Source organism: Lepidochelys kempii, chromosome 5, assembly GCF_965140285.1.
Source record: "Lepidochelys kempii isolate rLepKem1 chromosome 5, rLepKem1.hap1, whole genome shotgun sequence".
Classification (NCBI taxonomy): domain Eukaryota; kingdom Metazoa; phylum Chordata; order Testudines; family Cheloniidae; genus Lepidochelys; species Lepidochelys kempii.
In genome coordinates this window covers 96942117-97003064 of record NC_136384.1, presented here as the reverse complement: position 1 = coordinate 97003064, position 60948 = coordinate 96942117, and the positions used below count along the sequence as shown (strand labels likewise).

Here is a 60948-nt window from a genome sequence, read left to right as displayed (position 1 = left end):
TGTCTTGCTTACCCCAAGTTTCACCTAACTTAATTACTTGCTTACAAAATCAGACACAAAAATACTAAAGTGTCACAACACACTATTACTGAAAAACTGCTTACTTTCTAATTTTTACCGTATAAATATAAAATAAATTGGAATATAAATATTGTACTTACATTTCAGTTTATAGTATATAGAGCAGTATAAACAAGTTATTGTCTGTATGATGTTTCGCTAGTTGGCTGTACTGACTTCGCTAGTTCTTTTTATATAGCCTGTTGTAAAACTAGGCGAATATCTAGGTGATTTGGTGTACCCCCTGAAAGATCTCTGCGTACCCTCAGGAATACGTGTACCCCGGTTGAGAACCACTGATCTATGGTATAATACATTGTATTGTAAAGATATCTTTAAAATACAGCTAAAATCTAAAGATGTATCAAAGATCATAGCTCTTAAGGACTTAAAGTTAACTAACAGGTTATACCCATTTCTATTTTACCTTCTCCAACCACAGTTAGGAATAGAACCCAAATCTCTAATTTAACAACCCCAGTTTTATCTGTCTTACTGTACTTATACCCCAGAGACAGAATCCAGGATTTCTGAGCATCAGAATAAGAAGTTTCTGGCAAGTAGCAACTAGTCTAATACATACTTGCTTTGCTATCATATGACTGCACACCTCCCTGCAAAATAAACATATATGTTTAAAGCCATTTATTGTTCTCACAAGCCATTTCAGAAAACAGTATATTTTATTTTTGTATAAAACGGAGATACAGAAATTCACATTAGAAAGTACTTCATCTTAAACATATTTCTACAAACACTTACACTGTGCTTCTGTTTTAGTAGATCACCACAAATGTAGTTTCTGTATACTGTAAAGGTCTTAATATTGCATTCATGATCAGAAAGTCAAGATAGCTACCATATTAAGTCATCAGGCTAAAAATATCCCAACCAAAAAAACCACATTTCTGTTCTACCAAAAATGCCTGAAAGCGAACAATACTAGAACTTTTAGGGCCAGAAGGACCCTGTAGTACGGGGTGGCCAACCTGAACCTGAGAAGCAGCCAGAATTTACCAATGTACATTGCCAAAGAGCCACAGTAATACGTCAGCAGCCTCCCACTCCCCATTAGCCCCCTCCCCAGCGCCTCCCACCCACCATCAGCCCCACCGATCAGTGCCTCCCGCTCAGCTGTTTCGTGGCGTGCAGGAGTCTTGGGGGGAGGGAGGGGAGAGAAGAGAGGAGCGAGGGCATGGAAGGCTCAGGGGAGGGGGTAGGAAGGGGTGGAGTAGGGGCAGGGTCTGTACAGAGCCAGGGGTTGAGCCGTGAGCACCCCCTGGCACATTGGAAAATTGGCACTTATAGCTTCAGCCCCAGAGTCGGTGCCTATATAAGGAGCTGCATATTAACTTCTGAAGAGCTGCATGTGGCTCCGGAGCCACAGGTTGGCTACCCCGATGTAGTAGGTTATATGGCTTTCACCTTTAGTTTGAGTAGAATTAAGGTATCTAGACAATCCTCAAAAGATAGTTTGTTTTCAAATAGTTTTAAGTCCTCCCTGTGTGTATTTATATATTTTTATATGAAGAAGAAGCTGGTACTATTCCTTAGCTCAGTGTTTCCCAAACTTGGGACGACGCTTGTTCAGGGAAAGCCCCTGGCAGGCTGGGCTGGTTTGTTTACCTTCCGCGTCCACAGATTCGGCCGATCGCGGCTCTCACTGGCCGTGGTTCGCCAATCCAGGCCAGGGGCTTTCCCTGAACAAGCGGCATCCCAAGTTTGGGAAACACTGCCTTAGTTGATCTCAACCATATAATTTTTCTGTTCTCTAATCACATTGTTTTTTCATTTATTTCTAATCATTTATGATTAATGAGAATCTTATTCTTTCCTTCTCCTTTTTTGTAGCATCTTTTATACATTTGTCATCCAGAATCTTTTACAACTCCAAACCTCTTATTTTCCAGGCTGCATGTTTTTCATCCTATCACTGTTAACACACCTGAACTACCACCAACCTCTCTTCTTATCCTACAACTCTTTCTAATGGCCTAGTAGTTGCTCTTCAGATTATCACTATCCTTTCCATATGCCCCAAACAATAGACTACATCTGGAGTGTTGTGTAACAAGCACCATGTGAAAGAGGAAGAATTCTGTGGTCTCAAGAGCAATACCCCTATTTACATACTTCCAAAATGGCTTTTGCCTCTTTAACCACATCATGTCATTTAATACTCATTTAATATTTTATGAGCTATTACTTCTATTTTTCCCTATATTACTCATATGCAATCACGATGCATTTGTGATTTTAAATTCCAAAAATATTTTACTTGCATATGAAATTGTGCACATAGTATATACTTATGAAAGTATATTTATGAAATATCCAGGGCTATATTTTCATACATTAAAGTAATTTTCAAATTCTGTATATTACATGATTAAATATTAAATCAGGTTTAAAGTTTGACGCAGAGTTACAGATTCCACTCTGAGCAAGGCTATCACTTTAAAAATACTGCTCTGGACTACTGGATGACCTATACTGTCTGTTCATCAATATTTATAAGTCTAACAGAAATAGCAGTCACTACAGTACAATGTGGATTTGTATAAACTGGTGTTACTGATGTACATACAGTAGATTGGCAAAGTGATCCATCCAGACATCATAAAATTGACCCTGAATCCATACTGGAAAGAATCTCAACTTCTCACATGGTTTTGCTGTGACCTGCTCACCTTAAAAAAATAAAAGTAAAGATATCAGTTCACAGATATTACAGGGCATCTATTATATGTCCATCACAATTCTTGTCACCTGCCTGAAGCTCAAAATACGTAATTCTTTCCCTCTACTGCTCAAATCTTGTCAAACCTTTTTTCCCCTCAAACATAATGTTACCATTTTCTCTCAAAAACTTTCAAATATATCTCTTAATTCTGCAAAGTTATCCAGCTATTGATCTGTTCCAGATCTGAAGAGTTGTAAAACAAGTATTTATATTCAGTTTCTATATAATCTACATTAAGATACTAAACATCCCTCTCATTCATAAGGATGGCACATCCACACAATATCATTGACTGTATTTTTAATTATTTTTCACTTAATTTTAATTTTTCAATTAATGTTAACTTGCTTCACTCTGAATAGCTGGTATTTGTGATGACCTTCTCTGCATGCCTATTATGCATGCTATGTATTGGCACAAACCATAACCAGGAGGTTTATTTGGCTGGGGTTTTGCTACCTCATTTCCCCTCTCTCTTATTTTTAATAGTAAAGATCAGTCACAACTCTGTACCCAGTTGTCTATATCACGTACGATGTATGTTTTATGAACATTCAAATGTTAATGGATTTTGAGTTACAAAATAAATGTAGAGACTGACCAGCGATATCGATACATTCACTGCACTGCATCAGTATCAAAGAGGTAGTAAAAGCATTGCACACGTTATACACAGTAGAAAGGACAGACTTATGGGATCAACTATTAAGACACAAACTTGCTTTTTCTTTCAGATAAAGATGCATTGATTCTTCCTCTAGAGTTCTTTTTAAGAACCAGTTGAGATATTATTTGACAGACTTCAGTTAGCTTAGTGCTGCAACTCCTTTAACTACTGTTTAATTAAAAATAATAATAAGAAAAAAGGTGTGTGTATGCTTCCTAATCTAAAGAAAGAAAGGGGGCATTTTAGCTAAATCACTCTAATGATTGTGAGAATTCAGTAGAGAGATAATAAAATCACCCCATAACTACAAATCAAATAACGTGTGGAATAGGGGATTAGGAAAACTAGATTTACTAAATTTCCCTGTTCTTCAATATTTAAATAATTATTCAAGAGCCTTCCTATTCTCTCTAGTTGTGAATAAATCCACAGGCCTAATTCCTCCACTTATGAAAAGCAGTGGTTTGAGAATTTGGGGGAACATAATAAAAAGGTTACTCCTAACATGCAACAAGCACCAACAAGAGTGAGAACAGAGAGGGGATCTAAAATGATAAAATAACTCAGTCTTTCAGTGGGGTCAAAGAAAATACTCAAAATCTAGCTCTAAACGAAACGCCATAAGTTCTTCTCTGACCGAGAAGCACCAACATGGGCTCAGTTTTTAAAGTTTTACTTAAAGCCCACCCATAGTAAGCAATTAGTATACTCTATTAGCATACCACAAAAGGATGAAGGGCTAAGCCAATACCGGTGTACTTGGAATCTATGGTTCCAGAGAGTCCAAGTATTTTAGATCTAAGACTCAGACCACAAACATAAAAAAAGCTGTTTCTTTAGCTTTTTGCTTCCTATGTAGGAAAACAAGAGTTTTGTAACACAGGACTTCAAATGCTAGGTATTTACATTATCCCTTAATATTGGCATAGATTTTTGTAAATGAGTTCCCTTATCCTGTTCCAATTTCCCGAAGACGACTTACTTATTCCATGTTTCTAGCTCCCGTACTATATCATTATACACATGTGAAAAAAGGTCTTCCTCAGATTTTGTTCCATCCAAATAAACTGAGAAAGAAGGGGAGAGAAAAGTGGTCACAATATTACAGTTCATTTTAATTAGTAACTTCCTATAAATTTGTATAACACCCAGCACAATCCCGAATGGCATCTGTAGGTGCTATCATGATAGAAATCAAGAATACTTCCTCTCCCAATATTGCTTAAATAAAAGTCCATAAATAGGGGATCAATCCACCCAAAAATACCAGATTCATTTTTAAAAATACATAGTCCAGAGTCATCCCAAAAGGACAGAAATCCTAGTTCTATGGTAAGCTGAGAAATTCAGCAGAAATTTTCCCTTGTAAGGGAAGCCCCTTGGTGAAGAAGGTTGGGAACCATTACTGCCAGAACTTGCGCAGCCAACTAGAAAGTGGATGGTTAATGCAAATTAATATTCTTCTGTGGCCCATTATGTATGTAATCATTAGGACCTCCAGCTAGGTTGTAATAACTCTCCTAATGGGGAGAGGATACGATGATGAATGTGCTGTAATCTCTAATACTCCTGGGTGTTTAGGTTAAAAATATATATTATATATTTACTTTATTTATTTATTTATTTATTTGAGTGGGGGGGAAAAGACAGATTAAATCTTTGTGCTATGCATACTCTTTTATTACTTTCCCCATCCCTAAAGGAAATAATGACAAACTTAACAAAACTGTTTTTCCTACCCAACTATAAATATGGATTGGCTGATGAAGTCCAGGTCTACATTAGAAAAGTATAGTTATATTGGCAGATCCTCCTAGTGTGGAGGCACCTATTAAACTGGCAAAAAAGTGCTTATCCCAGCTTGGCAAGCAAAATAAGCTAGACCAGCAAGAACACTTATGTCAATATAACAGTCTACCTGCAAAAGCCCCAGTGTATAGAAACACTGCAAAAAGAAAAATCAAGTCACACCCCCAACTGACATTGCTATCCCAGCAAAAATATTTCTAATGTAGACCGGACCTGAGGAAAAGTTGGATATGGCTCTTTTATTGTTCCTTTTTGCAGGATTGACATTTATTCTGTCATTAAAAAAAATAATAATAAATCCTCTCCAGACAGAAGGTTTGAGAGATTTTGAGAATGCTGATTTGAGTCTCTCAGCATCCTTCTGCAGCCCTCTGTTATCTGAGCATATCAAATTTCACGCTAAGCAGGATTTGATCTGATCAGTATATGGATGAGACCCCTCTTAGGAACAAGAAAACATTCCCACTTCAGCCAGTACAATACCAGGCAATTCCTCAGCATAGCGTTTGGAGGGCAAGAGGATCAACAATGAAAAGCTGGGATTGCAGAGGACAATATCATACACACAGGGTTCTTAAATTATCAGGGCTTTGGGCACCACTAGCTTCATTTCAAACAGTTGAACTGCATTTTCTCAGATTGCGGAGAGAACACCCATGTTGCAGGTGCTTATTCAATAGAGTCTTCCATTTTCTGGAAGCCTACATTCATTCCCCTCTTCTGTTTTCCATAAAAGATCCAGGTTTCTGAAAATAGACCAGCATCTCCTAATTACAGAGTGGGGATGTCAGTCTCCCTGGGCACAAGACATGGTTTTTTTTGTTTTTTAACTATGAAATTGAGTAGAAACCGAAGTCTCATAATTCAGCCTCTCATTCAAGAGAAAAGAGCAGCACTCCCAAAAAAGAACACAAACAAGCAGATTCTCTAAGGGTTAAAAAACGCTGCTACAGACAGAGTAAAGGTTTTTTTCACTTTTAAACAACAAGCTTTAACAAATGTAACAGCTAGCCAGTTTTGTTGTCTATTTTAATAAAAAGGCAAAGATACTTTGATGCAATAGAATGGAATAAACTGTTCCTAGAGAGTAGTTATCAGTGGTTCATAGGCATGCTGGAAAGACATAACAAGTGGGGTCCTGCAGGGATCAGTTCTGGTCCGGTTCTGTTCAATATCTTCATCAATGATTTAGATAATTGCATAGAGAGTACACTTATAAAATTTGCAGACGATACCAAGCTGGGACAGGTTGCAAGTGCTTTGGAGGACAGAATTCAATTTCAAAATGATCTGGACAAACTGGAGAAATGGTCTGAAGTAAATAGGATGAAATTCAATAAGGACAAATGCAAAGTACTCCACTTAGGAAGGAACAATCAGTTGCACACATACAAAATGGGAAATGACTGCCTAGGAAGGAGTACTGCGGAAAGGGATCTGGGGGTCATCGTGGAACACAAGCTAAATATGAGCCAACAATGTAACGCTGTTGCAAAAAAAAGTGAACGTCATTCTAGGATGTATTCGCAGGAGTGTTGTAAGCAAGACATGAGAAGTAATTCTTCCGCTCTACTCTGAACTGAAATGGAGAATTGTGTCCAGTTCTGGGCGCCACATTTCGGGAAGGATGTGGACAAACTGGAGAGAATCCAGAGAAGAGCAATAAAAATGATTAAAGGTCTAGAAAACATGACCTATGAGGGAAGATTGAAAAAATTGAGTTTGTTTAGTCTGGAAAAGAGAAGACTGAGAGGGGACAAGATAACAGTTTTCAAGTATTTAAAAGGTTGTTACAAAGAGGAGGAAGAAAAATTGTTTTTCTTAACCTCTGAGGATAGGGCAAGAGGCAATGGGCTTAAATTGCAGCAAGGAAGTTTTAGGTTGGACAGTAGGAAAAACTTCCTGTCAGGGTGGTTAAGCACTGGAATAAATTGCATAGGGAGGTTGTGGAATCTCCATCATTGGAGATTTTTAAGAGCAGGTTAGACAAACACCAGTCAGGAATGGTCTAGATAATACTTAGTCCTGCCACGAGTGCAGAAGCCTGGACTAGATTACCTGTCTAGGTCCCTTCCAGTTCTATGATTTTATTTGTAAATCAGTGTCAGGATGGGTTACTTCTAACAGGGCCCCAGCTAAAGATTATGTATGACTATATGTCCCATAATTCCAGCATAATCCATTTGAAAGTGACCCAAAGGAACAACTCTACTTCTGAGATGATCCTTCAAGGCTTTTTTTTTTTTTTTTTTTTTTTTAAAGGCAGTTTCTATTCCCTCCCCCATCCCATCTCTCACACACCCACTGATTTTCAAACATGTGCTTCAGCTAATTCACACATTTATTTTGGCATAGTTCACTCTAGTAGAGAGCCTGTAAGAGGCTCTATGTACACCCAATACATGATGTACAGAGCCTTGCACGATCTCTTGCCACTCGGGTGAATTTCACCATTAACCTTTTTGATAAATACAAATCTTTAGTATGATATTGATCAATAAAAGAAGAAAGAATTTAATGCCTGATCATGAACAGTGTTGAGCATGCCTAACTGCCATTCAATACAAGCTGAAGGTGCTCCACATGTTGCAGGATCAGGTTCTAACAGCGTTATTAGCTTGGTATTATGCAAACTTCCCTACATAGTTCCACCAAAGCACCAAAATCCTGACATGTCTTATGTCAGACTGTGTAGTGGCTTGGCAATGTGTACAACTTGGAGGAATCTATTAAACTTATTCTATCTTAGGGATCGTCTACACTACCACGCGGGGTCGATCTAAGATACGCAACTTCAGCTACATGAAGAGCGTAGCTGAAGTCCATGTACTTAGGACTATTTACCGCATTGTCGTCACTGCTGTAAGTCAACAGCTGACACTCTCCCATCGACTCCGCTTGCACTCCTCGTTTTGGAGGAGTACCGGAATCGACAGGAGAGCACTCAGCGGTTGATTTATCGTGTCTATAGTAGATGTGATAAATCGACTCCCGCTGGATCGATCACTTCCCGCCGATCCAGTGGGCAGTGTAGACAAGCCCAAAGACCTAAATCAGGATTGTAAGCCACTTTCTAATGCATCAACTCAATGAGCCATATAACTCCCCACAATTTTTCTAGTTAAACACACACACACACACAAACTGGTTTGTCACATGGAGTTTAGGAATCACTAGTCAAGGTGACCAATGCATTTTTGTTTATTCCTATAACTCACAAAGGTGGGTAATCTCTACAAGATTTTCTTGCATGAAGATCACTTATCTATGAGCAGACAATAAATGCATCTAACACTGCAGCGTAAATGCCAAAAAAAAAAAAAAGGAAAAATAGAATGATTTGCAAAAATCACTACTTTTAATCATTTTTATATGTTTAAAGATTATGTATATCATACCAATATTATTTGTATTTTCTTCCATTTCCCTCTTATGTTTCAGATACATAGGCCATACATGTCCATCGAAGTATCCTGGTGGATCTGCCGGTTGATAAACTCTGGTACTACAGAAAAATATATTTGCTTTCTTGTGCAAGTTTTACATTTTTTTTTCTGGTGTGCTCACATATACCCTTCATCGTTTATTTAGTACGAATATCTATCCAAAATATTAAGAGAGAGGGAGGCTGTGTATCTGCTGGTCACAGCAAAGGAGACTCCTTAATTATAACAGGATTTAGCATATTGCCCACATGACCTCTATCAAATCACCTATTTCTGCCGATCATTTCAACTGCAAAACTGGGTAAGAGCAGATTCTTATTGAAACAGATGTTGCATCTTAAACAAACTTCATTGCATAAGTAAGTTACATAAGAATAGCCAAAATACACTTCTATCACAGAGAATATTTTTCACATTGGTCTAAATTCTGAGAAGGGACTAGTGATTTTGGTTGCTCAACTTGCTACACCTTAGAACACTGGCTCTCAACCTTTCCAGACTACTGTACTCCTTTCAGGTATCTGATTTGTCTTAAATACCCCAAGTTTCACTCACTTAAAGACGACTTGGACTTGCTTACAAAATCAGACATAAAAAAATAGAAGTGTCACAGCACACTGACTGAAAAATTGCTTACTTTCTCATTTTTACCATTATAAATCAATTGGAATATAAATATTGTACTTACATTTCAGTGTATAGTATATAGAGCAGTATAAACAAGTCATAGTCTGTATGAAATTTTAGTTTGTAGTGACTTCACTAGTGCTTTTTATGTAGTCTGTTGTAAAACTAGGCAAATATCTAGATGAGGTGATGTACCCCCAGAAGACTTCTGCATACCGCCAAGGGTATGCATACCCCTGATTGAGAACCACTGCCTTAGAGGGCCTGATTTTCAGAAGTACTGAGTACCCACCTTTTGATGATTGAATTCAAGGTCTCTTAAATTGGGCTCCTAGAAAGAAAGGAGCCCCAAATCTACTAGTCACTTTTCAAAACATAGGCCATTATGAATATGGGAATTCTGCAATCAGTGAATCAGATTCTGACCTTAGAGTAACTTGTGTCATTCTAGAATAACACCATCAAAACCAGATTTGCAACAGTAACTGAAGGCAGAAAAGGGCCAATATCTAACTCAAATAATACACAACGTAACTGCATGTCAACTCTGCCACTGAACAGCATTGTAGTGGCACAGTTTCTTGTAGCTGCAAGAGTAAACACTTTGTTTCTGTCCCCTTTTAAATAATGCTTAAGTGCCATTGTACTGTAATTAACCTATATTTTAAGTTCCTTGGGCGAGGGGCTTTTTACTTTGTTTCTGTACACTGGCAGTCTGAACAGTGATTGGTGTCCCCATGCACACCTACAATATGAATAATAATAATAATAGTGATAAACAGGGGATGGATCTATACATTTAAGGATTATAGATGCTGCTTGAACTTCCCTGGGAACCACAAAGGCTCTACCCTCAGGGATGGAATAGTAACAAGGCGGAGCTCACTACCTCAGCAATAGCAAGATCACACGAAGGGACTGAGGAGGGTCAGCAGTCTCTGCTCTAAGAGTTATTACAGTTGGTGGATGTGTGAGAACACACTGGCATACAGGAACCTTTTTATCTTACGGGTACTAGGGCATAGTGATCTGCAGTGAGCAATAATTTTAAAACATTACCTCCTTCTCCTCTTGCATTCTTCATATGGAATGGTCAGAAAATATTTTCTATCCCATACTTCATTAAGAGGCCTAAGATGACAGCATGTTTAGTCATTTTGTTTCCCTAATATCAACTGTAAATGGGGCGTGAATAACATGACATTTTAAAAATTATTTCTTAGGTAGCATTGCTTACTCATAGTTATACAGAAGAAAACCTTCAGCTATTAAAATGTGAACTTCTTCTGTACTTTTCAGATTGAGAGGTGTACTCTTTGATTCTGCTGTTGAGACAGAAGAGCCCGTTGGGTTTTTCATCCATGAGTATATGCTTGTCACCATTTCCTCCATATAAAGGGCATCAAGTACTAGAAAAGACACAAAAGGTTAGGTGTTTTTGTTTTGGCTTTTAATTTTTGCATTATTTCTGAGTTAAGCAGAAACCCTGTCAAATGGTTTAAGAGCTAAATGTAGGTGTTAAGTAAAAGACGCAGGGTTAATTTAAAAGAAATGGAAATTTAAATGTTAACATTTCCATTTACTACTGGAACCTAAACCAACAGCACTGAACTTGGGCATGTGAACCAGAATGTCCAGCTGATTCATCTAGTTTCATTGTCAACTGAGTGAAGTTCAGAAGTTGAACTGAAAGTTACATAGCTGATGAATGTTGGTAGTAAACACAGAATTCAAGGTTTAGGCTAATGTTATAAATACCCATATATTACAGGAAATCTTAGATCAGCTGCAGGATATTAAACTGTAGGTTTATAATTAGAGATGGCCTGATGACTAGCCTAGAATTTAAAGTTTAGATTCAGATCTCAAATTGCAATTTGGACTCATTTTTAGTTATAATCTACAACACATTTGGTCTGTGGTACAGTCCTGAACTCAGTGAGACTTCTTGCATTAGAAAAAGGTTGAAACTTGAATCCGATCTTGCTTCATTTAGGATGTGATTCTGGGAGGTGCTAAGCAGCCTTGATTCTCAGTGACTTCACATCAGGAGTTGAGGATGTTATGGGAAGTGCTCAAAATCTCCCAGGATTGGGCCTACACTAACTTTGCAGGCTAACAGCCATTCAACAAAACACGGACATTTCATGTCATGAGGTGCAACTCTACAAATGGGGAAAAAAGGGATAATCATTTAGCAAATAGTGCAATTTAATTTAATCTGATAACTTTCTATATTACAACTGATTTCATTTAACTGGCCTGGAATTGAAATATAACTACCACTGACTTTGGGTTGGGGGGGGGGGGGGTGTCAGAATTTCACCTCTGGAATGTAGTTTTCTCTAAGTTACTGTCAAACAAGAATAAGAGATTAATATCTATATTTTACTTATTTGGTTTTAAGGTGCATATTGCTCGTTATGGGCCAGATTCTGATACTCATGTTGACAACATACTCCACAAGTAGCCCTATTAAGTTAGTGGGGCTACTTGTGAAGCAAGAGGCTACCCAAAATGAGTAAGGAAGCCAGAATATGGTCCTAAATGACCGAACAAAAACAAACATTTAACACTGTAAAATGGTGTAATTGGTATTAGGTTTGAAATCACAACTACTAATGCTGTTCAGAAGAGTCTTAATATTGACAGGTTAATAAACTGAAAAGGTTTCACAATAAGCAACAGACAGTTGGCTGTATCATGCACCATAATTTAGAAGACCAAGAATAGAGAGAATAAAAGTCTGTTGCAGATCGTTTGTTTAACTAGCCTCTAGAAAAGGAAAGCACTGGATGAAGCAGTCTGGAGACCCATCTCCTCAGAACTTTAGATATATGCTGTCACTAGAAGAAGTGTTCATAATACCCTATGCTAAGCAAGAGCTGTTTCTGGAGAAACAGAAAAGGCTAGCTAATTTGCAAAACAGAAAGCTATAAAGTCAGTGATAAATGCAGGAAGTTAAAATATTATTGCCATTCCATAGTAATAGTATTGTGTAATAAGCAAATAAAGGTATGCTCTATTAAACTGTCCAGTACGATGATGATGATGAACTTTTAAAATACTGACTTTGTTAAACCAACATCCTGAAAAAATCCTCTATCGAATTATATATATTTTTTGCCAGACATACCCCACTAACCATTTTTTTAAAAAACAAAGCAAAACACTGTCCCCATTGATGACTACATTGATCCAAAAGAAACAGAAGCTAAAGTTAATACATAATGTTCAAAAGCAATATACCAATTCACTTACCATCATATTGCTTAAATCCATGTTCATCTATCTCTATTTCAGATTCTGGCTAGAGAGAAAAAAATGCAATGAAGGCCACCATCAGGTCACAAGGCAATAGTAACCCTATTACTCTGAATTCCCTTGTGTAGTATTTATGGTATGGATGGATAGAAGGCCGGAAGGCCAGTGTGACCGGCTTAGGGAGAAGGGTTAGGTTACTATGATATGAAGCAGAAAATGTAACATGGGCAGGGGGAGAAACAGGAAGCCAAAGAAGCGTGTGGTGTAAGAAAAGACCGTAGTAGAATATTCACAGTATTTTTCATAAACAGTGGATTGCAACATAGCAGGAGTGTTGCTCCCTGCCCCTCCAAATTTAATCTTGATGTATCACTAAGACCCCCCAAAATTACTCTTCAAATAAAAAATAATTTTTCCCACATGTCCCCCCCAAAATAGTACCATCCAGGTAAAATTATTTACTAATCTACCGAAATTGATATTGATAATATATCACATATTATATAAACACAAGCATCTCTGGATTTTAATATTAACTTCTGAATAAACTATAGTTTTACTCGAGAACAAGAGCCACATCAGGAACAGGCCCCTCTCACTCATACAGATACGCTTTTGCATTTTAAGATATGAAAGAACAAGCAACAATATTTAATTTTTGTTGCTATTTTGTTTCTATTTGTTATTTTCTATCTAGAGTTAAAAATGAACTGCAAAAAGATGAATTCAATAGCATGAAGCATTCCCTGAAATGCATTTGTTTCTCTACTCACCTTTAAATATAATATCAGAGGATGCAGCGAGATGATTATTCTGTTAGTCATGTTCCTAATATTTTTTGGCAACCGAAAGCTTTAACATTATTATAGCATTCTTAATTATATTTCCCTCTCTTCTAGATAATACTTTATATTGACTCTATGAACGGAATTTCATTTTAAATTGTCACATACTGGTAGATCAAGAAAAAAGAATAGAGTCTTGCAGGAACTACATTTAAAGTCTACTTTTATGTATGAAGTCATTCCATCAGTTCAGTTACCTTAAAGAAGTCATCTTGATAGAGTATACTGCAGTTCGGAAGCTGTTTCCCAAGTCGTTTTGCCAGTGTTGTTTTCCCCCCATTTGTCACACTGATTTTGAAAATGGAACAAACAGTGGGTCAGGACAAAAATAATGAATAATGTGCAATGTGCGCTAGCAAAAAGGCAATTAAAAATCTAATTTTATTCAGAATATTAAATACTGTTTGCAGTTTCCTAACATTTGTTTGGAAAATACTTAGTCCTGCCATGAGTGCAGGGGACTGGACTAGACCTCTTGAGGTCCCTTCCAGTCCTACAATTCTATCTTTTAACTAATTTTAGTCTGCTTATAGGACTATGGAAAAGAGGAAGACTAGAGTTGATGTCTGAGAGGGTCAATCTATGGTGGAGGGTGGGACAAGATATCAAAAATTAAACCAGTGGCATAGCTAGGAGTGGAAATTTGGGTGGACCCTGACTTTCAGGTGGACGGGCAATGACAGACTGTGGTAGCTCAGCTTCTCCCCCAATGCCATGCCCTCTTCCAAGCCCTGGTACCCCAGACACAAGGCTTCACTTGCCGAGCTGGGCATGCGCATAGGGTGGCTCAGAAAACGGCAAGGCAGAGCTGTGGGAGCGTAGCTTTCTGAAGGGCGGGCGCATACCTCCGTCCTGGATTTCAGGTGCCAGAGTGATGCTCCGGGGCACTGTGGCACCACTATACCCCTGATCAGATTTGGATGGGCCTGGATGCTAACGGCCCACCCTGGCCCATCTGTGGCTATGCCCCTGAATTAAATACAATTGACAGTACAATATTAAGCTTAAGTTTTTTAAAAAAAGTAATTAAAGACAGCTATATTCACACTCAGGGATTGTTAGATCGCAATATGGAGTTTGAGGCAATCTTAAATTTTTGTTTTAACAGAGACTGAACTTGTTTGCACTTACCCTCCAAGTCCAATGACTAACACCTTCATAATTTGTGTTCTATCCAGTTCCCTTCTTTCCACTGTTTAAAATATGAACAATGAACAAACCTATTTGGACAATGACAAAATCAGCTGCTACACAGGAAAACACCAATTATCCACAAAAGGCATTTTAAAGGTTTTCAACCTCTACCACTTTTATTGAGTTGTCTTCACAGTCTTACCGTGAGGGCTCCTTTAAGGCCCAACCCTGCAATTGCTTACTACCAAGCATAGTTCTCACTGTTATGAGCAGTCCCATTAAAGAAAACAGGACTACTTAGTGCAATAGTAAAAAGTGTTTGCAGATTGGGCCCTTGAACGTAACCTGGGGGGGGGGGGGGGAGAAATGAGTTTGTGTTCTGTTTTGTTTCAAGTTTCTTCTGGGAACTTCCTTTTCTGATTTTTTATTTTTAACATTACAGTATCAGGAATCTCAGATCTTGTTTTCCCAATTTTTTGGAGGATTTTCTTGGACACTTTGGGTGTTCACCTAGACTGAATTCTTCCATCAACCTAGCTACCACTTCTTGGGAAGGTAGATTACTTATGCCAACGGGAGATAGGTACCATCTACACGGAAGCGCTGCAGTCATGCATCCGTGCACTGTAGCATTTTAAGTGTAGATAAGCCCTTAGCAAATGACAAATATTTTATAATGAACATCAATAAAGGCCTTTCAGTGCAGGTAAGGTTTGATGCAAAAAGCAGTATTAGCTGACAAGTCAGATACCATCTACACATATCTGAAAAAACTTTTAACTCATTAATTTATGTCATTGCCTGTATCAACTATAGTCACAATTTAAAGGAAGGATTCCAGAGTAAATAAAACAGGCAACTTTATTTGTATATATGTGAAAAATAAAGAAAAGTGGAAACCAAGAGTGGGTAATAAAATATTTTGTTTGCAGTATAATTGCAGCCAATTGTTCGCAGGATATCAGAGACCAAGGTTGGTGAGATAGTATCTTCTATTGGACCAACTTTTGTTGGTGAGACACAAATTTTTGAGGCAGAACTCTGTGTAAACTTCAATGCTTGACTCTTTCGCCAATAGAAGTTGGACCAATAAAAAAAAATTACAAATATACCATCTTATTGCACATGGCAAGGTCATCATCAGGCTTACCATGAGCAGCCTACAATGCCAAACATTAAGGCACCAATCCTCCCAACACAGATGTACACAATTAGTACTTTAATTTTGCATTTCCTAATTTTTCAGCTGCAATTTTTAATTATGCCACTGCAAACTACTGGTATATGTAAAGTATCTGCACAAATTATTTGAAGTGGCTCAGTTACGGGGGGTGTGTGTGTGTGTGATTTGTAAGGGAATGCACAGGAAAAATAAGGTTCCGAGAGAATTTTCAACTTTATCTGCCAACTTGGCAGTAGTCACCAGCCGGTGCGTGATTCAAGAAACTGGCGTAAGGACAGCATTTGCAAATATGCCCCACAAAATACATAGCAAGAGCACCTGAACTAAGGGAACGGCGCTGCTGGAGCCGTGGCTCGGATTTCATGCGATGTCAGGGTGTGTAGGTGGCACCGCAGCGGTACGATCAGGTCCAGTGCGACCCACCGCGTTACCTGAGCAGCCGAGGCCTCTGTTGTCGCTTCCCCAGGCCGGTGGTCTGCAATGCAAGACTATGCAGCGAAAGCACAGAGGTGCGCGTGAACCACCAAGCCAGACCGACGCCCCGCGGAGCGCTGCCCCACCAGCGGCTGGGCTGAGCAGCGGGCACCCACCCCGGAAGACGAGCGCTCAGGCGCCCCTGCGCGCCGAGACAGGCAGCGGCCTGCACGGCCCACCCCGTCCTGTCCCGCTGACTGCCGGGATTGGCCGGCTCAGGCTGGGTCGGCGAGGGGAGGCGCCTGCCTGGCGCGACGCGCGCGGAGATTGGTTGCCTCGCGCTCCCGGGTCCACCCCTGCAGCCCCGCCGCCCGCCTGGTTCCGCCGCCGCCCCTAGAGGGAGCAGCGCCCAGCGGCCGGCTCGCTGCTGCTCCGGCTCCTCTCACTTCCTCACCGCGCCCGCAGTGCGCGCACTCCGCGGGGACTCGCTGCCGGGACAGCCTCCGCCGCTCCGCCTTGAGCCCCGCGCCCGCTGCAGACGAGGGGCTCCGCCGCCGCTGGGCTCAGGTTACCGGGCAGGAGGAGGGACCGGCCCAGGGCCGTTTGCGGGGAGGCGGAGGAAGGGGTTTCCCGGCTCTGTGCTAAGCCAAGCCGCCGCGATGTCCAAGCCGCCACCTAAACCAGCCAAACCAGGTAAGGGAGCGGCCTGTCGCCGCGCTCCTCCTGCACAGGAACAGCAGTCGCCTTGCACCCCGCCTGCATTTCCATCACACGGGCCTGAAGTTCATGCTCGGCGCTAGACGCGGAGCTGGGCTCTGACACGTGGGCGATGTTTTTCCTTGCTCCCTTTTTATGTGTCCGGCGCGGGGCCCCCTTTGCGATGTGCTGAAGAAGGGGTGGGAGGGGCAGGCTCCTCGGGCTAGCAGAGCACCAGGAAGGTTATGGCTCCAGGGCGAGGGGCTTCCTTTTTATCTGGGACGTGGCTCGGGCTGTCACTGTCAGAGCGCACTTGCTAGTGGCCGAGAAGTAGGAAGTGAGCTGAGCTCTTAAAGTCCCCGCTGAGGCTTTGTGGCGAGGAGGAAGACGCAGAAGCAAATGGTCTTGGGATCATTTTACAACCCTTTTTAGTAAACTCGCTGCTGCATGACAATTGCGGAAGGACGGAAACAAGCCTCGGTTAAAATGCTCTTCTAAGGTGCTCGATGAACAAGCTGCACCGAGAATTATTCTGTGACTAAGGAATGTCAAGCTAGAAAGTTGAAGCTGATTGTCACTATGGTGCCTCCACGTGGGAAGAGGTGTCCTAACAAGCACCCTTCTTGGGAGCAGTTTTCCTTACTTGCCATAGCATTCTGTGATTTAGTACTTGCCATAAATCTGAGACTTGCTCCTAAAAAGACAAGATTTTTTCAGTTATTATTACCAAAAAAAAAACATTAAAATTGTGACAATAACTGATGAAAGATCAGAGAATGAGTTGTGAACTCTCAAGGCTTGATTGGTAAAAGTGTGTTGAAATTGCCAAAGCACAGAAGACTATCTTCTTCCAAAGCCTGAATACACAGTTTGTCCTCTGTTGAATGGAGCCTTGGATAAGGATCCAGGGCTCTATACAAGGTATGATCTACTGGGATCCAATGACTTTTAAGGTGCTTAGAGTTGTCACCCTTAAACTTTTGAATTTTCTGTCATTTGCAAATATGTGATAATATCCTGTTGCTTAAATTTCCGTTTAGGAAAAGATGCTATCAAGATGATTCAGTGCTTGATTTGTAATGAAAGAGGTGCCAAGGCCTGAGCAGTTTTGTTACTTTAATAACTGACATAGTATAAACCCAGAGGTGCCGGGGCTTTGAACTGCCAAGCCTAGAAGTGCCTGGGCTCAGCCCTGGCACAAATTAAGCGCTGATTAGATCCTAAATCTAGTTTGCTGTTAAGTAGGGAATGGTCTATTTCCATTTTAAAAAAATGCTAACACTTTACTAGTTCTTGCATTTTCTAAAATAAGTGTGTGTGAAGGGATTGAGGGTTTTATATATATGCTACAGCTCTTTCTCCTTTTTAGACTTAAGTAAAATACCATTTTTAATTCAGTCATGTAATTTTCTTTAAAAAAGAGGGAGAAATTAACTATGCCAGTCTGTATGCTTGTGCAAAGGAAAGTTATCTGGTGACTTAAACTTCTTGATAGCATCTCTTTTAAAGAGAAACCAAAAGCTATACTACATGCTTGGTTTACTCAAGGAGATGCAGTTTAATTAAAAACATACAAATTTTGTGAAGGAATGCATATTTACCAATAGAATCATGGCTCCTTTAATGAGCCACCATCAGTTTTGGTTTTGTTAGAATTAATAACAAAATTGTCATTGGAATTTAGAAATCACCATATTGGATCAGATTTATGGTGTATCTAGTCTAGTATCCTGTCAATTTCCAGGAAGGTGCAAGAAATCCCACAGAAGACTGATGTGGGATAATCTGCCCCCATGAATGTCTTGTCCTAATCCTTAATAGATGGAGGGTAGTTAAGCCAAGAAACATGAGGTTTTCTATCCCTTCCAATAATCCTTTTAGCATTAACTGTCAAAACCTGGGATATTGCTATCTATACAAATGTCCAGGCCCTTTTTGATTTTTGTGAAATTATTGGCCTCAATGATATTCTGTGACAGTGAGTTCCAGCCTAACAGCTTTGTTTGAAAAAGTATTTCCTTTATCAGTTTTGACTTTGCTACTTCTCAATTTCATTGAATATCCCCTTCTGCTTGTGTTTGGAGACCGGGAGAACAGAAGCTTTGCCTATTTATCTGAATGGAAGAAGGAAGGGCCTCTGAGCAGGAGATGATCCTTAACCCTTACACAAATTTAATCTAACTAAGCTCCTGAGTAAGGACTAATTTCCTGAATAATTTGCAGGATCTAGTCTTTAATGTAGTTGGAACATGTTACACATCCTTATTTAGATGTCACAAAGTTTGTTTGGAAAAACTAATTAACAGATTTTTAAATGACCAGAAAATTCTATATTAAGTGCTGTATTTTGGGGGAGAATATACTGTATTTTTAACAGATATGAGGTTGAATCCCTATTTTAAGTGCAGAACTTAACTCTAAAGTAATTGTGGAGCTGTGACTGGTGCCTCTAATAGAATTACCACGTACCCACTAAAATATTTTTCATCTTCAATATCTTGGCCACTTGCTATATTTCTTGAAATACTTAAAGTACCCAGTTGATAGTGTTGACTAAATAGCCAGTTTTTAAAAGTAACTTCTTTGCATTTGACTGTTTAAAGTCACACAAGCAAAACCCCTTGTAGGACCTGAAAATGGACATTCCCCTATCAAATTATTGCCCCACAACGAACACACGCCACCCACTAGGTATAAAAATATTATTCATACCTTCATCACCTCTTGGCTGGACTGCAGAAATACAAATATACCTGGGCAGGCCGGCCAGCCCCAGCCAGTCTGGGTCAGGGTACAATGCCGGGAATGGCAGGAGAGGGTCTGGGGGCAGAACATGGGCAGGACCACGACAGGCTGTTTGGGGAGGCACAGCCTCCCCCAGCCTATGATACTCACCATCCATGGTCAACAGCTTTGCACATTTGGCACAGTGGAACTCAACGATAAGAATAAAGCTTGTCTGTGTGGGAGACAGAACTTTCTCTAAGACTTCTCCAAAATCAAGGAACAAAACTCCCCCAGGAAGTAAGGACCATTACAAACCTCAGTTGTTTCTATTCCAAGTGTAAGACCCATTTCTTTGACCTTGTCTTCTCTAATAACAAACACATAGTAACAGCTATATTTAAAGAAGAAATAAATAATAATTTAAAAAAAACCAAAAAACACAAGCAAGAACAGCACAAAAAGCCCTACCAAAACAAGAGACACCACTTTGGGGAGAGGAGGAGAGGACACATGTGACAGATGTATATTCACATTGCTTACTGTACTATGGAAGGCAGTCAAATGTTGTGGTGATGAGCACAGTAAAAAATAGAAAATAAGCTATACAGGATAAGGTTATGCAGTCATTTGTGGTGTAACGTATGCATAGGGTTAGTTCCTATTTTTAACAACTTTTATAAGTTAATTGTTTTAATGCAGATAAATGCAGCCACTAATAGATCTTCACACTTGCAAACAGGATTGTAAAATATCAGTAGTGAAACTGATAAGATTCTTGTTAATTTCATGGTTCAGAAAAGAAAAGCTGAAGAGGAGGCACTGAAGGGAACACTGCATTCATTCATACTTGGAAAGTCTTTGGAACCAGAGGAATTTTGTTGTTTTTGTTTTTTAAACAAATGCTTACATTCTAGATTCACTGATAGTTTAGGTCCCCTTGCTAGCCAAAGAAAACTTTCTGCTAGTCAGACATGTCTTAGAAAGTGGATTTAAGGAGCACTGAATTGCTGTGGGTTTTTTTTGTTTGTTTGTTTATTTGTTTAACACCCCCACACACCACCTTTATTATATTGAGCAGCTTACATTGGAAATACGAACTGATATTTCTGGCCCCAGTCTGGATAGTCATTGTACTTGGGTGGACTGCTGTGCAGAGCCCAGCTCCATGTAAGTGCAGTAGTCTGCTTGCATACCACAGATTGCAGGATCAAGACCTCTGTGAATAAATGAAGTTCCTAATATTAAACAGTGGGACACCTGAACTTCACTTGTAAAGTTATTTGCAAGTAAATTTTATGTTAAATAATTTTTCATACCTTTTCCTTGAAGATATCCCAATACAGTTTGTTTTTAAACAACTGTTAAACACTCTGGGCACCTACAATATTTGAGGTGCTGATTGATACAGTATTAGTGTAGCTAAGGTGCTCTAACTTACTCTCCATATAGGCCACCATTAGCAAACAGATTTGCATGGCCTTCCATTTTGCAAGTTTATCTACATTTAATCAATCTCTTCAACAGAATACTCACTCAGACTTATGCATTCAGTGGGACTTCTTGCATTCATAACTCTTTGCAGCATCAGGATATTAAATATCCTGCATTAAATACTGTGCTGGATACATTAGAAATATCTATGATAGACCTTGTTACCTTTTCTGGGGCTAACAAATTTATTTATCTAAAGTAGTTCCAATGAAAAAGCAGTTTATTTTTGTCAATTCTTAATCCTGAAACTTTAAAATCCACAAAGACATAGAACTATTTTGCATGAGTCTGGTGGTGATAAAAATGAGACAAGTGATACTCAAGATCACTGGATATAGAACAAGCAGGTTCTGTGTAAAATTCTCCAAATGGCCTTACCACTGCATCTTAATTCTGATTTGCAACATCAGGGGCTCGTTCACCTGCACGTCTACCAATGTGATATGCCATCATTTGGCAGCAATGCCCCTCTGCTGTGTACATTGGCCAAACCGGAGAGTCTCTATGCAAAAGAATAAAAGGACAGGCTTGACAAAGCCCTGGCTGGGATGATTTAATTGGGGATCGGTCCTGCTTTGAGCAGGGGGTTGGACTAGATGACCTCCTGAGGTCCCTTTCAACCCTGATATTCTATGATTCTATGACACAAATCAGACATCAAGAATTATAACATTCAAAAACCAGTCACAGAACAAACACTTCAACCTTCATGGACACTCAATTACAGACCTAATAGTGGCAATTCTTCAACAACAAAAAACCTTCAAAAACAGTCTCCAACGAGAAACTGCAGAACTGGAATTAATTTGCAAACTGGACACCATCAAATTAGGCCTGAATAAAGACTGGGAGTGGATGGGTCATTACACAGACTAAAGACTATTTCCCCATGCTAATTTTTCCCCCTACTGTTACTCACACCTTCTTGTCAACTGTTTGAAATGGGCCATCCTGATTACCATTACAAAAGTGATTTTTCCTCCTGCTGATAATAGCCCACTTTAATTGATTTGTTTCGTTAGAGTTGGTAAGGCAACCCCCATCTTTTCATGTTCTCTATGTGTGTGTGTGTGTGTGTGTGTATGTGTATACACACACACACACACACACACGCTACTACTGTATTTTCCACTTCATGCATCTGATGAAGAGGGGTTTAGCCCATGAAAACCTATGCCCAAATAAATTTGTTAGTCTCTAAGGTGCCACAAGTACTCCTCGTTTTTTTTGCTGACATAGACTAACACGGCTACCACTCTGAAATCTGCTATACTAGTTCTGGACCTGAGAGAGTCATGAGTTCAAATTGAACCAAGTGGGAATATTAACAGTTTGTCTGCAGCAGGGTGGATAAAAATCAATGATTTAAAAAAAAAAAAACATTTAAAAAATTTGGATTTTTTTTTAAACTTAAATCTGATTTTTTGATAAAATGCTTTGAGGAAAAAACCTATCTAAAGATAGTTTTAATTAAAATGCATTATAGCTCAAAGATATCTCATCATGGAATAGGAATTATAAATTCTAATTCTATAGTATGAGACAATATATTCATGTAATGTTTAAGAAAAGTTTTGAAAATGAGTTCCAGTAGTTCATGGATTAGAGACCCAATCTTATGGGGTTCCAGGGGCTTCTGTATAGAGTATTTAGGTTAATCTTTCTATCTACCCAATGGGACTCAGTGCTCAGTCTAGAAGATAAGATCAGAGATGCTTACTTTTGCAGTTCTCAAACTGTGGATTTGTGTCTCCAGAGATAACGTGTGTTAACAGCAAAAAATGTTTTTTAAAATAAATAAATAATAGAGGAGAAAAACAATAGACCTCAACCCTATTGTCCCTCTTCAAATTTGTGTACCCAGAGTCAATCCCTTACCTCTATCTAAAAGTGCAAAGTTTGAAAAAGTTCAGTGAATATAAGATTGTTGGGGGCGGAATAGATCTGGACAAGGAGAAGAAGTCTGGAGATAAATGTGAGAAGGGAGGGACAGGCAGTAGAAACAAAAGTGAAACTGCTTGAGCGGCAGATTCCAGAAGTCTTGAGGTGTTTCTGAGTGTAGCCTTCATTGATTTGAGATTTACCATACCATTCTGTCACTAGGAGGGAAAACGTATAATGGCAGCAGGCTGTAAAAGAGACCCAGTTTGAGAATAAGAACCATTCAAGAAATATATGTTTGCTGATGATGTTTTAAAGAAAGTCACTCCAGTGAACTGGTGGAAGTCACTTAAGCACTTGGATTCAGAGACTGTTGAAGTGATAATCTCACTTTTAACAGCAGTAGCTTCTTCTGCCTGTGTAGAAAGAATATTTTCTTCCTTTGGACTAATTCATTCCAAATTGAGAAATCGTTTGGGATCTGAAAAAGGAGGAAAGCTTGTTTTTCTTTTCCAGATTATGAACAAACAGGAAAATGAAGGTGAAGACGACTGAGTTAGCTGCAGAAGCCAGTGTTGACCTGGCTGACAGTCTATTTAATTTTGGGTTGTTTTTTTTTTTTTTTTAAATTCATTTAGCTATTTTAGTTAAACAATTTTAACAAAAACAAACCCTATTTTAAAAAACGTGAATGTTTAATACATTCAAAAATTCATATGCTTGTTTCATTAAAATATTATATGTTTGCTGTTGAAGGAAAAAAAATCCAGAATACATAATATTGTTGTTTTAGTTATATAAAACAATTTAAATGTTTGTCTGGTAATGTTCTTCTAATACAGCATGGCAAGAAAATCCTCCAAATATTAATGATTAACCTGTTGAATTGGAGATAGTTCACCTCCCAATGACTTCATAAATATCTGCTTCAATTACCTTTGGTAAATGAAATAACCAATCATTCATTTTCTGATATTGCTGTAAAACAAATCTGAAAAGTTTTCAAAATAAATCACTTAACAAATGTATAGTGTGTACCTTCTAAAAATTGAAACCTACATCGATCTCTGAGTTGTGAAGAATATGTATTAAGGTTATAACAACCAACAAGAATGCACTTTTATGTAGAAATTCATGGTTAAATTGAGTCTTCCTGACTAGTGATTTAAATCATGATTTGATTTAAATCAAATCCACCCTGGTCTGCAGTGTTGATTAGGGACTCTGGAAAGAGCACTTAATTCTTTTCTCCTCACTTACCCATTGCCACAACCTTTTGTTTAGAGGCAAATCATTCTCCTGCCCAGTTACTTCCATTGCCATGGAAATACCTCACAAGTTGTTCCAAAATCCATGTCCCCAACTCATCAGAGAGTTCTGGGAGAAGGGACGTGCAGGAGCTACTGGATTTAGTGCTGTTCTGAGGCCTGTAAGATATTCCTTTCTTCCCTACCCTCAGCCCCATGAATATCTAGAGCATAATCCAATATTTATGCTGTGTGTTGGGGCTAGGATTTAGCCCTTATTACCCAAATCAATTCTAGGCACCTGCTCCCAGATTTTGAACTGTGCCCAGTGAAGCCTAATGGGTGGAAGGATGACGATGACTGTATGGCAACCTCAAAGCCCATGATTCTAGAGCCAGCCCAGGGTTAGTTTAGTCCATTAGAAAATTAAATAAGTCTGAGGGCATAGAGGTGCTGCATCAAATCTCCCTACACCAGGTTCTAAGATGGTGATTTATGACACTCAGGGTATCCCTTTAAGCTAGTTAAGATGGTTTTCTGGCTGTTTGGTGTTGGCACAGCAATGCAAAGCAGTCACAGCAGTAGCCAGAATCTGGTCCCTGGTGTCCTGTTTTCCTGTGGGAGAATATGAATAATTCAATCAATGGGAACTGTTTGTATCCTACAACAGGAGAACTGGGCCCCTGAATTCTAATAGAAGAGTTGCATCAACTCACCCTGCCAAGTACCAGCTCCACTAAATATTAGTTTATTGCTTTATTTTAATGTTCATTTTCTAGAAAGAAGAAATAAACAGCTCCCCAAGCTAACTTGTGTTTGTTCTACTTCAGAAGCAAAACTTATTTTAACCAAATAGAGTTGAAAGCTTTCCCTCCCCTTCCTCTCCGGAAGTTCAGCCTCACTCAGATGTCGAAATAAGTAGCTTCACACATAATGGATAATTTTTTTGAGGAGTGGAGCTGAAGAAGAGGAAGACAGGGAAAGCTTTAGTAGTGAGTGTAATAGAAGAGGGGATTGTTGCATGGTAGTATGTAAAAACTGCAGGCTGGTACAGAAGAGTTGGAATTGGGGGAAGGAAAGAACTGATTAGAAGAACCCTAGTGTGAGAAAACTGTAGCCTCTTGTCAGGAAAACACTAGGCACTTATTTGAAAACAGCCCTCCATTAGTACTGCTGCAATTAAAACAAATTGCAAGTTACTCAGAGGAAAAAAATGCTTTTTCTAATGTGATAATATTTTTCTTTTTAAATTACATTATAAAACACAAATAAAGTTGTGTACTCATCTTGCTTGTTTGTAACAGAACAGTCACAGCACTTCAAAATGCTGCTTCTAATTTGCCACTGCAAGCCCTTTAAGGATTTCATTTTTGTAAACTGTATGTGTTGTTCATAGTTTTCAAACAAACCAGTTTCTTAGTTGGAAAGGAAGTCTTAGAAGTCTCTATGAGCATCATGTTTCTGTGTCTAATAGCATTTTATGGGAGCAGTAATCCAGAAAGGCCCAGAGAGAGCCAGGTTGGCCTTATGCGGTTCAGTTGTTTCCTTTAACTTAAGTAGCAGAAGCAGGTCACTGATTAGAGAGCATCAGTAGTTAAACAAGTCATTTACATGTTCTATGATAGACTCACACTTTAAGGCCAGAGGGGACCCTCATGATCATGTAATCTGATCTCCTGCACATCACAGGCCATAGAACTGCACCTACCCACTCCTGTAATAGGCCATAACCTCTGCCTGAGTTACTGAAGTCCTCAGAGCCTGATTTAAAGATGTCAAGTTCCAGAGAATCCACTATTTACTCTAGCTCAAACCAGCAAGTGACCTGTGCCTGAGATTGCAGAGGAAGACGAACTCCCCCTGCAGGGTCTCTGCCAATCTTACCTGGTGAAAAATTCCTTCCTGACTCTAGATATGGCAAATCGGTTAGACCCTCAGCATGTCGGCAGAGGTGATACATGGGGGTGGGGGGGGCATGCAGGGTCAAATGCCACCCAAGATTGGCCTGCTGGTGGAGGGGGAGCAGGGAAAAGGGTTCTGTCCTCCTGCTGTGCCTGCGTGCCCCCCCCCCCCGCCACTTCCATCTCCCAGAACGCTCAGTCCCCGTCAGTCAGGTGCAGAGGGGCAGGACCAGCCACTTCTCACACCTTCCTGAGTTAAGTGCCCCTCTGTGAAGACACTTCTCAAAATAGTGGTCCTGTTGAAAAAGAACTTGGTCTGATGTACCTAATTGAAGAGTTTTGAACCTTTCATGTTTCTAAGCTCAGGAATGACTGTAGAGAACTTGTGTGAGTGTGAGAGTTCTCACTTTGCTGATCAAGTCCCATATTACTTTCTTCTTCAAATTTTTAAAGTTTTGGTGCAGCTAAGGGGTCACGTTATGTATTGGAAAAAAAGTCATATCCTGAAGTGCCTATATGCATCTGGTAACTCAAAGCTTTTAGAGTTTATTCATGAAGATATACCATTTAAATATAATTCTATGAAAGACTGTGCTACAGAAATGTCTTTCCCTGGAGGTTACTCCTGTGTAGGCTTTTAAAAACAGGAGCTCAGTAAGTATATGCTTCCGGATAGCTCTTGGTGAGAGCCTGGGTGTTGTACACAAAAAGGTCAATCCAGAACTGTGGAGCTTACTGCCAGATGAAATAAGAATGACCCTCAGTCTCACCACTTTCACAGCTAAATACCTATCTCCATCAGCCTCCTTGAACACATCACTGCATGCCTAACATATTTAAAACAAAAAAACCTCACAACTTTAAAAACCCCTTTAAGTTTGCTTCCTTCTAACAGGACTGGAAGAGAAAGCAATATCTATCCTTCCTTACAGAAGCTGAGGGGGCATGTGGGTAATGCATCTAAGAAAATAGTTTAACTCTTCCCATTTGACTTCTGGTTTAAAGATCTGCTTTTGAAAAATGCTATTTAAGCACACAGTTTATTTTACAGTGCCAGACCTCAACTTTAAGTTCATGGATGCCTGTGAGGATGAGCAACATAGAATGTGGTTCCCAGTTATACAACACCATGATGCACCATATTCTGGGTGCAAATTGGTCTGATTCACCATAAGAAACATTACGATTTTTAGGAACTAGAAATACTATGTGGAAGGACTAATGATTGAAACTTCAAGCACTTAAAACTAAGCACTGCAGAATTGTCTGTGTAAGATGTTTTTTCAGCAAATTCTATAGGTTTCAACAGTTCTTTGAACAGCTGATAAGTTACCCTCTCTTATAATTTATTTGGTCCTTCTTTGTTTTCCTAAAAGTAATGCAGTGGAGGATATTTCATGTCTGTATAGAAGCTTGTTCTGCAGTTTTTATGTGTTTAGATTTTTGATACTCTGCAGTAAGAGCAGCCATGCCAGCTAGTGGGTGGCCTTGACAGTTTTAAAACTATTTAAAACAAACAATCCTAATGTAGAATAAAATTTTAATTTAAATTTCCAAACAGAAGCCCTACCTGAATCTCCCCTACTCATCTTGTGGATAGGGGAAAGATGTAGTAGTGTGCACATGCGAAAAAACAAACAAACAAAAACACAACACATTACTGGACTTAAGGGGACTCCTGAAGGAAAAAAACTGATACAACTGACTGCGTAAATCCCATTTATATAGTCTGCTTGAAAAAATGCTACAGTCAAAGACCATCATGTTAGGCACTTAATTCCTCTGTGCCTTCCTCGGTGCTTTAAGGCCTGATCCAACCACCACTGGAGTCAGTAGAAAGATTCCCATTGATTTCAATGGGCTTTGATCAGACTCAGAACCTGGTTTTGTGGAACTCCGTTGAAGTCAATGGCAAAACTCCAGTTGACTGTAATGGTGCAGAATGAGGGCCCCATGTCCTTCCACAGAAGGCAGGTTCTCTTTAGCTGACAGACTGGCTGTTGACATGAAAGCCATACTATGGAGTAGAGCCTTAGTGGGACTTTAGAGTTAATAGATACAAAACAACACATAAGGGGCTGTTTATTTTAAATTAACCATAATACGACTGGGGGAGGAAGTGCAGCTTTGGCTTTTTTGAGCTAGATTTGTAATGCTGATGATATATTCTGCCCTAAGGAAGGGAGAACTATCCCCATTCCTCTGTCGTTAATGCTTTTTCTTCTTCTTTTTAGGACAGGTCAAAGTGTTCAGGGCCCTGTATACATTTGAACCCAGAACTGTAAGTACTTAAGTTTTCATATCACTCATAGAACAAAGTGATCTAATTGCGTGGGCTAATGCATCAGGACTGTAAAAAAAGCATAAACAGCCTTGTTACGCTGCTATATAAATAAAAACTAAATGATTGGTTTAACAGAGCTATAACTAGTTTCCAACACTAAACAAGAATTCACTGTCCATTTCTTTCTCAAGCTCAGATTCCTCTACATGCAACTTCTATTAGGTAATGCTGTGAGCTCTGGTGTGTTCTTGGTACCATATGTCCACAATAGAGGATTAACAGATTCTGAGACTGGGCTCACTTACTTTTTCCTCCTCCCAAAGGCAGCATAAAATTCAGCAGGACAGAGGGGGTGGATGGACTGGGATGCAAATCAAACATGGGGGTTAGTGAGAATTTGTGTAGCCCACTGGTGTTTACAATAAAACCAGCACACCTTTTCCCATGAATGCTGACCCTCTGCCCCTCCATCATGGTTGCAGGTTTGAGGGGCTACTAGTTTGTGCTCCTTGTCTATCCCCATTTAATTAGGTTAATTGGATTGGTAGCTGAGAAACATAAACCAAACCTCCCCTTAAAAGTTTGCCATTTAGTACTCGTGCTGAATAAGCACATCTTCTGAGTAGCCTTTGCCAGAAGGGCTACTGTGGAGTCCTACCAAGAACTTAAGGTGCCTTTCCCTGGCAGAATCCCCAGGATAAGAAGAGTATTTTCAGAAAGGGTTACATTACAATCAGTAAGGGGGCAGTACAGGAGTTAGTTGTCTTTTTGAAGTCTGCCTCCTTTAGAGTAGGTGTAAGGGTGTTAACGAGGCAAATAGGAGTGCAATTCACTGCCAAAAACCTGACAGAATTAAAGTTCATTCACAGTGCCTTGTACCCTTCCAGAATGTTAAGTGTGGTTATACTCACGCCTCCGAAAACTAGGAAATAGAGTTACAGGTTAGCAATTTTCAAAACAACTGAAGCATAAGTATGGATTTTAAGAGCACTTTGAAATATTGGCTCTTAAAACCAGAATTTTGCTTTCAGGAGGAGCCACTGCAGAATGCAGGCAGAGAGCAACTACTATCCACACCCCATGTTCTCAGTAAGCTGCCGAGATCAACACTTGAACTCCTAGTATATGGGTGCTACTTGGGCATGTCTGAGACATTCATTGACTGTGATGTCACACTACCTACAAAACATGGATTTGCAGTAGAGCTCCTGCCTGCAGCATAAACACAAATGACTTTCTGTGGCTTGTCAGTTTGGAAAGCAAATTGTAGATCCATTTTTATACTGACTAAGTATTTAAATATTGCATTCCGACTGGGCAGTGGGTGCCAGACCCTAGCTGAGATCAATCCCAAGTGGATGGTTATCAGTTTGGGGAGGATCACAGTCATAGTTTGAGTCCCAGGTAGGCACAAAAGGTTAAAATATTATTTTAAGTTTATTTTAATGTTAAAATAATTTTGGCCAGGGGGCGGAGGGGAGAAGAGATCTGTATCTCAGAAAACCCTTGGCTCAAACAATCTCAAATTTGGATCACTAGTCCTATCCTGTATCCCCTTCATCATTTTCCAAAATATTTATTTGCACTATGTACATTTTAGAACATTTAGAAAATTGGCTATTAAACAGTAAGCTATTGTCAACCTTAATGATAAGGATGTGATAGCCCCACTATAAGATTTCACACACTGCTCTGCTTTAACCTTGTCCTTCCAAAGTCAAGTCGTTGAGATGTCTTAGAATCTTTGGCGTTTCCTTCTCCACACTATTTTTATTTTTTAAAACTAGATTACATGTCATTAGTACAGACAGATAAATGACAGATTCAGTTTGCCCAAAGATATATTGTGCAGAAGAATTAAAAAAAAAAAAAAACCTAATTACTCCCCATTCCACTTAAATAGTTTCATTCAGTACATGGTAGGAAGATTACCAGCCTCATACGGTACTGCCTGTCACATTTCTTACTTGTAGTACAAGTAGCTTGACTTGCCGAGAATGTAAATGACTATCAAGCAGTTGACTTGACACTGGAGATTTTTGGATGGTGCAATATTACCACAAAAACTAAAGGTGCTGTGCTCTTTTCATGTACTTGCTTTATCTCTTCACACATATTTATGTTTGTTTTTTTCAGCCAGATGAGTTGTATTTTGAAGAAGGGGATATCATCTACATTTCAGATATGGTGAGTAACATTATTTCAGCAGCGGTGTCACATGTAGACTGACTAAGTTTAAAATGCAATAGACTGTTTTTTAATTTTTTTTTTCCCCCTTCCCCTCCAGAGTGACACAAATTGGTGGAAGGGAACCTGCAAAGGCAGGACTGGACTTATTCCAAGCAACTATGGTAAAGTCTAGAATTTATTTTTCTCTTTGTTTACATATCACTAAGTAGAAACTACTAGATATGATTATTTTTTTGGACACTGGTAACAGTGCTGCAGTTAAGGGTCCAGTATCAAAGTACATCAGAATACTTAATCAGCATTTCTCAAGTACCTATCACCACCATAGGTAGACATTGTATATAGGTTATAAAAAACAAACAAAACAAAACCAAACCTGTGGGACTGTCCAGACATGCAGGAAGTTTTTTGTCCTACTTCTTGCTCTAATTATCGGTTTCCTACTCTGGTATGCTGTCAAGTTTTTTGTGGTTCTTTGGGAAATGCTTTGACTAAGGAGTGATCTTAAAAACTAAACATGGTGATGGTAGGACTGACTATTCTAGATATCCTTCTTTGTGGAGGAGTTTGAAAGGCTATTGCTGGCTCACCTTAGAACCCCTTCAGTCTATACATGTGTGTCAAAGGGTGTCCCTGCCCTATAGCACCTCCTTCTGTCCAAGAGGTTTTTAGAGGCCTGCCTGAGTTTCCCCTTAACTCAGGCTCCCTTAAAGTCTACTCCAGTGGCTCTCAACCTTTCCAGACTATTGTACCTCTTTAAGGAGTCTGATTTGTCTTGCTTACCCTCAGGTTTCATCTCACTTAACAACTACTTGTTTACAAAATCAGATATAAGAATACAAAAGTGTCACAGCACACTATTATTGAACAATTGCTTACTTTCTCAATTACCATATAATTATAAAATAAAGCAATTGGAAATTAAATATTGTACTTACATTTCAGTGTATAGTACATAGAGCAGTGTAAATAAATCATGGTCTGTATGAAATTTCAGTTTGTACTGACTTCACTAGAACTTTTTATGTAGCCTGTTGTTAAACTAGGCAAATATCTAGAGGAGTTGATGTACCCTGTCAAGATTCCTTCCCCACTCTGAACTCTAGGGTACAGATGTGGAGACCTGCATGAAAAATCCCCTAAGCTTATTTTTACCAGCTTAGGTTAAAACTTCCCCAAGGTACAAACTATTTTACCTTTTGTCCCTGGACTTTATTGCTGCCACCACTAAGCATCTAACAAATATACAACAGGGAAAGAGCCCGCTTGGAAACGTCTTTCTTCCCAAACTCCTCCCAAAACCTACACCCCCTTTCCTGGGGAAGGCTTGATAAAAATCCTCACCAATTTGCATAGGTGAACCCAGACCCAAACCCTTGGATCTTAAGAACAAGGAAAAAGCAATCAGGTTCTTAAAAGAAGAATTTTAATTGAAGAAAAAGTAAAAGAATCACCTCTGTAAAATCAGGATGATAAATACCTTACAGGGTAATCAGATTCAAAACATAGAGAATCCCTCTAGGCAAAACGTTAAGTTACAAAAAGAAAAGACACAAAAACAGAATATACATTCCATTCAGCACAACTTATTTTATCAGCCATTTAAACAAAACAGAATCTAACACATATCTAACTAGATTGCTTATTAGCCCTTTACAGGAGTTCTGACCTGTATTCCTGCTCTGGTCCCGGCAAAAGCAAAAACACAGACAGAGAGAACCCTTTGTTTCCCCCCCACTTTCAGCTTTGAAAGTATCTTGTCTCCTCATTGTTCATTTTGGTCAGGTGCCAGCGAGGTAATCCTAGCTTCTTAACCCTTTACAGGTGAAAGGGTTTTTCCTCTGGCCAGGAGGGATTTAAAGGTGTTTACCCTTCCCTTTACATTTATGACATACCCCCGGAAGACCTCTGTGTACCTCCAAGGGTACATGTACCCCTGGTTGAGAACCACTGGTCTACAGAGTTTAGATATTAAAACAAAACAAAAAATCCCCTCCTGCAGTTCAATTTATTAAATCCTGCACAAAGTCTTTTAAAAACAGAACTCAAGCTTACGCAGTCTTCATCCATGAATGTTTGTCCTTTCTTTAAACTTCCCTTCTTTCTCCCCAATCACAATCTGGGCACAGCCCTTCCTCCCTGAGGGTTTGTCTTCCTGTGTTTCCAGCACCTCTTGCCTGGAGTTAGGCCTTCTCCCTGTTAACTCAGGGTCCTTCAGGAGCCTTCTTACTCCCCGCAGTGCCTGCAGGCATCTGACAACCCATCTGAAGCTGTCTCCTCCTTTGTAAAGTCCAGGTGCCTCCCCTTAAAGCCCAACTGGGCAGCAGGTAATCAGTCGAGGTGCACTGAATCCTGCTCCCTTTCTTGCAGGGGCAAGTCACTCTGTGACAGTATCTTTTAAATACATTGTGGTTGACAATCAACTGTGGTGGCTCTGAGAAGATGTCTGAGATAGCATAAGCCTGTTGCTTTAAAGAGATTTATAAATCAATACCAGAATCTCTAGGTGGCTCTAATAATGAATACGGAGCTAATACAAATTGCAGAGTACCAGTATATTGGGCTTCCTGTGCCTCTTTCTGCTTAGAAAATGGACCGTTGTTTTGTTTACCAGCGGTGACTTCTTTATGAATGTCCTAATTAACCATAGGTAGAGTGAGCTGCAACAATCCAGGGTCCTGGTGACAAATTCATGACATACTGCAATGGTGCTGACCAGTTCCTCAAAGTCTTTTCTTCTTCAGCTACCACCTGAGTTGCAGCCTCTGAGCTTGCCTGCCAGCTCGGGTCCCATTCAAAATCCAGCGGGAGGTGGTGCCCACCTTATAACTTTTATCCCAGTGGTTACATCACTCACCTCTCTGCCACGGGGCGGGGGGAGGATTTGAACATGGGGGGCTCACACGTCTCCAGAGAGTGCTCAAACCACTGTACTATGGGATATTCTAAGGTGGGGATCCCTCAGTCTCTCCTGCTGAAACTGTTCTATGGTGCCTTACCCCATCCCTAAGCTACTTTGAGGCACAGTACATTGGCCTGAACTCTGATGTAAACTTAGTATGGATAAATGAGACACAAGTTACAGGAGGTCCAATTCAGGGTATATGCCCTGATACAGCAAGCATGCCTATCCAATGATCTTGTGCTCCATCTGCTTGACCTGCAGAAGCACAAACTGAAAACCAATGTAAATTTGACAATACTGATAATAGGGAGATATTAAGTGCCACAATAATTCCATCATAAGGAACTGAGGGGAAAAATTGCCATTTGGCAATAGTATGAAATAATGGGAAAGAAATTCAGTCTTCTGAGAGAAGTACAATCCATATAGAATAAAAAGAAGAGTTCTACTTCACATTGTATAGTGCTTTTAGTGTACTGTATAATTAAGCAATTCTGTTTGCAGAGTGGCTAAGATACAGTGATCAAATTCTGCTTTTCCCTCCATATATTAATTGTTTAACAGCATTTGTGTGCATAATCAAAGAATCTCGGATTAGCATTTTTGCTTTGTTCAGGATTAATCAAGTACTTCAACATATGAAACAGTGCAATTATAAACCACTGTTTGGGTGATATCATAAATGGAAAACTCAAAGAAAGTCTGGATAGCGCAGGGGATTTGACAATGGAATTAAAATCCTTTCATGTAAAGCAGGGACCCCTACCACCACATTCTTCAGAGTACCACTGACATGAATACCACGGACACGTCCTCAAAGTTGCCTAATGCTTGCACCTCAGTTTTTCCAAAGAGAATAATTCCATTTGCAAACCAACTCTCTGCTGCTCTGCTGTGGAGTTTCACTAGCTTTGCCACTTCCCACAGCAACAGCATAGGGCCCGGGAAAACCAAACACACATGCTTCACCCTGGCCTTCTGGAGCGCACCCCTCATCACCTTCTAATCTTCACCAGCACCAGTCAATGCTTTCCTCCCCATTCCAAGTCTTAGCTAGAAAGAACACTCACAGGAAATGTGAGCTTCAGAGTGCAGATCACTAGATGCTGGTGGTCAACCATTACAGTCACTTCACAAGCTTAGCACATTAGGCTAAGAAATACCATGTGTGAAATTGTGGCCCAGTTGCAGTTAGAGGTAATTTTGCCATAGATTTCCAACAGGGTCAGGATTTCATCCTGGGATCTCTAGCTTCCACAGCCTCTTTTGAATTGAGCTCATGTGCACAGGAAGTAGAACAGTCTCAGTGACTAACCCATCATTCTTGAACCCACTTCCACAAGAGACAGGAAGACCACTAACCTTAGCACTATCAGAACAAAATGCAAAATCTACTTCTGTACACTAGCCTCTCGGACTTAATTATCAAGAGTCTGAAAAAAATGAAATACAAAAATCTTTACTATGAGAAACTGATCAGAATTTATTGTGTGTCTCATTTCAGTGGCTGAACAAGCTGAGTCCATTGATAATCCATTGCATGAAGCTGCCAAAAGAGGTGGGTGTGGGTGTGTTTTTTGGACTGTGATATCCTGGACTTCTCATTTAGAGAATTTTAAATTTTGTAATACCAAAAGAAGTCTGTGTGTGGTTTGTGTATGTATGCACATGTGTGCCAACAAAGGCATTCTATTTTAATGTTATTTGAATAAAGACGGAATGTGCTGCATATTTTGGCTGGCTAACCTGAATATTTTGAATACCTTTGGTATCTAAATTCTGCAGCATTGAGTAGCAGAGTAAAATAAAAAAAGGGGATGGGAGGGAGGGCAGGGAATTTACCAGATTGCAAATGGATGCAATATATAATGTGTTTGTCCTATTCCATTACTGATTAGCTTTTAAGGTGGGAAAAAATTGTCCTCTGAACAAGATGTTTAATGGTAGTTGGACTATTTTTTCCCCCTCCATAACCTGTAGCAATAACTATTACTGCCAAACATGGTTTCTAATGAATTGCTAAACAAAAATTAAGTTCTAATGCAACATAGTATTTATACAGAGCTAAATGTCCTTCGTGGTTCTGCTACTCAATTCTTCAAACAAAATCTCTATTAAAAACAGTGATTTGAAAAAACAAACAGGTTTTTCTATTTGTTTCAGGAAACGTGAGCTGGTTGAGAGAGTGCTTAGATAACCAAGTTGGTGTCAATGGTTTAGACAAAGCTGGAAGCACAGCTCTGTACTGGGCTTGCCATGGTGGGCACAAAGGTACAGTATAGCACTCAATCAACTCTACTGATTATGTTCTATTTTTTTCTATTTGCTGGGCTAATGGATCACTTATTACTTAATCTGCTATAATCAGTAACAAAGTCTATACTCTTATGTAATTCAGGTTAGCAAAAAAAATAAAAATAAAAATAAAAACCAGCGGAGAAGGGCTCAGATATGTCAAATGTAATGCATTTTTTTAAAAAAATAGAACATCTTTAAATCCTTTTATTTTAAAAGCAGACAGACATTCTTAATCACAGTCTGATTATAAAAAATGAGAGACGAAATGCAGACTGCTGAGAGGAAGAGCAAAAAAATGGTGTTTGTCACTGAGGTTTATATTTATGTTTCACTTCTGTATCTATTTGTAGTGCTTGCTCAGCAGTCTTCACAGGCTTTAATGATATGGATTTTCTCTAACTAATTGGGTTTATATCCTTTCTCTGTGCAATCCTGACTTCAATGCTGTAATTGGAATATAAGAAAGCAAGTTTTGATTTCATCAAGTTTTCTTTTCCTTTCCCTTCATTTTATGTAGATATAGTGGAAGTGTTATTTACCCAGCCAAGTGTAGAACTAAATCAACAGGTAGGAAGTTTATCCTGTTTATTCAGACATTTACAGTGCTGTTATTGTTAATTCTTAGTGCAAATGGATTATTTTTTGCTGTGTTTTAATCCTGTTGCTTTTCCCTGTAACTCCACAGAACAAATTGGGAGATACAGCTTTGCATGCTGCTGCTTGGAAGGGTTATGCAGATATTGTAGAGATGCTACTGGCAAAGGGTAAAGATCTTCACCAAGATTTTAATACTCTGTGTGTGGCAAATCTGCTTCCTGTGTGTAAATCACTGCTGAGTTTGTAATTTGCATATTTTATCAATTTGTTTTCTATAATCTCGTTATGGTTCCTAGCTAGCCCAGCGTATATTTGCAAACCATGCAAACCCTGGAAGTTGTCTGTGCAACAGGCTGACCCATCCAGAGTAAAATTTCACTCTGCTGTGGAAGACAAAAATAGGTACTTAAACCCAGTAAAGCAGCAAGGGAGCTCCACAGCTCCTAAGTAGGAGCCTGATCCTAAGCCCACTGGGTATCTTTCCATTGACTTTGTATAAACCCCTAGATGAGCTGTCCATTGCCCCTTCCCATTGGTTATGCTGACTAAGCTACTTGTGTGAGAAGGGATTTCATTTTACTGTTACTGAAGGTTTTGCTAGGGCAGTATTTTTGGACATAATTGGACTTTATTTTTTTTAAGGGGCAAGAACAGATTTAAGAAACAATGAGAAGAAATTGGCTCTGGATATGGCTACCAATGCTGCCTGTGCTTCTCTGCTTAAAAAGAAACAAGGGAGAGGTATTGTTTGTTTCTCACTTCTTTGTTCAGTTGGAACCATGGGGAGCAGGGCTCTAACAGACCTCGTGTTCATCAGAGCAACTCCATTTTGATGAACCACGAGAAGCTGAGTTCTGATGAGCTGGTTTCAGGGTGTCCACCAAGCATGGCTGGTGTTAGACTCGCTCGGGCCCAGGGCAGAAAGCTGAAGCCCCACCTTGCAGGACTGCAGCCCAGGGCCCTGAGCTCCAGCACCTGGGGCTGAAGCTTGAGCAACTTAATTTTGCGGTGCTCCTTGTGGTATGGGCCCCCGGGCAACTGCCCTGCTTCTTACCCCTTAGTGTCAGCCATAGCTGTTCTGTGGAGAAAAATAGTTGTTGTGGTACTGGTGGGCCGTGGAGTTTTTATAGAATGTTGTGGGGGCCTCAGAAAGAAAAAAAGGTTCTCATCCCTGCTCTGTGCCTCATGTGGTTAGCCATATGAAATGTTTTCATGCCTATTTCTATCCCCACAGCTTATCCCAGAAGCAGAAACCACTCTTTCCCATCAACACCATCCCACTCCATTCTCCTCACATACTCCCCAGCCTCCTGCTGGCTTGAGAAAGGGAGTTGTGCTCTAGTGTGTGTCAGAATATAATCTTCCCACAATCTTTCCACCCATATCGCCACTCCCCTGACAAAAAGAAAAGGAGTACTTGTGGCACCTTAGAGACTAACCAATTTATTTGAGCATAAGCTTTCGTGAGCTACAGCTCACTTCATCGGAGATGCATCCGATGAAGTGAGCTGTAGCTCACGAAAGCTCATGCTCAAATAAATTGGTTAGTCTCTAAGGTGCCACAAGTACTCCTTTTCTTTTTGCGAATACAGACTAACACGGCTGTTACTCTGAAACTCCCCTGACAGATTAACTTTTTAAACACAGGTATAGCTCCACCTATACATACTACACACACTGATACAGGGCAGTTTTAAAAAGCTTAAAGTCAGTTGTTCAGGATCAGGGATGAGATAGGTGGACTGTGGGAGGGAGTAGAAGTGAGATGGGGAACCTGTATGGAGTGTTGAAGGGGTGGAGAATGAGTTGAAAAGGAAATAGGACGAAAGTATATCTTAATTCAAAGTTAGCAACAGTTTTGTTTGGGGGATAGTTTTATGGAAGTTTAACTAGGCAAGGAAGAGCTATTATAACCACCCTTAAATAATGTTAATGAAACATCTGACAACTCCTTAACCTTGAGTACTTTATGGAAGTAAATTAGGAGGTAGTAGCATAATATTCAATTTCTTGCAACATCAGAATATCTCGTTTGTCAACTTAGGGTCAGAAAAAAACAGTTATAACAGAAGCCACACTGGTTTTTCCTAGGTTCCTATACATTTTTCTAGTGTGAATTAATCTCCATGAGAAGTATTTTTTATCTTCCTCTTTCAGAATTCTGGGATTCAAGCCATCTACTACTGAATCCTTCTCTGTTCTAATGTCCCTATTAGTTACATTAATTTTTCCTTTTTCATCTCCAGAAAGCTAACCTTTATTTCTGGAATATTTCTTTCATTCCTTCTAGACAACTGAGAAACAAAAATCATGTCATTTTTTATCAATATCCACCTAATCTATCACCTTGTAATTTGTAATATTGTTTGCAGTTTTCATTTCAACATCAGTGTTTAACTTCTTGCTCACTTCTCTCCTTTAAATGATCTTCCATAATCTTCCCTCTTGTTAACACGGTCACAGCTACATGTGTGCTTTTCTTGTTCCCTGAATTTCTCTGACCATTCATATTTGATACTGTTCTTCCCCTCTTCTTATGTTTGTTTTTCAAATGCATCTGCATCTATTGCACTCCTTGCAATTTACATTTCAGTACTTGCTATGTACTATTTTAGGACTCTTCCTGTTCCTAGTATCAAACTATCCAAGTTTAGTTCTGCTTCCAGTATGTTCTCTGTAGCATGAATGTGGCATATTTATAGCTTCTGCGGTCTGCTTTAACTCATTTTACAATATTTTAATTTGTGCATGTTTTTAAAAATGTGTTTGTACTTAATGGCACTGCATTCAATTGATTTGTTCTTTCCATAAACCTTATTTTTAAAGCATTAGGAACCCTCTTAGTTGGTTTACTTTTCAGAAGCTACTGTAGTAACATCAAATCATAACAGTTGTGTTTAAAAGTTTGGAGGATTAGGGAGAGGAGAATATTTGAGAAATTCTGATGTTTGGAAAGTGTGATGCACTCCAGAATATTAAACTCAAGACATGATCTCTTCCCCAGAAAGTTTATATTGTAATTCAGGTAAACAAATACAGTTGGGGATAAGTATTCAAATATAAGGTTGCAAAGGGATATTAGAGATTCTTCATTGGAAGGCTGTAAAAAAGGTAGATTTAAAGGAGATAAAGGGTTGGCAGAGAGCTGCAGAAAGAAAGAAGATCCTGAGAAGAGGAGGCGATGAAGGGAATTAGAAAAAAGGAATGGGAAGAAGATAGGAGAGAAATGTGCTGGGCCTTTCTGAGAATGAGAAGTCGGAGGCTGACCTTGGTACAACAGTGTCTGGAAGGGCCATAGCGCTTTGATAGATAAGGCTGTGTGGATATTTGCACTTACAGCTGGGACTAAACCTTTATTAAGCAAGATGGTGTATATTCCCCACCTTTACTACCCTCACTCTTAAATATTAAATGGATTTTCTGAGATTTTAAAAACAAGTCTTTTTGGGCTCCCTTTTAGCAAAACAATTCCCGAGATCAGAGTTTAAAATTGACTTCTCAATTACTCCAAAATATAAGACATGGGCTGGCTTACTAAGATGATTGATTGTTTTTTCAATACTGCTTAACTTCAGAATTTATCATCAAATATATTTTATTAACCAGTGTAGAACAGATTATGCATCAGTTATTTTTGATGGAGAATGGTTGTACAACACAACTCTGCAGGATAAGTCATATTTGAGGAAACAGACAGAAGCCGTAGTTGGTTAGGACTGCCTTCCATTCCTTCACTGGAAGAGATGTAAATGAGAACCTCCTTGCAGGGCTCATCTCCTGTAGGAGGGGAACTCCTGTCCAACAACAAAAGAATTCCCCTTCTATGCATCTCTTTAAGGAGCACAAGCCAGATGCTCTTCTCTTGACATTACTACATATCTGGGTGAGGAGGACCACTTTCCCAGTGTCCACTAGTCCTATGCCCTCCCTCTCTGCTGTATCCAATTTTCTACTTGCCATCCAGAAGCACAAGGTTTAGATGTGTTTTATACATGCAGTTTTTGAAAGTATAAGTCCATGCCTAAAAACTAACACGTAGTCAACAAGAAGACAACCAGGTGGGGAAGAGAACAAGGGACAGTGGATGACAGGAAAAGAGACAGGAGATGTCTGCATGGGAGTTAAAGTAGAGGATGAAGACTGACTTAGAGCCTTCAGAATGAGCTAGGGAAACTTCTTCTAGTTCACCAATCAGATATTCTGTGTTTAAAACTTTCCCATTAGAGAGGTTTAAATTGTGTCCAACTTTCTTCTGGTGTGCAAGCTTTTCAGGCAGCCAGGCTCCTGGAGCTTCACATGAAGAGAACTGAGCAGCAGGCATGCCAGTGTCTCATCAATTGAACTTTCTCCAAAAGACATATGCAAAGGTTCATGTGTAGAAAAGGTGACCATTTGACCAGCTCCTGGCTAGCTCCTCACCTACAAATATCTTAAACCCTAAGAAATCCCCCCCCCCCCCGCCAAAAAAAACAAAAAAACTCTTAATGTAGTGTTAAGAGTTGCTCACATGTGTTTGCCCACAGCACTACAAATTTAAACTATTAAAAGTTTTGTGTTTTTATGCCTGATTCTGTCCCTGGCTAAAGTAGAATTGTTTTATTTTCAGATACAGTGCGGACATTAAGTAACGCAGAGGAATACCTCGATGATGAAGACTCCGATTAACTTCCTTCATAATGTCTTAAAAACGATAACCTCTATTGCCTGTCATTCCCAAATCATATCCTTGCAACTGTAAAAAATACCTTAGAGTAATGAAGTCTTGCAATCTCTCACTATAACATGTAAACAGAGGGTGAAATCTCTTGCACAAGGAGACCCCACAAAGGCTAGGAAATGCCAAATTTTAAATCAGAGTTCCCTTGAAATCATCATGCTGGAGGTCGTATGCTCTCTCTCCCCATCTTGCTGTATGGGGAATGGACTTAGCCCTCTAAACATGCAGTTGTCCCAAGATATCCCGTCAGGTACCTCGTATCTCGAGAATACACTCCTGAATCCTAGCTGTCGTCTTTGTCAGCATAGATGTTCTCCCACTGGGAGCACTCCCAAGAATTCTCTTGAGGTGTCTTTCTTATGTGTGGATAAGAACTTGCTTAAAACATAATGCTGGCAAGGTGAGCATTATTTGACATGGGGAAACCCTGCAGGTAAGAGATGGGATAATGCAATGGTGAATGCATTATCTACCTCCACAGAGCAGGAAGAGACAATGTAAGGCTTCTTTTTATTTCTGCCATATGGGAGTAGGGGTGTGGGGTACAATGGCAGGGGAAGAGCTGCCCTGAGCAGTTTCTTGGTTTATTATTATGGGCCTAATCCTGAAATCCTTACTTGGGCAAAATTGCCTCTGGAATCAGAGTTTTGCCTTAGGAAGGAACTTGGACTCTGACTGGATTACTTTGCTGTTTGAATTGTATTGGTGTTGGAATCATTAGCATTGAAGTGAGGAGGGAATATTTTTCTGTTTATCCTGCCTAAAAATTTTACTGATCTTTTGCTTTTATTTTTAAAAGTGTTCTTGTTTTTCCTTTAAAGTACTTTACCTCAAAGCTGAAATGTTTTTGAAACTATATATATTATATTAAACCAAAAAAAGTGTTGAGAAAATTGCCTAATCTGAATAAATCATTTAAAACACTTGAAGTTATGTTATATCCTATGAATTCAGTAGAGCTGGCAAAAGTAAGTTGAACCACTACTTTTTAGCCTTCATGTGAAATTACTCTTTAAAAGCTTCCTTCAACTGGCATACCTTCCAAACAGCTGTACTCAAGGCACTAGACTGTGCTGCGGAGTTCTTGATAAATATGTTCTGTCATGAAGTTATAAATGGGATAATAATTTGTTATGTGTATGTATTAGCAGCTTGAACAGTTCCAACACCACAATACATTTTAAAGCAAAAAACTTGGCAATTTGGCAAGTTCTTACCCTCTTGAAAAACAAGTTAGGAAGAGGGAAGAAGATGAATCAGAGAATTTCACAATTAACCTAGGTCATGGCATGAACATGTCCGCTTCTGTAAGAATGTTGGGTCATATTTCCTTTCAAGTATAGAGGAAAAGATGGTGTTAGAACACTGGTTAAGTATGACTGAGACAAGGACTGTCCTGTTCCACACTATCTCTGGTTGTGGTTAACTGGCCATAGAGTTCACCGCAGCCAGATAACCTGTTAAGACACAGCAGCCCTGGTTTACAATGAGTGCTGAACAATATTTAACACTGAATTAGTCAGCATGATGTGGGAGTAGGAGTTGCTTGCAATGATAACTCTGCTGGCTCTCTTCTCTTTTCCCTGAAGCAGGACTTCTCCAGCAGAACCTGTGTTTGGTCATCCTCCTGCAAGTTGCTCAATTGCAGCTAAAGAGGAGACACCATTTTAAGAAAAATCAGCTTCCACTCGCATACCCATGAGATTAGCAGCCTCCTATCGGAGTAGGGGACTGGCTGTTCACCTCCAGGTCCCTCTGTAACACTTTCATGCAAAGCCACCATTAAGGGACATTTGTGAGGTACTAGAAAGGGAGGAATGGTGACAGATATTAAGTTGGACTCAGAAGCCTAAATTTTAACTGCATTGATCAACATTTTTATTTTAAGAAGGGAAATTTTGAAAAGTGCATGATTGTGTCAGGCAGCAGCTGATACCCTAACACTGTTTCTGGGATCAAAATAGTTACTAAGTGTCCAAAAAAAGCTACATTTTTTCTTGAACAACTATCAACACATTTAATTGTCACAGCTGCTCAGTTCCACAAGATGTGTACAAGACCCAGCGGTTTTCATTTACAGCATTATGTGCAAGCAGTTTCTGGGGATCTTCAATCTGCAAGTCTGTCTTAGAGTTTTAGCTCTGAATGATTCAAAAACCAGAATAAAACTCTGGAAACAGGGGGAGGCAAAGTTCAAGGTGAAACCATGCAAAAGGTATCATGGCTTTCCTCTGAAACCACAATGCAGTACAGGCTTCCTGCAAAATCTGGAAACTTCTGCAAAGCTAGCTGGCTTCAGGCTTGTAAGAAAACTAGTTTATTTGAAAAAAAAAAAAACACTCTGTGGCTCTGAATTAAAGACTCAAACATAGTCCTTTCTCTTGTGAGTAGGGTGACCAGATGTCCCGATTTTATAGGGACAGTCCCATGGCCACAAAGGTACTTAGGCACCTGAGTTTAGGGGTTTAGGTACCACTGTGATCTATAAAGCTTACATCGAACCCTGTAGGCACTACATTCACTAAGTGCCTAAATTTTCAGGCTTGAAATTCCCTGGGTGCATAAACTTCTGCATCTGAGCAGGCACACTGCTGCCTCCCTCTGAGTGCTGAAGCATCTATCTCCCACCTAAGCCACAGAGCAAACTGATGAATAAGAGGAAAATAAGTGTGTTCATCCCTATCTCGTGTGCGGGATCCAGTCCAGCGGGTGAGCTCAGAGTTTGCCTACTGCATCACGTCCCATCCAAAATCTGGCCAGAGGTAGAGGTGCTACCTTCCTGATAACTTTTAGTCTAGTGATTAGAGCACTCACTTGGGATGTGGGAAAACCCGGGTTCAATTCTCTCCTCTGCCTGAGTGGGGGAAAAGATTTGAACTAGGATCTCCCATCTCTGAGGAGACTGTTCTAGCCACTGAGCTACAACGTGTGCATCGAGGCAGGGTTTACCCATAAAGAGGGGTGTTTGCCTCTCCCGTTGGCTGGCTTAGGAAGCTCCTGGCCTCCCATGCTGATTTTTGTGGATCACTGACTTAGACACCTCTCTCTCCCCCTTGCATTATATAAGCGCCTACACGCCTGAGTCAGGTGTTGTGGATTGCAGTGGGTTGTTCCTGTGATTTCCTAAGTGCCTAGAAGTTAGGCATTGCAACACCTAAGTCCTTTTGTGGAGCCAGGCCTAGGTGACTTATCCCAAGCTACTGAGGTACTGCTTTGGCAAGGTGTTTAAAAAAAAAAAAATCCACTCACCCACTCAGCCTTCTATCCCCAAATGTCTCATCTCCCTGAAGTGCAATTTGTGTGCATGTGATTTACAAGAGACAGCATGGAAAAAGAGATGAAGTCACGCAAAATACTCACATCATGTGGCCCTTTCCTTTAACATTATCTGCAGCTTAGGTCAGTGTTTGGCAGTTGCTAATAGTTTTAAATGTAGAGGATATTTCATGTATATTGTGGCTTTATACATGATTTTTTAAAATCCAGGAAAAGGATGTGCTTTACAGTCAGTTTATCTGATCTTTTGATAAACTAGTGACAGGTGGAAGGAATTTCAAATGTTTAGGTGTTTGCAGCACAGATCATTCCCAGTTAGAAGTACTGTGGGTTGGACTGGTGGCTGCTTAATTTTAAAAGTTCAAGTGATTTCATTTCATTTTAAATTTTAAAAAAGGCCATCAATCTCCAACTTCTTAAACACAGATGAAAGATGAAGTTTGAGGAGAAGTACTGCAAGACAGCTTATTAACCACAGCGTATGCTGATCATCCAAAAGCGTCACATACAAGCAGAAGCATTTTTTCAGGTCTTTGTACCACATGATTCTTCAGAGGAAGTGAATTTGATCACCAGAAACTCTTAAGAAAATCCAACAAGTTATTTGATTAGTTTCACTATAGAAGTTTTGAAGCTAGAAATAGTGTTTATTTTTAATTTTGACAGATCCACAAACAGTTAACAGAAGTCATTCTCGAAGGTCTTTCCTAAATATTACATGCAGAATTTCAATTGACAGTGTCTAGAGCAGGACAATTGCTTGATATGTCAGAAAAATTTATTTGAACTCTGATAACCTGATGGTTATGATGTTACAAATTTTTTCATCTTACCCTGTGGGCAAAGGGTGATAATTTGTGTGAAGTCTGTGCATCTCCCCTAGCCAATATGCTGATGCACCCTGCCCTGACAACCAGACTAGCCTTCAACCTTCCAGTCTGTAGCCCCTTCCTAGAATCCTGCACTATTGCCTTTCATTCCCTGCCAAACTCTCCAATCCTCCTTTGTTGGGACCAGGACTGAAATTTAATACTCATGGGACAGGGGAACTATTTTCTGTGTGTTAAATACCTGCCTTCTATAAGGATGATAAAGAATGCTTAGGCCTTCTCCTTCAGTGGATGGAACACAGCAAAGATCTATGAAAAATATCTTTGTTGAATAGTTCTGCATGGATTTACAGCAGCATGGAAGGCTACCTGTGCAACTCGGGCCCAACAATATGTGGGACCGGGATTGTGTTTAGTTTGTAGAGAGGACTCCTCACCCTCTGCCTGTTGAGAAATGAGTTTCACTCAGCCGCAGTTACATGCAGGAGAATTTTCAGGATCTGCACTAATATATATCCACTTACCCCCAATCTCTTTGGAGGAGGTGCATAGGGGCAGTAATAGCATATGAGAATCTATTTTCTTCCACCTGTACCGGTAAATTTCTCCACACAGATTTGCTTGGGATTTATATAGGGGATAATGAATTTCACCCTAAGAGAAAAGGGTCTCTTGTCCCTTCCCTCTTTTCCTCAGCAAAGATCTAATCGAACTGCAAATGCTGCAGTGAGCCTAGATTTGACCATACAAGTATATAAAATAGAGATTGAAAGATCTTTTATACTACCCACAAGCATGCTGGGCACATCCCAGGCATATCAAGAGACACGTCTCTGGTCTGACGATCTTGCAATCTAAATGACGACAAGGGAAGATATACAAGGCCCCAACAGGCCCAACTCACACTCTTTGTGTAACTTCAAGCCCAATATAAAAGTTCGTTTTTATTTGCTTGATCTGTTTTGTTTATTCTATGGCTCAGTGCATTGCTTTATTGCAGAGTTAGTGACTGTTTCATTTGAATTCATGTCAACCAGGAAAATCTCATAACAATGAAATTAGTCCATAGTGCTCTTCGCAGACCTACAACATAAAATTATAATTAAATTCCTAAAAATTTACAACTGATTTTAATGGTTCAACGAAAGTTAAAACCTTTAGTTCCACATTAATAATTTATCCTAGACTTGACAAGATTTTAATTTTTTCTTGTATTATTTCTGAGCATAGATAAAAGGTATGGCACACTTCACAATCTGAAATTCATAGTAGTTTTCTTCCTTCTCGGTCTACCAATTTTTAGATCTCTATGAAATGTGGCAGATTGCCAGCACTACTATGATGGGTCTCGCGCTTTCTCTTCTTGGAGGGAGAGGGGGGTTCAGGGCATCGTTTCTTGCCCCTGAACTGGAGTATTAACTGCCCCACTAGTGTCCTAGAGGAGGGGAGTGGAGAGGGAGGGACCCAGGCCCTCCCTCTACTCCGGGTCCCAGGCCCTCCCTCTACTCCGGGTCCCAGGCCCTCCCTCTACTCCGGGTCCCAGCTCAGGGACCCTAGGGATAGCAGTAAACCACTGGTACTAGTGGTTCCTTCCCCTGGGCTACTTCCCTCTCCTGACCTTCAGCTTGTGGGGCTTCCTGCCCTCCCTCTGCACAAACCAGGTGTCCCTTTACCTAGGGTCTTGGTCTTCTTAGCCCACTGCAGCACTTCTCCAAACTTTCCTCTGCTTCCCTCCAAACTGCTCTCTGCTCCAACACCAATCCACTCTGCCTCAACTCCTCCACTTGTCTGATTGAAGCAGGGGATTTTTATCATGTGACTGGCTTCAGGTGCTTTAATTGGCTTTGGATGCTTTAATTAATTTATAGCAAGCTTTCTTCCCTCTACAGGGAATATGGCTCCCCTCTGACACTCTCCTGCTGCCCTCTGGCCATGCTGTATCACATATCCCTTGGCCCCTTGCTCAACACTATGTGGTTGGGCTACTTGGGAGGAGAAGCAGTGCTGTCGTGATAGACCATCAGTGTCGCTGTGTTGGCTTCCAACCCTGTGCTGTACCCGGAAATGGAAGGGCTGCAGGGATAGGAACCACCTAGTCACTCTTGCGTCTTCTCCTTGTTTCTGTGCATCCACTGGAGTGGGGCGTGGTCTACCACAATGGTAAACCGCCACCCCAATAGGTAGTAACGGAGAGTCTCCATAGCCCATTTTACCGCCAGACATTCCTTTTCAATGACAGCGTACTTTTGTTCCCTGGGGAGGAGTTTCTGGCTGAGGTACAAGATCGGGTGTTCCTCGTCCCCTACGATCTGCAAAAGGACAGCTCCTAGCCCTACCTCCGAGGCATCTGTTTGTAGGATGAATTCCTTCTTGAAGTCTGGGGCTATGAGTACTGGATGGCAGCAAAGGACTGTCCTTAAATCTGCAAATGCTCCTTCTGCCGTATCAGTCCACTTTACTATCTCGGGGCCCCAAGCCTTTATAAAATCTGTCAATGGCCCTGCTCTCGTGGCGAAATGAGGGATGAATCTCCTATAGTATCCTATCCCTAGAAATGCTCTGACCTGCTTTTCGCGTACTGGTCGAGGCCAACCTTGTATTGCCTCCACTTTATTCCATGGGGGTTTCACCAAACCTCTCCCTACTACATACCTGGTACCTGGCCTCAGCTAGTCCTATCACGCACTTGAGAGGGTTGACTGTAAGGCCAGCCTTCTGCAGGGCGTCTAGCAGCGCTTCTATTTTTCCTAGGTGCGTTTCCCAGTCAGGGCTATGGATGACTATGTCGTCTAGATAGGCGGCGACATACTTGGCATGGGGTCGCAGCAATTTGTCCATAAGTCGTTGGAATATTGCAGGGGCCCCATGGAGTCCGAAAGTGAGGACAGTGTATTGGAACAGGTCATCAGGTGTAGAGAATGCAATCTTTTCCTTGGCATTCTTGCCCAGGGGAATTTGCCAATATCCTTTGGTCAGGTCCAGGGTGGTTAGGTATCTGGCCTTGCCTAACTGATCAACTAGCTTGTCAATGCGTGGCATCGAATTGGGATACTTGGGAGACATTGTATTCGGAGACAGGCATCGAATTGGTATACTTCATTCAACTTCCGGAAGTCATTGCAAAACCTCAGGGTGCCATCAGGCTTGGGGTCTAGGACGATAAGGCTGGACCACTGGCTGTGGGATTCTTCAATAACCCCGTGTTCCAGCATCTTCTTCACTTCTGTCCTAATTTCTTCCCTTTTAGCTTCCGGTATCCAGCACGGTCTTATCACCCTTACTCCGGGCCTGGTGACAATATGATGTTGGGCCAGTGTCATACGGCCCGGCTGTGTACAGAACACGTTCTCGTTCCGTTGGATCATATCCATGACCTCTGTTCGTTGTTCTGGAGTTAACTCAGGAGATATCTTCCCCTGCCCCCATGGGTCGTCTGTCTGGGGTGGAGCTCCCCGAATGACCAGGCATGTCTCTCGGTCACGCCAGGGCTTCAGTAAGTTGATGTGGTAGATTTGCTCTGGCCTTCGGCAGTCTGGTTGTCTGACCTTATAGTCCACCTCCTCAATGGCTTCCACTATCTCATATGGTCCATGCCAGCTGGCTAGGAGTTTGCTTTCTGCTGTCGGTACTAGCACCATTACCCGTTTCCCCCGGCTGAAATCTCCGTACTTTTGCCCGATGGTTTTAATATGTCCGCTGGGCCTCTTGTGCTTTTTCCAAATGTTCTCGTACTATAGGAGTTACTTGAGTTATTCACTCTCTCATCTGTGTCACATGCTCAATGACATTCTTTCCTGGGCTGGGTTGTTCTTCCCAATCTTCCTTCACAATATTTAATATTCCGCATGGGTGGCGTCCATTTAGTAGTTCAAAGGGAGAGAAACCAGTGGACCCCTGGGGGACTTCCTGTATAGCAAACATTAGATACGGTAGAAGGGTATCCCAGTCTTCTCTGTCCTGTGCTACCACCTACCGGATCATACTATTAAGGGTCTGGTAAAACCGCTCAACCAGTCCATCTGTTTGTGGATGGTAGACTGAGGTTCGTATGGCCTGGGATGCAGAGTAGGGTACATAAGTCTTTCATTAATTTTGACATGAACGGGGTTCCTTGGTCTGTCACGATCTCCTTAGGGATGCCCACTCTAGCAAAAGCCTGGAGTAGTTCTTTTGCTATTGCCTTGGATGTGGGGTTTCTTAAAGGAATGGCTTCTGGATACTGCGTGGTGTAATCAAGGATGACTAGTACGTTTCGGTGGCCCTGTGCCAATCTTTCCAGTGGGTCCACTATGTCCATTGCTATCTTCTCAAAAGGGACTTCAATAATAGGCAAAGGTACTATTGGGGCCGGCAAGTGAGGTCGGGGGCTATGCAACTGGCATTCAAGGCAGGAGGCACAATAACGCTGGACCTCTGCACGTATTCCTGGCCAATAAAGCCTTCTTAAGACTCTATCCAGTTCCTTGTCTACTCCTAGATGTCCCCCAAATAGATGACTGTGAGCTAACTCTAGTACTGCCCTTGTGTGTTTCCATGGGACTAAGAGTTGCTCTACTTCTTCCCCTTGTATTTGCACTATCTTGTATAACAGATCGCGTTTGAGCACATAATATGGCCTTAGGTTTTTCCTTCCACAGGTACGCCATTTACTTCCACTACCTCCTCTCTCACATTTGCATATAGCGGCTCATTGGCTTGGTCCTGCCCGAAATTCTCACGTGCGGTACCAATCTGACCTAATTCCAGGGGGCCTGTTTCTACTCCACACCTGAGGTTGCCCCTACTTGGGCTAGGAACCGCCTCAGAGTCCTCACTGGCCTGAATTATCTCCTGGCCTCCTGAACGGGTTCGCCTACCAACAACGGAGGTTTTCTGGTTCTCTGCTAGAATCCTGGTCCCTAACCTTTTATCTGCCCTCCTTTCCTGCCTAGACTTTCAGGGTTTTCCAGGGAATGAGTAACTCTGGGGCAAATTCGGCAAACATTGGAGTGAGCCTATCTGTAGGTGCCTCAGTCTCATCCCAAGGGTTGCTACCCTCGCTTGGCTCTATTGGGGAGAGTAAACTCTCAAACCCGGGGAAGTCCTCTAACAATTAAGACAGGGTAGAGGAGCCTGGGGACCACCCCTGCAGTCACCCTGGTAGTATTCCCCTGGATCTCAATCCATACCGGGATTGTGGGGTAGAAATTTACGTGCCATGAATGCACGTTACCCTTGTGTTTTTGGCCCAGGTTAGTTGGTCTTGCCCCACCAACTTTCCTGAGACCAGCATGACAGCACTCCCGGAATCTACTAATGCTATGGTTTCGATTCCATTAATTTTTACTGATCTTGTATACCCATGTGAGGTCATTGCGACCCCTACCAGGCCAATTAGGCCACATTGCTCCCCGTAATCCCCCAGATTACATTGCATAGGCTCTTCCCTGTTGGGGTACTGGGCTGCTATATGCTCCAATTCCCCACACTCATAACACTGCCCCCTTATTCGGGTTGCCGCCTCTGCCTGGGGCTATTTGGCCAGCCCTCTCTTCCTAAACCCCCAGGTCCCTTCTTGGCCTCGGGCAAGCTCTCAGTGTCTTTCCTCCCAGTTATGGTTCTCCTGGAGTTCTCAACAGTCCGGGGCCTTGTGTTTGGGACTGGCTTCCTGGTTTGCCGCATCTCACCCCCTGGGGTCTGGAACAGTTTGCTGGCTGCCAGTTGTCTTTCTGAGAGGGAGACCAACTCATCATAGGCGGAGGGGTCATTCGGGCCAACCGAAGCCTGGAGCCCCGATGGTAGCCCCCTCATATACCGGTCCAGTACCAGGAGCTCCATCATATTCTCAGAGCTGAGGGTCTCAGGGCACAGCCATTTCCAAGTCAGGTGGATCAGGTCAAACAATTGTGATCGGGGTGTCTTGTCCTCCGTATGCTGCCACTCATGGAACCTCTGGGCTCGCAATGCCTTCATTACTCCGGATCTGGCCAGGATCTCTGCCTTCAGCTGTAGTCTCCGTGGCCATATCATAGATGACCTTCTGGGCCTCCTCACACAGGAACAGGGCGAGGATACCAGACCACTGATCTCGGGGCCAGGCCTCCCACAGGGCTGCTCTTTCAAAAGCCAGGAGGTATGCCTCCACATCATCCTCCTGTGTCATTTTCTGTAGGCAGTGGCTGGCCCGTATGGTCCAGGTCCCATTGCAGTTGTGGTTCAGCTCTATAAGGGCCTCCATCTGGTTCATCAACTCTTGCAGCAGGGCTCAGTCCTGGGCAGCCTGACTCATCAACAGACCATTAGTCTCCTGCTGCATCCAAGTCGCCTCCTGTTGGGTGGTTGCTTGGACCTGGGTAGCCTCCTGCTGGGCTGCGATGGCTTGTATTAGGGCCTTGACCACGTCGTCCATCTTAGGGACGGGAGGGTTTTGGCTAACCCTGGTTTAAGTCCCCAGCGCATAGATCCCACTGCTAACACCACGTGTGGCAAATTGCTGGCACTACTTTGATGGGTCTTGCACTTTCTCTTCTTGGGGAGGGTTCAGGGCACCGTTTCTCGCCCCTGAACTGTGGTATTAACTGCCCCACTAGTGTCCTAAAGGAGGGGAGTGGAGAGGGAGGGACCCGGGCCCTCCCTCTACTCCGGGTCCCAGCCCAGGGGCCCTAGGGATAGTGGTAAACCACTTGAACTAGTGGTTTCTTCCCCTGGGCTACTTCCGTTTCCTGCCCTTCAGCTTGTGGAGCTTCCTGCCCTCCCTCTGCACAAACCAGGTGTCCCTTTACCTAGGGTCTTGGTCTTCTTAGCGCACCGCTTTCCCTCCAAACTGCTCTCTGCTCCAACACCAATCCACTCTGCTTCAACTCCTCCTCTTGTCTGATTGAAGCAGGGGGGTTTTATCATGTGACTGGCTTCAGGTGCTTTAATTGGCTTCGGGGGCTTTAATTTATAGCCAACTTTCTTCCTTCTATGCTCCCTTCTAACACTCTCCTGCTGCCCTCTGGCCATGCTGTATCACAGAAAGTTAGTTGATTTTTGCTGTAAGGTATTTCAGTATTATTATAATATTTTGCTAGGAAATCTTCCAGAGATCTGGCATCCTTTTGTCAACAGGCTCCAAGGAAAACAAGAACAGCAGCAAAAAAACAAAAATAGATTTCAGGATTACCCAGATCCTGAGAGGTCCTTAGGAGCCTAACTCACATTACTTTCAATGGCAGTCAAGCACCTAAATACCTTTGAGCATCTGGCCTTGTGTTACTACATGCACCAAGGGACTGTCTAGTAAACATTTTGATAATGGAAGAGAAATTTCTTAAGGAATGTTGCAGAAGCTCAGGCCTTGTCTATATAAGAAAGTTCCACTGGTTTAACTAAAAGTGTTGTTTTATACCAATTTAATTAGACTGGTGCAAACCTAGCCATGAGCGTTTATTTTGGTTTTATGGCTTGTCTACACATGGAAAGTGACTGGTATAACTATTGTTATACTGGAATAACTTTCTACTATAGCTATGCTAGTATAAAACGCACCCCTGTGGACACAATATTCTAGAATAAAAGGACTTTATTCCAGATTACTCAATCTTCCAAGTTTCCCTGTGTAGATGAACCCTCAGTGTCACAGCAATGAGATAAAGTGAGACTCTTATTTGCAATAGAAGGGCTTTTAAAGTTTTTCAAACACAAGTGACTGATGATGATGGTTCACATCTGGTCCCCCTCAGCTGTTAGACTGTTTAACTGCTACTGTAAATGTGACAAGGTTATTGTCAAACAGTTGCAGGAAATATGATTGAAAGCCATCTAGAGCAGTTAAATCATTTCCTTCCACTTCAATTGAAGAAGGTTGAGTGAAACCCATTGATGACACCCACTATTAGCAAAGAATCATTTTCCTTGTGATGACTGACCCTAAGGGTGGAATCTTCAAAGGGACGTAAGTGTTGCAATGCTGAACATCACGGTGCCTAGGAAATCATGGGAACACCCCCCCTCAAGATAGCCAATGGGAGATGCTGATGTGCTAAACCCTGACCCTTTCAGGGAGGTGCCTAGCTCTCCTAGAGATCCACAAACAGGAGCCCCTCTCCTGGCTTAGCCACCTATGTCGTTTCTTGCAGGAATGAGTTAGGCACTTGCCTCACTCCACACAAGATAGGGGAGAGGAGATGGTGGTCATGTCCACCTTATAACCTTTAGCCCAGCAGTTTGATTAGTCACCTGAGAAGTGGGAGACCCCCACTTTTAAATCCTCTCACACTCTGCCAGTGAAGGGGGAAATTGAACCTGGGTCTCCCACACTCCTGCTGAGTACCGTAGTTGGGCTAAAAGTGGACACCACCCTCCTCCAGCTCGCTTCTGAATGGAGCCTGATCCATTGTAGGCATACTGAGCACACCTACCAGATCAAGCCCCGCATGCAAGTTAGGTAGATGAATGCCTGTTTTCCACTGGTTTGTGGATCACTCTGGGGCTTAGGTAGGAGATAGGCATCCAGATGCCTAGTAGGAGACAGCAGTTCACATGCCCAGAGACAGAAACATAGGTGCAGAGGAAGCTTTTACACTGGAAATTTAGGTGTTCAGTGAGTTTAAGTGCCTGTGGGATTTGTGGAGCAAAAACAGGAACTTAGGCACTTAAGTATTTCTTTAGATCCCACCCCTAACACCCAGTTCAGTGCCTTATCCACTAGATCATGTTCAGCGTTGGACACTTGGTATAGTAAAGCCCCAGCTCATGGAGTCATGTGACTACATGAGAATTTGAGCTTTCATTTTTTATACGAGTGTATATTTCTAGCCCTCATGGCTGCAGAAGAGAGCTTGAAAATATGATTCAAGTGTACCCTAAATGGTAAATAATCCAAACTGCACTTAAAAAAACCAAAAAGACAAAACGGATTATTTAAACTGGTCCAATGATTTTCGAACATCCAGGGTTGGCAATAGTGTGTGCCGCCTCTTTCAGACACACAGATCAAAGGCAAAATTAGCTTCAGTGAAGAATCTCTTTGCACATACTCTAGAAGGGGTAGGTACTTAGCTCCAGCACAACATCCATAAATTTCATGTTCATCCTAGCAAATTTACTTTCAACTAATGTTACAGTTACAAAGAGCATGGATTATCAAACATCTGGATACAAATTTGCAGGGGGCAAAAAATGTGACTGTCTCCCAACTCCCCAGCAAAGATTTGATTGCAAGACACAGTAATAAGAGCTCATTTAAAAAAAAAGAATCTCACTTTAAATGGATGTGTTAATATTATGGAGACAAGATGGGTGAGGTAATATCTTTTATTGGTTTAAAAAGCAATATTACCTCACCCATCTGGTTTTTATTGGTTTAAAAAGCAACATTACCTCACCCATCACCGCATCTAATATACTGGGACTAACATGGCTACAGCACAACTGAATATATTGATACACACGGCAGAAGTTAGAATTAGTATATTGTGAAGCACTGTATTATAAGCTACACTTCTGAAAAGTGAAGAATCTGTTTTATTGTGTTTGTTCATTTACAGACCAATTTTGCTCTCATTTGAGGTGAGTGCCAGGAGTGCCCCCTTTGAAGTCAGTTACACCAGTGTGAAAATCAGCATGAGATCAGAATTGGGACTTAACACACATAATGAATTCATAGAATTCATGCTGCCGCTTTCAGACAAACAGATCAAAGGCAAAATTAGCTGCAATGCAGAATCCCTTTGCACATACTCTAGAAGGGGTAGGTACTTAGCTCCAGCACAACATCCATAATTTCATGTTCATCCTAGCAAATTTACTTTCAACTAATGTTACAGTTACAAAGAGCATGCATGCCTTACAACTGTTAGTTAGTAAGTAATCCAGCTAGAAATACGTTAGATTTCCTTTTGTTTAATGGCTGGTAAAATGTTTTTTTAATGAGATTCTATTGCAGTTAATAGTATTTGAAATTCAATAGGTGATAAATTAAGTTGTGTAACTGAATGATACCAGCAGAGCAGATTTCGCAGATTTCTGTTGCCTGACATAGAACTCTAAAACAAAATTTAAGTAATTAAAATCAGTTATTTAAAATGTGGTTCTCCTCTGAAAATTGAGTGTAAAAATGTCATTGTGAGGCTCCATCTTTGTCTCGTTGATTTCTATATCAAGTGTTTTGTTTTTAACTGTCATCCTTGAGAACACAACCTGGGCTTTGAAAGCTAAGCTGTATTCTTCCCATCTCAGGCATCTGCACCAAACATAAAAGGTTCTGCAAGCCAAGATGGGGTTTTATAGGAGTCAGAGGGCCTATCACCTTTCATGTGTTTGCACAAGTGTAACTGACTGGAACCAAGTAAACAAACCTCTTGATGCATGTCATAAATATAAAGGGAAGGGTAACCACCTTTCTGTATACAGGGCTATAAAATCTGTCTTGGCCAGAGGCAAAACCCTTTCAACTGTAAAGGGTTAAGAAGCTAAGATAACCTCGCTGGCTCCTGAACAAAATGACCAATGAGGAGACAAGATGCTTTCAAATCTGGAGTGGGGAAACAAAGGGTTGGTCTGTCTGTGTGATGCTTTTGCCGGGAACGATCAGGAATGCAGCCTTACAACTGTTAGTTAGTAAGTAATCTCGCTAGAAATGCATTAGATTTCCTTTTGTTTAATGGCTGGTAAAATAAGCTGTGCTGGATGGAATGTATATTCCTGTTTGTGTCATTTTATAACTTAAGGTTTTGCCTAGAGGAATTCTCTATGTTTTGAATCTGATTACCCTGTAAGGTATTTACCATCTTGATTTTACAGAGGTGATTCTTTTACCTTTTCTTTAATTAAAATTCTTCCTTTAAGAACCTGATTGATTTTTCATTGTTCTTAAGATCCAAGGGTTTGGGTCTGTGTTCACCTGTATAAATTGGTGAGGATTCTTATCAAGCCTTCCCCAGGAAAGGGGGTGTAGGGGGAAGACGTCTCCAAGTGGGCTCTTTCCCTGGTCTTTGTGTAAGACGATTGGTGGTGGCAGCATATGGTTCAAGGACAAGGCAAAGTTTGTACCTTGGGGAAGTTTTTAACCTAAGCTGGTGAGAATAAGCTTAGGGGGTCTTTCATGCAGGTCCCCACATTTGTACCCTAGAGTTCAGAGTGGGGAAGGAACCTTGACATGCACAATAGAATCCAGTGCATTTTTGAATATGCAGTTGCACATGCAGTTATGAAAACTGACACTACAGATTTCAGAGTATGGCCAATGTCTGTCAATTTCTAGCTAGTTAAATCGCACAGTACAGCCTAATGAAGTTATTCACATTAGTGAATATTTACTTGATAGCACACTAGCTAAATAAATATTATAAAGCTCAATTTTTCACAGCTCCCTTCAAAGTCAGTGAAAGTTATGCATATCTATCACAGAATAAAATTTGGCTCTTAGTAGAGAATACTAAGTGTTTTGCAAAGCTTGATTGAAACAAACAAGTTGGATTGCCAACAAAAGGACAGAAGTTAACTAAGAGGAGCACGTTATTGTTTAATAATTTAGAGTAGTCAATCTCATTGACTACTTTCCACCCGTCTCCAAAAAGCACAAAAGCAGCACCCCCTTCACTTCCCCCCCAAAAACAATCCTTCGTCAGTGTGATGTTTAGATGTTGCTTGTAATTATTAGATCTGGGAGCACTGGCTGTTGGGAGTCTGAAAGGACAGGAAACAGGAAGGAGGGGGGGAAGTTTAGGAGGCGGAGCGAAAGCTACTGAGGGTGCAGTAGCAGCAGCTTGGTAAAGAGGTTTCCACTTTAAAAATAAAGTCCTGTTGAAGTTTGTTAGTACCTTGCCTGGTTGCTACAACATTCTGGTGTCGAGGATGGATCTTCTGCCTCTGAATCCACCTGCACCCTTTCTCCAAAGTCCAGGTGAGCCTCCAATTGCTTTTACTGCCTGGATCCATATGTTTGAGACTTATCTGCTTGCAATCACAGCTACAGAGATTTCTGAAGTAAGAAAGTGTGTTCTGCTAATCCACTGCCTTGGAGCAGAAGGACAGTGTATATTTTACACTTTTCCCCTTGCAGATGATAAATATGAGACTGCACTCACTACATTAAAGAACTTTTTTGTGCCAAAAGTGAACGTAGTAGCTAATCGCTACAGATTTCACCAGCGTGAGCAGAAAACAGGGGAGACTATAATGCAGTACATTGCCTCCCTGAGAAGTCTGATTGTAACTTGTGACTTTGGGAATATGGCAGATGAGATGATTAGAGACCAGCTCATTGAGAAAACAACCATGCTTCAGGTAGGAGAACACTTACTTCTAGAACCACAACTTACACTAGAAAAGGCATTAACCATTGCTACTCAGATTAAGTCATCTACAGTTGAAGCCAAAATAATGAGCATGGATACAGGAGGCACTGTCCAGGCTGTGACTCCTTTGCAGAAAAGTTCACTATCGCTGCAGACAAACGATTACAAGAGGAAAACTAATGGAAAACCACGGAATCAGCAAATTCAAAATACAGCAAAAGCATGCTTTTGCTGTAGATCCCCACAACACCTTGCAAGCTACACAGGATGTCAGGCAAAAGTAGCTCACTGCCATCATTGCAAAAAGATTGGACATTTTGCAAAAGTATGTCGCAGCAGCAGCCAGTTCCATCAACAGGTGCATGCAGTTACAATACCAGATGTTATTGTGCTGAGCGTGGACAAAATCACTACTGCACATACTCCAGAACAAATAAAGTGCACTGTAAACGTTTCCGCCGTACCCTCAGGCAAATCACACTCGATCCAATGTTGGACACTGGCTCAGCAGTATCTCTACTACCTGATTCCATGTATTTGCATTACTTTAAAGATGTGCCTCTTACTGAACCCAGTAACTTGGTGTGCTATTTGAAAAACCATATTCCAGTACATGGCTGCCTGCCGGTAATAGTTACTTTTGGTGATTGCTGTGTAACTGCAGAGTTCTACATTGTCCACAAAGGCACTCCTATCCTTGGCAGAGATTTATTGGCTGCTTTAAATCTCAGGGTAGTTAATGGACGAATTGATCTTCCTCAGCAAAGCACCCTTGTGGTACACACACCAGTTTCAGCTGGGACCCAACACCAGGTTGAGGAGAAACTCGACTGTGCTTATGGGTTTCTGCATAAAGTTAAAATGCGGAATAATGTGATGCCTGTATGACAGACGTTACGGTACTTACTGTTTTCAGTCAGGGAAGCTGTTTCAGAGGAACTTAGAAAACTTGTTCAAAAAGGATATTATTGAAGAAATCGACTCCTCAGAATGGGTTTCACCTATAGTAATGACTCAGAAGAAGGGTGGAGGCATTCGCCTTTGTGTGGACTTAAGGGAGCCAAATAAAGCTGTTGTGATTGATAGCCATCCTCTTCCTCACAAAGAAGAAGAATTTGCAGAACTCCCGTGGAGCAAAGATGTTTTCTACTCTTGATTTGCAGACTGCATACCACCAGGTTATGTTGCATGAAGACAGCAGAGACCTCCCAGCATTTATTACACATGAGCGACTATTTAGTTTTAAATGTGTTCCATACGATCTCGCATCTGCCTCAAGTGCTTTCCAAAAAATGATGTCATTGATTCTGAAGAATCAAAATGGACTTCAGAAGTATTTCCAAACACGATAATATCATCCAGATAGCGCTGAGGAGCATGACAATAACCTGCAGTCTGTACTAAAGTGCATCAGCAAAGCAGACCTCCAGCTCAATAGGTCCAAATGCAAATTTAGACAAACTGAACTCTCCTTTCTGGGGCATACAATTTCACAGGCTGGACTAAAACTGGATCCAGATCATATCCTGGCAATTTCAAATGCTACTCCTCCAACAAATTTGCAAACCTTACGTTCCTTCTTGGGTCTTACCTCCTGGTATGCAAAATTCATTCCCAATTATGCTTTTGTCATTGAACCGTTATGAGAATTACTATGGGGAAGTTCAACCTTAGTGTGGACAATGGATGCACAAGCTAGTTTTGAAACGGTTGTATGATTGTACATAGTCCAGTACTTGCACTATTCAGTCCTGTATTGCCCACAATTGTAACTACTGATGCTTCTGATTATGGACTTGGGGCTGTCCTCACACAAATTCAGGAGGACAACACAGAGAGGACTGTTGCATTTGCTTCAAGGACACTAAGTAATGCTGAGAGGAAATATTCTACAGTCGAAAAAGAATCACTTGCTTGTGTCTGGGCTACTGAAAAATGGAGAACTTACCTGTGGGGTCACACGTTCAAGTTGCGCACAGACCACAGCCCTTTGACAACGTTGCTCACCACAAAAGGACTGGGAAGAGCAGGATACCATATTGCTTGATGGTCTGCAAGAGTACTCTCTTTCAATTATGAACTGGAATACAAGCCTGGAAACCAAAATGTGGTAGCTGATTGCCTCTCTCACCTGCCTTTGCCTTCACCAGATGGTCCACCGGAGGAGGAGGAGGATGTAGTAGTTGCACTTTTTACAAGCACTCTCACTGCAGTTACAAGAGACCAATTTCAAGCTGCTTGTTCAGCGTGTCCAATTCAAGAAAAACTATGGGAATTTCTGACAAAGAGATGGCCCAGTAACCCTAAAAACCATGACCCAGTTTTGCTGCCTTATTTTAGAGTTTGGGATGAACTTTCTTTGCTTGATGGCTGTGTGCTACGAGGTACACACCAGCTACTTGTGCCAGAAGAATTACAGTCAAAACTCATAGACCCGGCACACGACACTCATCAAGGAATTGTGAGAACCAAACAGCGACTACGGGATCTGTATTGGTGGCTAGGGATGGACTCTCAAACTGAAGTACTCATAAAATCCTGTGTCACTTGCCAAATGCATGATAAGACAGCAGTGACATGTACTCCTCCATTACAGCCTGTTCCTCTTCCTGAATCTGCATGGGAAAAAGTGGCGATTGACTCAGACTCAGATATTAAGGTCAGAAGGGACCATTATGATCATCTAGTCTGACCTCCTGCACAGTGCAGGCCACAGAATCTCACCCACCCACTCCTGCAATAAACCTCTCACCTATGTCCGAGCTATTGAAGTCCTCAAATCATGGTTTAAAGACTTCAAGGTGCAGAGAATCCTCCAGGAAGTGACCCGTGCCCCATGCTACAGAGGAAGGCGAAAAACCCCCAGGGCCTCTGCCAATCTGCCCTCGAGGAAAATTCCTTCCCGACCCCAAATATGGTGATCAGCTGAAACCCTGAGCATGTGGGCAAGATTCACCAGCCAGATACCCAGGAAAGAACTCTCTGTAGTAACTCAGATCCCACCCCATTTAACATCCCATCACAGGCCATTCAGCCTATTTACCATGAATAGTTAAAAATCAATTAATTGCCAAAATCATGTTATCATACCATCTCCTCCATAAACTTATCGAGTTTAATCTTGAAGCCAGATAAGTCTTTTGTCCCCACTGCTTCCCTTGGAAGGCTGATCCAGAACTTCACTCCTCTGATGGTTAAAAACCTTCGTTTAATTTCAAGTCTAAACTTCCCAATGGCCAGTTTATATCCATATATGACATTGCAGGACCCTTTGATACTGCTCCAAGTGACTGCTGTTATGCCATCCCTTTAATAGACTATTTCAGTAAATGGCCTGAGGTAGCGTTTACATCGCAAATCTCTTCTGCTACAGTAATTAAGTTCCTCATTTCAGTTTTTAGCAGGGAAGGTAACCCCAAAACACTGATTTCAGATAATGGTAGTCGATTTACTTCC

The 60948-nt window shown here is 41.0% G+C and overlaps 2 protein-coding genes across 6 annotated transcripts; one reads left to right on the top strand and one right to left on the bottom strand.

The window, feature by feature from the left end:
* Positions 1-724: 724 nt before the first annotated feature.
* On the bottom strand, positions 725-17157 carry NMRK1 (nicotinamide riboside kinase 1). Of its 5 annotated transcripts, none has more exons than XM_073345137.2 (9): positions 16210-17156; positions 14593-14653; positions 13659-13749; positions 12614-12662; positions 10590-10761; positions 10412-10483; positions 8678-8784; positions 4453-4537; positions 725-2750 (listed from the first exon to the last, which is right to left on the bottom strand). In XM_073345137.2, exons 2-9 carry the CDS (start codon positions 14619-14621, stop codon positions 2747-2749), a joined length of 609 nt encoding a protein of 202 aa, XP_073201238.1. In that variant the 5' UTR covers positions 14622-14653; positions 16210-17156; the 3' UTR covers positions 725-2746. The 5 variants fall into 5 exon arrangements, with proteins under 5 accessions (XP_073201238.1, XP_073201233.1, XP_073201235.1 ...); XM_073345132.2 differs by having other exon boundaries at positions 16097-17155; XM_073345134.2 differs by having other exon boundaries at positions 14593-14681; positions 16097-17154.
* Positions 16567-42055, top strand: OSTF1 (osteoclast stimulating factor 1). Its single transcript, XM_073345138.2, has 10 exons — positions 16567-16885; positions 28370-28416; positions 30556-30606; positions 30707-30770; positions 35019-35072; positions 35678-35785; positions 36330-36379; positions 36498-36576; positions 37052-37150; positions 41016-42055. Exons 1-10 carry the CDS (start codon positions 16852-16854, stop codon positions 41072-41074), a joined length of 645 nt encoding a protein of 214 aa, XP_073201239.1. The 5' UTR covers positions 16567-16851; the 3' UTR covers positions 41075-42055.
* Positions 42056-60948: the final 18893 nt, after the last annotated feature.

Excerpts from the sequence above, each read along its gene's own strand:
- NMRK1 (XM_073345132.2), bottom strand. The coding sequence starts at position 16,142 with ATGAAATCCGAGCCACGGCTCCAGCAGCGCCGTTCCCTTAGTTCAG. Across the intron at positions 14,654-16,096 it reads GCGCCGTTCCCTTAGTTCAG|TGGAAAGAAGGGAACTGGAT; the intron begins GTGCTCTTGCTA and ends TATTTTAAACAG. Across the intron at positions 10,762-12,613 it reads TGGATTTAAGCAATATGATG|TACTTGATGCCCTTTATATG; the intron begins GTAAGTGAATTG and ends TGTCTTTTCTAG.
- OSTF1 (XM_073345138.2), top strand. The coding sequence starts at position 16,852 with ATGTCCAAGCCGCCACCTAAACCAGCCAAACCAG. Across the intron at positions 28,417-30,555 it reads ATACATTTGAACCCAGAACT|CCAGATGAGTTGTATTTTGA; the intron begins GTAAGTACTTAA and ends TGTTTTTTTCAG. Across the intron at positions 37,151-41,015 it reads TAAAAAGAAACAAGGGAGAG|ATACAGTGCGGACATTAAGT; the intron begins GTATTGTTTGTT and ends TTTTATTTTCAG.